This window comes from Vigna unguiculata, chromosome 9 (genome assembly GCF_004118075.2).
Source record: "Vigna unguiculata cultivar IT97K-499-35 chromosome 9, ASM411807v1, whole genome shotgun sequence".
Lineage (NCBI taxonomy): Eukaryota > Viridiplantae > Streptophyta > Magnoliopsida > Fabales > Fabaceae > Vigna > Vigna unguiculata.
Window position 1 is genome coordinate 2,628,266 of NC_040287.1, and position 72,089 is coordinate 2,700,354.

Sequence of the window (72,089 nt, forward strand, 5' to 3'; positions counted from 1 at the left end):
TTTATTTGTAGATAATTATATTTTATAGTTTTTTTCCTACAGGTAATTCTTAATTGATTTTTATTCATAAAAAAAATAACTTATCATTGATTTTATAATATAAATGATAGATAATACTAAATTTTCCTTTAGTATTATCATTACCATGGCTATGTATTAATACTAACAAATTTTTCTACTCAAATTGTTGTCAAAATTGGAGATAAACCAAGTTTGAAGATCATGTATGAAAAAAGATGTTTAAGATCTTTCACAACTAATTTAATTTAGACTTTTGTTGACATATAGTAAAAAAAATGCTAGTAGTAGGCTTTTAATAACAATGACGAAAAATTATCAAAACTAACAAGTTACTTGAAAACTTGTTACATTAATTTCAGAATTCAGTTTTCGTATTTATTTGACCACTTAATTGAGGTAAACAACTCTTAGACAAAAAAGTAATATTAAATAATAATGTTTGGATTGTTTATAAGTTTGATAATTAGGACAATTAAATCATGGAAAAATAATTAATTTGATGAAGATATGAGCTTCATGTCACAAAGGTCATTTGAAAAATAATATTTCTCCTGTTATATATCAACCTATAGAGTACAAAATAGTCATCATGTTTTATCAAACTTTTATTATATGAACTTAAGTTACTAAATGACAAACATTAAAGAGAGATTTGTTTTTCTTTTTCTTTTTCTTTTCTTCTTTTTCTTTTGTTCGACTTTAGCTGTCCCTTCTATCCACACAAAATCTTCGATCAAAAGTAGTGATTTTTGATAGGTGAAAGAAATTGTAAGATTCACAAATTGTGAAAATAATTCAAATTTGCGTGGTTGGAGACACAGCATTAGTCATGTCCAACAATAAGGTTGCATCAACCATAAATCGATAAAATAAATGAAAGATGTTGAGGCCATGCAAATATTAACTTCATAGGACGGTACATGTCGTGTCAGTCTTTTCTTTCACAATGCAGACATTAGTCACATTACAAATTCTGAAAATTACAAATTATAATAATAACTATATCGTGTTTGATTGATAAAAAACATTTTAAACCCAAAAGTTATGATTACAAAAATTAATAAATTCTGAAAAATATGAATTTTGATATAGCTAAATTACGTTTGGTTGGAAAAAAAAGAATTAAACTTACTCAGAAATATAAAAGAAAAATGTGATACTTTAGCTGAATTTCAAGTCCTTAAAACATACACAATATAATAATTTACGTTATTTTAAAACATACCAATTAACAAAAAAAAAATTGAAATGTCTAGATCAAGTTATATATATAAATTTAGGGTAATCTTCGAAAGAATAATAACAGGCCACTAATGAATCAATACCTCAATCAGCTCACACATTCGAAATAATAAATGCACAAACAAAAATTGTCATAGCCTCAAAATTTTTTGTAACGACAATAGGACAAAACTAATTCATCCTTCTAATGAGCTCATTTATGTAATTTTCCCTGTTGCCAGCGTCACCTCCTTCAACATAATGATTTCTTTTCTTCTCCAAACCACCCAGGGGAGCTTTGAGCTTGAAAGGCCATAGAAAATTGTTTGCCTCCTTGAAGTGAGGTCCAACAGTCATGATCTCATGGATCAGATCTTCAATGCAAATGATCCCATGCTTCCCCAAAGTCTGGTATTTGAATATTAGGTCAATGAAAAAAATAAGTAACAGAACAATCAAGCAATGAAAGTATTTAAAGAGATGAGTATGTACTCCAGACATACCTGTTCAATAATAGAATTGTCGGTCAGAGGAATTCTCTGCTTGTTGACTTTTCCAAAGCCCCTCTTGTAGATCAATTCTTTTACACTCTTCAAATTAGGGTACCTGAAGTGGATTTGTAAAATATTAAGAACCCTGGTGCAGGTGATGAAAAATGATATAATCAAAGGTGGTTGAAATTTTACATACCCGTAGGTAACATAAGGCTCTACCCTATGCAGCATATTCAAGGTTGCTTTGTTCACTTTAAGAAAGACGCCATTAAAAATCTGCAGAAAAAATGAACACATCAATAAAGACATAGTCCAACTTTACTTGGAAATTCAGTAAACAGAGAATCCGATCAGCATTAATATCAACATCAAAATTTAGAGAATAGGACAGAGCATGAAAGCCAGTAAAAGAGACGATATAAATGTCCAATTGAAGAAATGAACACACAAAATAATAGAGATAAGCAAAAAAGAATTCTAAGATCATATGTTTTTTAATCAACATTTACAACATAAATCAAAATGTTCAAGGAAGCTATAAACCCTCAAAATAAAAAGAAAGTTAAGTCTTCCATCTCAAAATTAAGCACATAAAGGCCAAGCAGAAATAATTCGTATACGTAACAAGTGAACAACTAGCCATACCACAAAAGCACCCACACAATCACAATGGTGCAGTGCACTAAAACTGCAGATAGAGAAGTAATATCTAACAACCACGCACACCCTCACACTTTTACAAATTGCACAAACTTCACAACTCCGTTAACATCATTGGAGTTATGTGTTTCACAATGAGAGTGGCTTAGTACGATGATCAAAAAGGATTTTGCAAAACAGTGTTTGGTGGATGAAATGAACCTTGTATAAGGTGTTTTGCAAGTAGCTTGGTCGAGAAAATCATAAGAACTTCTTCAAAAGGATTCTAGCAAAGCATAATTAACTTGATCCAACAAGATCCACCCAAGATGAATTATAGGCTTGGATTATACTAAATTAAACCAGCAAAATGCGTAGATTTAGTATTTCTACAAGTCAAAACGCCATTTTAAACGCTTCAATATTAAACATGATACACATACATAGAAGGATTAGTAGTTCAGTATATGGCAAACTACATGAAACCCATGCTTTGTTAGAATATGAGCAACATGCATTTCTTTAGAAAGGCAACAAAAGAATCACATTTAGAAACATCATTATTGGTTCTTCTTGAGCTGCTTTGTCTAAGTTTAGGGAGCAGCATTAAAGAATTCCTGCAATCTATATAACATACTTGCCCTCTCAAACACAAACATCGAAAAGCTCAAATAAAAATATCAATCGCTACAGCATGTCTGAGGACCAGCATTTACAACCCTACTTCCTCCAACCAAAATGGTGTTACTTATCAGTTATCGATTCTGACCAAGCGACCTCTAAGACAACTAATAAATAAAAATATCCATTTGTAATAGAAAGCTACCTGTCTCAAACGCAGAAGCTGCAGAATCTTCCTTGTTTTGGGATCCATGGCATTGATACTGGCATTTGAGAAATCTCACTTATCAACAATAATAACAAAAAGGGAGAAAAAAAAAAGCAAACATTGTTATGGTATTGTAATATATTAACTAATTAATAATTACCCACGAATCCTGATGATGAACAAGAGCTTAGTTTCAGGGTCAACATAAAACCCTCCCTTAAGCTTGGCTTCACGCTTCAACCTAATTAGTTCATTTTGCTGAAAACACACACACACACACGCAATTTAAAAAAATATATATATTAAAAAGCAATTTATTAATGCAATGATTTCAATTTCGTTTAAACACCTGCTCCTCGTATTCCTTAGCGTACTGTTTGGCTCTGCTAAAAATCAATTTCCGAGTTTCAAACCTCTTTTTCTTGGCTGCTTCCAGTTGCTGTTTTTTGGCCAAAGCCCACTCTTCATTCCTTTTCTCCTTCTTCACCACTGATTCCGGAACCAACGCTTTTGCTTCCCCTTCGCCCATCCTTCACACAACAAGGTTTCAATCAATCATATGCGTGTATGTAACAGAAAGTCAATGCAATTGCAAACAAAATCGAGATATTTTGATCATTGATTCAGAATTCATCATTCATCACTCCTCACAACACCAACAATGGACAAAAAGGAGAGTACCTCACTCGATGTTACGCTGCTTGCAACACGGCGGAAAGGTCACAAAACAGAAATATTTTCGTGTTTTATATATAACATAGGGTTTTCCCTCTTAGGTGCTGTGTTTAACTTAGTGGGCTTTTTTTCTGTGCTGAATCATTGGGCTGCTATCCTTCTTGATTCACAATTACTTCTTTCACCCCATTAATTTCTTGCGCGTAATCAATTTTCAAAAATAACAATATTACTCTCCTAATAGTGATTTTCGGACTATTAATTCCGGAACATAATTTCCAAAAAAAATTGAAATAGAATTTTCTGAATTAAATTTTCAAAACACATAAAATACATTATGGAACACTGTTTTGGAACAGATTTTCAGATTGAGTATTTTCCATGTATTGTGGGGTGCAAGAAAAAAAGTTTGATAGGTGCAGGAAGCAAAGTTTCTTTTGCACATATTAATGTCATTCATTGGGCTTATTCCCTTTATCAATTATTGGGCCTACTGCTTCGTCAAACCCAATTCTCAATCTCTAATTCTAAAGTAAGAGATAAGAAAGTGAAAATGCTGAGACAATTAAAAAAAAAAAAAACGTCGTCATAGCTGCAGTAATTGCTTTATGCTTTATGTAGTGACATGTTTAGACTTTGCAACAATTTTTTTTAATTTGTTATATTTCGTGGTAGAGTTAATGGTTAAGATATACATTGTAAATTTAATTCAATCCCATAAGATTTATAAAATGATGTTTGCTGTTATATATTACAAATTCATTATTTATAGTGGATGTCGAATATCGTTTTGTTGTTGAATTTTATTGCCTTTCTTTTCTTTCGAATATATTTTTGAGACTTGCTAAGTGATTACTCAAACATATAAAAATGATGGACCCAACCTTGAATTATTTTTTTCCAAAAACTATGAGTAAAGCTATTAGTACAATCCTACAAATTATAATATCACATAAATGGTAAAATGACTTTAATATATTATCACAGTATTTTATGAGAACAATAAAAGTTATGATTTCCTTGAAAATAATTTCTTTAAATGTATTATCATTAATTCTTTAAAAATCACTTATAGTTTGTTCTTTTAATTTGCAAATTTTGCTTAAAATGCTCATCAATTAAAGAAATACTTTACAAATAGTATAAATTTAGAGGATAGACAAATTATCATTTTTTAATATACATAATGAACAATTTTTTGGAGATATATATATATATATATATACATAACTAAGATATGTTTACATCACATATAAAGATATATGGAGTTGTTTCTATCATAGGAAAATTCATAGAAACTGCTTGCTAATTAATAAAAAAGATAAAGATGATGGCATCACATGATGAAATTAATGCAGACATGCACATTAAAGTCACACAATAAGTTTCCTCGAAATTTCATACATTGATTATCGATTTTTTGTTGATTAAACTTGACCAAAAATTTCACACATCAATAAATTAAATGTCATCATATCCATCACTATTTTTATATTCTAAAATTGAGTCATATATATTATAAAAACATGGTTACTTAAAAGGAAAAATAAAAATTGTTTTCTTAATATAAAATCTTTCACACAATCTCTTTTATTTGTTTCTTATTAAGTATGTAGTTAATTTATGTTATAAACAATTACATTAATTTGTTTGTTTTATCTTTCTTCTCTAAAAGAATAATGTATAACTAAGTATAAAAATTACTTATCAGAACACTAGTCAAGATCTTATCATTGACGAAACATTCGTGAACTTTAAGGTAAACAACACATTAAATATAACAAATGATTTTAGTGGTGTTATTTCAATAAATTTGTGATGAAAACATAATATAATATCAAATAAAAATAAAATTTAATTAATTAATTATATTATAATATATTAAAATTATGAAGCTAATAATATCTATCGACTAATTTTTAAAACAAATAAAAATGTTTTTCTTATTAATTTGCACCATGACTTTTTTGTCATCAACCCAGTCGTACATTCTCATCTTTTTCTTCTCTTCCACACAAGCAAATGAAGAGTAAATTTACCTCTTTAAATGAGACATTACCATTTTTCGTTATTTTATTTTTTATTTCATAATTAGATACGATGACTAAATGTTTGGACACATTGTGTATTTTTCGTAACATACTTATTATAAATCGGAATATTCGTTGTTGGACTAGAATAATTTTATGATAATGTATCTTCATTCATAAACTTTAATATAAATGTTGTTTTATTTGTCATTTGATAAACATAAGTGGCATCATAAAACACAATATGACTCAAGTGATGTCCTTTTCGTTATATAAAAGAAAATTGTATATAATATTAAGTATTAAATTAATATATTAAAATATTGATATTTTATAAGACTCTCTGAGACCTGCTTTACGTGTCCATAGTCAAACATTAGTTATTTCTTTCTTTCTCAAATAAGAACATAACATTTCGTAATGACCACGTAAAGTTTATGTGCTATGGATAAGATTTCACTATTTTTTGATTTGTTCACTAAAAAAAGAATTTCAGAATTCTTTTACTATTATGTATATTAGTAGAGGAGTCGTTTCCAATGTATTGTCTTTAAAAATCCATTTCAAAATAATAAAATTACCGGTGTGAAATGAAGGGTAAGGCATACAATTTTGTAATTTCTAATAAATTTTAATTTAAAGTAAATATGTATTAAAAAAAGTGATTAATTAACATTTCTTTTGCTTTGCTGGTGTATTGATGCTTATTGAACTACAGTTCAAATAATAAACAAATGGTTAAATATGTTTTTGTTTTTTAAATTTATAATTAGTTATTTTTCAAAATATTTGTCTAATTTAGTTTCTCAATTTTATAATTGTATGAATTTAGTTTTTTTAATCAAATTTTGTTAAGTTTATTTAACATTTTAAACACGTTTCATGATGGTTTTTGAACTAATATTGAAATACAAATGTGTCAAACTTATAAAAGCAACTCAAATACTAGCATGAATTACGTTTGAGACGTTAAATAAATTTAACCAAATTTGGTTAACAAAACTAAGTCCATACAATTTGAAAGTTAAAAAATTAAATTAAACTAAAATAAGTTTGAATAAATGACTTATTTCAATTTTTATTGAAATTCATAACCAAATACACACATTGCAGTGGCTTCGCCCATATGAACATTTAAAGTAATTAAACATTAATTGCTTAAGATTATTCAATATTAGATTATTGGTGCATTAATTTCTTATTGATGGTGTAAGACCCACTTTTCTGGTCTTATGTTAAAGGGCAGAGCCTTAAGTTTTGGGCTTAAGGGCTGGTCCATAGGGTATCCAAAACCCCTAAACCAGCCTTATTCCTCTCATTCTCTGCACCTATCAGAAAAATAGTGGTCACACTCTCTCTTCTCCCTCCCACAGAGTTCTGCTAGGGCTTGGTTCCCATTCTTCGTTGAGCTAGGAGAACTCCATTTATTACACGTAAGTCAATCCCCAACTAATACTTCCTCTTTTATAGCTCTGTTGTTGCAGTTCCAACTAGAGCTCTTTTAGTAATCTCGTTTTCTGTTCTAGTGTCAGTATTCCAGCTTGCAAATCAGTTTTTGGATCTGTAGTAATCCTCTAATGTGTGCTTGTACCTTCCACTAGCATTCGTCCAGGTAAGGGAAGCTATAACCCTCTTGTTTGGTGCGATGGTTGTTATCTTGCTTGTGTTTCATGATTTTTTTGAGCTTATATGTTGTTATGAATGTATGATATGGTTGGCATTATTGTTTGGATGTGAAAATATGGTTGTGGCAGGATGAACAGTGGCGAGACCCGACACTCTCGCCCAGGCGACCCAACCTCGCCTAGGCGAGACTTGTAGAAACAAACCCAAACTCGCGCCCGAGCTCTCGCGCAGGTAGAGAGTTTTCGTTTGAGCGAGACATCATCTCGCTCAGGCGAGAGAGGCTCGCCTCAGCGAGGACGTGTGGGGGCTTGAGGTATGTGCTGCATGTGTAGCTCAGGCGAGTAGCGGCTCGCTTAAGCGAGAATTCGCGACTCTCGCAGGGTTCGTTGATGACAGTCTCGCCTAAGCGAGACCCTGTGGCTTGGGCGAGACTGACACGAGACTTCACTATAGGATTGTTCCTTTCATGTTTGTTTGGCTTAGTATGCTTTACCTTGAGTTCAAACTGTATGAATTGAGTGACCTTGTATGAATGAGATGGAAATTATGATTCATGAGTTTTGGCATGATGTGAGCATGATGGTTGTATGAGATTGGTTCACAAAATTTAACATGATGAGTTGGTTATGGAGTGGATATGAAATATGGAGGGATTAATGGAAAAATGATGTTCCTTGGCATGGTATTGCATATGATGTACGATTCTATTTTCATGGCTTTGGGAAGGATGAGTTGTGGTTGACTAAATATGAGATACGAATGAGGGATGATTACAAAGATTGATATGATATTGACATGTGTGGTGAATATTTCATGATTGATTGAATATGTATAGTATGTGGTCAGTACGTAAATCCTTGGGATCCCTAGGTGAGATTTCAGGGTAGTGCTTCATTGGTCGGGACGTAATTCCATGGCCCCTGTTAGTGGGTGTCCATGGTGGTGTCCCGTCTATATAAGTTGGTAAGGATTCAAAAGGTAAGGATTGCATCCTGACACTTTAAGGATTCAGTTAGTCTCACTTAGAGCGAACTAACTCCTGTGGTGAGAGTCGCAGGAGGCCTGAAATTCATTAAGGGCTAACCTTGTGTGTGAGGGAATTGATTCATTGCAACACTTGTAACACATAGCTCGGGGGTAAACAGCTCGGGGGTGAGCAACTCGGGGGTGAGCAGAGGTATCCACCACAAGTGCGAGCATCTGCTGAATCTGACCAGATTATATGTATCCGAATGAGTCGAGTCGAGTCTTAATGTATTGATTGGGAGGTCATAACGTGCTTGGATGATGTATGTATATTGGACTGTGAAAGTGTATCTGAATGCATGATAAAATCTTTTTGGCTCTAGCTTATCCTTTGCTTGTTTGATTACTTTGTACGTTGATCTTCTACTTTTGCGATGATCATCAATTTAATTTATCGAGGGGAGTAGATGAGAGAGGTACTCGAGGTTGACAAGGAAGAAATGAGAGATGATTCTGCTGCATAGTTTACTGGGCTGGATTTCACGTTTTATTTTGGACTTTTTTTTTAGGGTTGTGGCCCATGTACTTGTCGGTCCTTTTAAACTCTCATATGATTCTATCAACTTTATATCTTTACTCTTGTTGGCACTGTGATGTGCCTTGATTATCGTAAGGAGTGATGTTTTAATTGTAGGATATATATATAACGTATAAGAAATTATCGTCAATTTTAAATCAAAACTTTATAATCAACTAATGAATTTTCATATTTATGATATTCAATATTTTTTATTTTTATTCAATACGAGACCTATGTTTAATTTAGATTTCCAACACTAATAAATTAATTATCTTAAACTTTTTTATTATAAATAATATCAGAATTTGTTATATAAATTATTTAGTATAATAAAGTGTATTAATGATAGAACTCAGTAAGTGTGGTAAGTGAAGAACTTGTTAGAACCGTCCTATTTGATATAAAATCTTAGTGATATAAAATCTTGTGTACTTTTGAAAAACTCAACTTACATTTTGAGGTCCGCACCTTCCTTGAAAAGTTTGGTTAACAATATTTTGAAATTCAAAATTCGAATATCAGATTTAGTGTTTCATTTTCTGCCGTCATGTTAGTTTTGTCAGAGTCATACAACAGATGTTATTCCCTTATTTTTCGTTCTTTAGCAATCCCCTGTCCTACCTTAGTGCAATGAGATTCAAAGTAACCGTTGTTTTAATTTTATGTCGATTCAATTAGAAATTATTTAATTTTTAAAATGAAAATAAAGAATTAAAGAAAGCAAAATTAGTTAAATAAATATGGGTTAATTATGTTTTTGTCCCTTAACAAAGGGAATTGAAAATAGTCTTTTCTCAAAATTTTGAACTAATTTAGTTCCTCAACTTTAAAAATACGTGTATTTAGTCATTTTAAGCCGATTTTTTCAAGATTTAGTTGACATTTTAAAAAAGTTTCCAAGTAAACATTGAAGCAAAGATGAGTTAAACAATGTAAACAACTCAACTATGAAACAACTCAAATGAGTTACATCATTTAACTTATTTTCGCTTCAATGTTTATTTAGAAGCGCGTTTAAAACGTCAAATAAACTTAGTAAAATTTCGTTGAAATGACTAAATTCACCCATTTATTAAAGATGATGGATTAAATTGATCTAAAGGTTCGAATAGAGACTAATTTAAATTTTCATTAAAAGTTAAGTGACCAAAAACATATTTAATCTAATAAATATATAAAATATAAATATTAACATATATTTTTTTAAATATTTAATAATAATTTTAACAAAATAAAAAAAATAATTATGGGTCGTATAAGAAATCAAATTGTTTATGTTTGTTTATAAGACTAAGAAGTGAATATACTTTTTTCTTAAGAAAAAGAAAAGCTTCACTTGCCTCTGAAGTCTTCTATAAATATTAATCTTTTTTTGTCACTATTTTTCCTTAAAGGCATACGTAAATCTAAAGGCATTTCTCTTCGTATCTCATGATTCTTCGGCAAATGAATTTGATTCCTTCGTTCAAAAGGAATCGCTAATTAAGGCAGAAATTTCTTTCAATTGTTACTTCATAAAAAATAATCATAACAATAACCTATATTCATAACTGGGTGAAATAATTAGGCTTTTTTATTTATGGGTTTAACAAAATAATACAATATTTTTTTATTGAAGCAATTTTAACGGTTAAGAGAAAATTATTTTTTCTATCATAGTTTCTTACGATTTCAGATTGATTGATAGATACGTTAAAGTGGTAAAGAAAAAGAAAGTTAAAGTGGTGAGAGCCATCCAATTATGGAGGAATTAAAGTCATCAAATAATTCTCGTACAAATTATGACAAAATAGTGGCTCTGAACTGTTTTATTATTTTTCTTTTTCGGATTTTTTTCTTTTATATTTTCGAAAAGTTTTGATTTGTTAAATTAGACTCGTTTTACTAAAAATTCTCGTATTATACGAGAATCTTTTTGTAAAATTTGTTAAAAAGATTTAAAAAAAGAATTTATTTTACTATTTTTTTAAAAGTTTTATTTGGTAGGTAATTCCTTCGTAAGTAATTAATTTTTACAAAATTATAAAATTCACAAGTATTTCTTACAAAATTTGTTACGAAAAATGTTTTATACAAAATATTTTGTAAAAAAAATTGACAGCAATTTTCTGTAATTTTTTTTTCACAATAAAAATTTTATAAGTATTTTTTTTAAAAAAATTCAAAACAAAATTTACAGAAAATACAATTTTTTTAGTAGTGTTGTTTGTTCACGAAATACTAGCTTTTAAATGAACTTTATATAAAATCCCACCTATTTTGTTTATGATTAATAATACAATATTTAGAGTAATATGAAATTTATTTAGAGAGTATTTAAAGAGTAATATTAAAGATATAATTATCGTTCCATTAAAAAAAGTAGAGGTCGGTTAATTTAAAAATATATAAAAGAACTTAAATCACACATGGAGGTAAAATCTATGTACCGGGGGTTCCTAATTTCAAATAGTGTTCTATGCAAAAAAAAAATTAAAAATCAATTTCATAATAGTGAACAATGTTAAATCACATATGTCTAATATAAACACATTCAAGAGTAAGAGAAGATAATAATGCAACAATTTTTACACCGATTTGATTCAAGATGAATTTACATATAATTTTCTTCTAGTAATCCGAGCTAGAAAATTTCTACTATATTAAAGAGTTTATAAGAATTACAAGTATTCCTTCGAAATTTTAAACCCTATGGCATCACGAATTTGATAACCCTATCAAGAACTATTCCTTAATGCAATGCTACACACAATTGCCTAATGATAACAATATACAAAATTGAGAAATAGTTAAAGTAAATAAAATTGTTACGACTGGAAATGCAGATTTCTCGATCCAAGCCTATTGTCAAGCAAGAACTCTCAAAAACATATCCATCTTGAAGACTTTTTGAAGAGTGTATGAAAACGCGTTAGATTGTTAATGAAGAACTCAATAATGTGTTTTTTCCAATCTCTCAATTTTCTCTAATTTCAAAATCAGCTACATGTTTTCAAAATGAATCAAAGCTAATTCATTATCATGATAAGATTTTAAGTTCAAATTCTCCAACAAACAACTTAATGGATTAAATAAGTAGGGTAAATCCATTATTGAACTTTTCTTACTTTCAGACTTATCTTGATCAATTGTGTTAACACTCACCATAGTTAGTTTAGTTGATCTATGTAATTTTAGGCTTGACTTACAAAGGTTCTAAGCATGCACTACCTATTAATATGAGTAATTAATCCTGTCACCAGTGGCAATGCAGAACCATGTTACTTGACTTTGGACATCATCAAAACTTCATTTGAGTGAGTAAGCTCCCCCTTTCAACAATCAAATTTAGAGACCAATTCATAATATAAACTATTTTAGTTACCAATTTAGAGACCAATTATAATTTTTTGAAACTATTTTAGTTACCAATAACTTTAGTTTATAAATTGATATCTAAATAGGTCACTACATTGACTAATTATTTTTTGTCACTAAAATTAGTCATTGATCTAGGATTTTCTTGTAATGATGTCACAAATTAGTAATCAAATTGTATATAATAATAAGAGAAAGTGATTTTCTTATAGGGAAGAAAATATTTTAAATATAAGAAAAAAAAAGGTTTTTACAATAATTAAAAATAGATATTTTTTCTTAAAAACTGATTTGGAAAGAAATTTTTTTATTTAACATTGATAGTTGTATACCTATTTTAATTGGTCAGAAAGAGATTCATAAGAAAAATAATAAAACTATAACAAGTGATGAAATAAAAACCATAAAGAGAGATAAAATAATATAATATGAAGACAAAAAAGAATTAAATTAAAACTCAACAACATTATAAGATTTCGTATATTACCAATATAACCATAATTATACATTTAATATTAATTTTAAAATATCACTAATTAGCTTAGTTTCTTAAAGCAATACCTATAATAAAATATTTCATTAGTAAGCAATTCAGTGACCAAAAGTTGTTAGTCACTATAATAACTAATTTAGATATCAATTTACAAATTAAAAAATTATTGGTTACTACAATAGTTCTTATTATGAATAATAAATTATAATTTGTTACTAAATTGATTTTTAAAATTAGTTACCATAATTGTGCTTACCAAAAGAAATTGGTCACTAAAAAATAGTTACCTAAGTTTTGCCTACTAAAATGACTTAATTACTAAATTGGTCTCTAATTAATTAGTTTTCAATTATAATTTGTTATTTATAATAGTAATTATTTTAGTAATCATTTGTAAATTGTTATCTAAATTGATCAATACAGTGACTAATAATTTTTTATCAATAAAAATGATTATTAATAAAATATTTGTTTTGTAGTTTGTGATATTACATATAATAATTACAATAGTTTTGATTATTTGACATATAACTATAAAATTAAACTATAAAATCCAATAATTGATTACTAAAACACTTTGTCACTAAAAATATTAAAGTCTCCTACAAAATTCCTCCTTTCACATGCACCAATTGTAAAGTCAAGACCAATAAATGAAAGGCATGTTAGTTTAGAAACATGGAAATTTCTTGCAGAGAGTAAATTTAAAGGTATATAAGTAGGTCATAGATAGGTCCATGTGCATGATCGCAGCTTCAACACTCTTCTATTATTCCTCGTATGCTGTATATCAGTGTCTATGCCATGCAACCAACCAGTCAGATCCTCACCAGCAAGAAAAGAAAAGTGCCAACTCCATGCCAGAAAATCTTAACAGTATATGGAATTTTCACTTGCTTGATGCTGAGGCACAGGGTGAACCTAGGATGTTAAAGTAAGGAATAAATTCAAGAAACTAAAAAGTTGAGTCCAAAACATTATACTGCTATTCAGTTTTTGTTCAAAACATGCATGTGATCTATTAAGAATTTCTGTCATTTTTGCAAGACACTGTATTCAAAATAAGCTGATATATATATATATATATATATATATATATATATATATATATATATATATATATATATATATATATATATATATATATGCTTAGAGTGATTAATTTACATAAAGTATCTGTATAGTAGATTAGGTTAATAAAGTATGCACCTTAAGATATACAAAACAGTCACCATTAACTTAGAAAATTACTGTGTTTTGACTACAACAACTCCATATATACTTTGTTACTGTCACAACTATTCATTTTCTCATCAAATTTTCAAATAAAAGAAACTATGTCCTCCTTCCATGTATTTACGGAAGAGTAAACAATGGTCAAACGTCAGAGACAAAATATACTACTTTATTTTTTTCACTTTAATTTGTCTATAAGTTAAGAATCAAGCTAGCTACCAGCCTTTACCTTCTATTCTTCCTTTGTTTCAATTATATTCTTCTGCAAAACTTTTTGGCTGTTTTTTCTACTGGTATATTCATATATTCATGTGTGTTCAAATAGAAATCAGCGCTGCAAAATTAATTTGTATGTATCGATATGTTTCATGATTGAAGAGAAGTTGGCTTCACAAAAAAGATAAGTCATCACTTATATGTTATAGTAGGTTGGTGCTGCAGATATACACTATTTCAAAGTATTAGCTACAGATATTTCATATCAGTAGAATCATAAAACTTAAGGAAAGAGAGTTGGAGCATCTCTTGCAAAGGTAATAAATCTCTTGATCATTGTGATCCATTAAATTATAGTTTTTGTGATCCATAATTATCCATATTTACAACTTTGTCTGTGCTTCATATGTAGTTTCTGATTATGGAATTTGCATTATCATGTTTGATTGAAAGTTGTGATTTTGAACCAGGGGATATTACTGTTATGTTTGATTGAAAGTTGTGATTTAGGATAACTGTTAGTATTTTGTTTGAATCTGAATTCTTTTTGTTCTGTAGTTAATAGTAAAAATGCAGCTGTGAATAAAGAAAATGCAGAGGTACTAGTTTACCAGAACAAACAAAAAAAAGAGAGAAAGAAATAATAGTCTAAAAAGCTTTTTGTGTTTTTTTATTGGGATAATTGATACATAGTGGTTTAGAATTAGGCAAATTTAGGTAAGAAGTTTTGAAACGTAATTCAATTTCCTAAATTACCTGAAAAATAAAAGAGATGCAACTAGTTCCAATTCTGCTGATTCAGATTCAATCAATAACAAAGAAGATGGTCTAATTTGAAATATTGTGAGTTTCACAGTATTATAAGTGCATTTGAGTCATGTTTGATATTTTCTGGAAATAATTAAAACTCTGTTTCTGACTAAAAATCTCTGTGGGATGCATTGTCTGATAAGGTGCATACAAAAAGGTTGACTATGATAACTTATGAGTCAGATAATCATCACCTTAACCAAGATTTTTTTCCAAATCATGCATCCTATTACACAGTGACGAATCTTGACCAAAAATTTTGGAGGAGCTAAAATAATATAATTTTTTGATCATTTGATTGGACCATTAGTATAACACTTTAAAAAATGACTCTTCCATAAAACAATTGGATCGTTAGATTGGATTATTAGTATAATGTTTTAAATACTTTAAAAGATGTGAAGAAATATAATTTAACTTGTTTTCATCTTCACGTGTAGCTTCTTCCCTTTTACTATTTCTACAAAATAAATTCATTATTCTATTCTTCATCAATATGTTTTTTTTAAATATATTAAAAAATAATTTATCATAATCTAATAAAATATTGAGAGACATAAGTATTAGAAGAAAAATATATTATAATCAAGTCACAATTAAAAATCGGTTATAAAAAAACACATAATACATTATTTTTTTCTTCTATAATCATAAAAAGTAAATATACAAAAGGCTCATGAGATAACAAATAATTTTAATAACTATTAAAAGTAATATTTCATCATCAAGTAAGACAAGAGAGAGTACACTTTTTTTCTTCGAAAAATGAAGGAAACAGGTGAGAAATGAGAGTAAACATAATGAGTATGTGTCTAACTTTATTTTTCTTCAAAAAAAAAAACATATGATAGTGAGAGATGAGTACAATTTTGTCAAAATTTAAAAAGGCAATGACAGAAGAAAATAAAAAATATTTTAATAAATTTTTAGTTTAATTACTCTTTTGATTATTGTTTCCAAAAATGTAAGTTGATCATCCAGTTCTTATAGTTTCAATTTAGTGGCAATTTGATATTTTTAGATACTAGAAGACTAATTAAACCTAAATATATATATTTTTTATTTTGGATTTTATGTTTTATTATTTATTAACATTAAATGTTGTATTTTATAAAAGAAATAAAGAAACACAATTTAATTATCATCAATTTCTAAAATATATTATTTAAAATTTTAAAATTTTCAAAATTTTAAAAAATTAAAAAATGGATATATAATTTTGAAAAAAATCAAAAATATTGGGGTCCAGGCCCTCCTTCTCCTATAATGTTCCGCCCATATATATATATATATATATATATATATATATATATATATATATATATATATATATATATATATATATATATATATATATATATCCAAATGTTTTTGATGAACTTTCTTTGGAAAAAAATATGAAGAAAAAATTACACAAGTTTATTCATAAATTAACTCTAACTTAGACATAAAATAAAATATATATATTTTTTACATACAGTAATTCTAATTTTATTTATAGAAATATTTATATATATATATATATATATATATATATATATATATATATATATATTCTAAGTTAAAAAAACTAAAAATAAATTATTGAATGTATGAGTATCTATCAAAATTATAGAAATATTAGGCATGGGACTTGGGTACCATGCGTGCTGTGATTTGGATAACACTTATCATTTTTTTTTTAAATGATATCCAACTATGATTTGCAAATTAAGGTTTTTTATTTCTTGACACTGGTTGTATTTATTTATATATATTTTTACAATATCTAATTCCATCTTAAAATTAAGACAGTGTCAACGATTTGAAATTTTTAACTTGGCAAAACATGTTTTTTACAACATACTTTTTTTTTTCTTCTTTTAGGTCAACGTTGTTTTCCCATGCTTAATTGTCAATCATGCCATTACTTAAAATAACTATTAATTTTTTAAAAATCCACAAAAAAACTTGTATTTGTTAAATTTATTTCAATTACTATTAATGTTTTCCAGTAATTTTAATCCATTAAATAATTAAATTATAATTATATATTTGTTTGATTATCTGTTTCATATTTTATATAAAAAATAACTTGTAGTAGGATGATAACAAAAATAACACCCCCTCACACACACACACACTAAATCCTAATATTTAGTTAATAATACAGTTAGTAATAAAACAACAACTTATATGCCATTCTTTGAAAATATTAGAGAAAGTTTCAGAGTCAGGTGAGTTGGGTCAGCTGAGTTGCGTGGTCCTTTTTGTCTTCTTTCTACATTCATGCCATGCCCATATCTAGCGTATTTTGACATCTTTAATTTTTTTAATATTTTTATATTTAGTATATAATAAATATATTTATATAAAAAAATACTAACTTTAACATAAAACAATTTTTAGAAGTAAAAGAAATTATTTATCTTAAATTTTATAATCTGTCAAATATTTTTCAGTGATAAGAACAAATATCTGCAATATCACATCTTTGAATCAAAACATATGAAGATTAAGTTTAACCGTGCTTATCTGTGCATTAAAATTTTCAATTAAAAAAACAACATGCTTGTAATAACTTTGCTTTTATGATATCTCCATAACTTATCATGCATGCACGCGTTTTCTCCCATGACACATGGGAAACACATTGCGTCATAAATTGTGACTCATACCAAATATTGGTACGAGAAGGTGAGTGTTGGGTAAGTGGGTGTCTACAAATTATTAAAGGTTAGATTTTTTGAGCTACTTTGATATAAGTGTTCCCACCTCACAAATTTTCTCATGAATAATCAAATTTCTGTTCTTCAACAAAATAAATGACCATAACCTCTTTTTTCTCTGCTTCTATCAGCATTATCATCAACGGGTTCATTCTTATCATATACCAGGTGTTTTTTGTTGTTCTTGCTAACACAGAATGTCTCTGTTTTGATTTTTGATTCATTGTACTTGGTCTATTAAATTTGTTGCGCCACGTAACTCTGCACCACGCCACGTTGCATTACCTCTTCATGCATTCGCTCCTTGTGCCACGCTACCTCATGCTTTCTTACACTTTTGTTAATTTTTGAAGCTTTTTGTTTCCCCACAGTTTACTCTATGAAAAGTTGTTGCGTGCACTACAAGAAGTAATTAATTTATAATGATTTTGTAAAAGTGAAAATTTATTCTCAAATTTGTGTCTATTGAAAACTAATTAGAACCTGAATCAGCGCTTTTGGGGTTGTCCTCGTTGCTCAAATCACGTTGCATGTGGGACAACTGTCATCTCATACAAGTGTCACCAAAGCAAACCCAAACGGTGCATCAATCTAAATCATTTATAATAATGCATTATGAAAAGAGAGAAAAAGAAAAGAACAATAGAGAGAGAAACTTGACCTCCAGCTCAAGCGAGCATAATCTACCACGTTGCCTTGTGCACGCGGTTACGCAAAGCTTAATGCTCTTCCACTTTGAATTTTGAAAACAAAAAAAAAAACTGTAAACAGTTACAAATTTAATTCACTTAGGTTTTCAACATTTTTCAGTTCCTAACATCAATTCACAAGAGCAAAAAACTGTATTTTCTGGTAAGTTACACTATTCATGCTTTTGGTGCCTATTCTATGTAAGACCAGGTTTACGGTTGAATCAAGGTGTGAGAAAAGTTACTGTATGTAAAATTTATATAAGGTCAGGGGTAAAAGAGGAATTTGCTTTTGCAGTATCTCGAAACTAAAAGTGCATTGAACAGTGGTGCTAGTATGTGCAGCATTTCTAGTTTCTAGAAAAGATAAAATTTAAAAAACCGTGTGAGAACAGGAAAGAACATTAATCGGCAGTGCAATTGACCCGTGATAGAGAGGTATGAACTAGAGAGCCTGGTAGTAGACGCACTGAGGATAGTGGCTTTGAAATTTGAAATTTGAGATAAAGAAAGGTAGTGAGAATAGTATTTTGCCGAACTGAAAAGTTAGTTGAGTTTTCCCAAACGTGGTGGTTCGGTTCAGACTGTGCAATTGATGAACAGAGATTGAGTTTGAGAGATTCTTTGTTTGGTTTATTTTATTTGGAATATCTTGATCTGTTTGGTGTGGGAAAAGTGTGAAGTGACGGTGCCATCTCTCCTGCGACAGTTCTTTCAAGAACGATGAGTAGTTTCGTGAACGGTGCTTCGCCGATGAGGCAAGCGGTGGCGGAGAGGGAGAGTGATATTGAGGCTGGTCCTGCCACTCACCGCTCCACTGACCTCGAAGACGGAGATTTATCCGATCCGTTTGATATTGCCAGAACTAAGAACGCTTCCATTGAACGCCTCAGGCGATGGAGGGTATGCTTTCTCTTTTGATTCATATTCTTACTTTCTGATGTTCTTGCTCTGTTTTACTTCTGCTTGTGCTTTAGTTTTTTTATCTTCTGCCTGTTTCTATGTTTTTGAACTGTTTACTCAATGTTTTCACTGCTTGATGAGCTTAAGGTGAATTTAGGGGTTTGTAGAGTGGATGTTCTGTTTTTGTTTGAAATTGATTGATTGAGTGCGATTTTTATGGAAATTTTAGGAGATTTGGTGGTTGTAGGTTAAGGCAGTGAAGGAGTGTAGATATTTCTGAATGTTATTTCAAGATATATTTTAGGAAATAGTATTTGACTATTTGTTTTTCCTGGAGGATGAGGAAAGTTAATGGTGTAATATCCGCAGGAGGTTTATTATAACTAAACTTGGATTTCCCTAAATTATATTATTGGGATACTTTTGTTCACATCTATGGTGCTGCAAATCAGGGCCAACGATTTCTTCTTGTTCTCCAAGCCTCCACATAGAGATTTGACTGTGGCATTTGAAGGTTACGATTCTTTGTTGCATTTTCTGCTTAACAACACATGGGAAAGGAATAGGAGATGCTCAGTAGGGGCTTAAAAGATACAGTCACACTCCCAAATTCAGATAGTTATGTCATCTGGGAATATAATAATGCAAATTAGTGATTTGTGAAGCAATTTGGAGGTCCATGTTCAGAAGTCAAACTTTCAGATTGCAAACTTTTGCACCCATGTAGCAGAATATATATTCACACACACTCATATAATTTCATATTAGTTAAATGTTAGTACTTATCTTTTAAGTGTCACCCTGAGTCCTTCTGTGCAAAGTTGTACCAAGCTTGGTAATCTTATTTCATTTTTGATATATAATCCTATTCTCAATTATATTGTGTTTAGTTTTCCAAACACTTGGATTGGGGAATTGAAATGTCCAGCTATCAAACTGCTCTGAAGATATGTTTCATGCATGCGAAGAACACAAGTGCATAACGACTAACAGCAGTCTATAAGTTTCTCTCTCAACTGACAGGACAAGTCTACGTTCTTAACTTAATTCCTCTGGACAATCTTAGTTTCAATTAGCAAAGCAATGAAAAGGAGGAAACGATATGTTTCATGCATTCAAAGAGCACATTTAAAGTGCATCAGGACTAACAGAAGCAGTCCATAAGTCCATAAGTTTCTCTAGTCACTGGCGTCACCATAATAAGTTTTTAGTCACCCTGAAAAGGAATTAAGCAGAAGAAGCAATATGTTTCATGCATGAAGCAATATGTTTCATGCATGCGAAGAACATATTTTAGGTGCACCAGGACTAACAGAAGCAGTCCATAAGTTTCTATCATAACTGGCGTTTCTATTAGAAGTTCTTAAACTCCCTTGAGAAACTTGGCTTCAATTAGCAAAATTTTGGGATATTTAGTAATACCCACAATTCTCTTTAAATATAGTGTCTTCCTTCTTCAAAGCAATGGAAAACAAGAAGCAATATGTTTCATGCATGCAAAGAGAATAAAGAGAATTTTACAGTGCATGAGGACTGCCAGAAGCAGTCATTAAGTTTCTCTCACAATCGGCATCATAATTGTTAGCTCTTAATCCCCCTTGAGACACTTGGTAGTTAGGCATTATACAGGATCTTTTAAGTTCAAGAAATATTAAGGGGGCCAGTTAAGGCCTGATTTTGAGCCCCTCTTATTTGTGTGCTGCTGACTGTTGGGATGTACAGTGGAATTAAAAATTTGAGTGAAGGATTGATAGCATTCATTCCATGTTTTATCACAACAGCTTAGGTGTGAAGAAGGGAAAGAGGGAGAAGGGGTTCCTATTGCTTTAACTTAGTTGTGGAGGGAGAAGGGGTTCCTATTGCTTTAACTTAGTTGTGGATGAAGAGGAAATGAGCTGAATGGAGCCACTGTTCAATGTTTTACGTATCCTTTTCTTTGCATTCAAGGATGCTGTTCTTGCCATATAAATTTCAGCCACTTATAGTGGGCATGATTAATCCTGTGGCAATGAATGCTGATTTAACATTCTTTTGATCTAAATACATTGTGTCTTTCCACTGTTACCTCATTTCAGAAGAACTATTTTCTCAAGTGGACCCTCTTGGATGATAGAAGACTCTAATTAAGACAGTGTTAGGGATTCAGTTATGTCTAATAGTGTTGGATTAGCGCACTAAAAATCAAATGGGTTGTTGAGTTTCAATAGGTGATTCCTGCATGCAAAGTATGGATGGATAGAATGATTACCAGTGAGAGAAAAAAGTAAGGGAAGCTTTTATATTTCAATGGTAATAGTTGAGTTTTATCCATTTAGTGTAGTGTATTGGATTGATATTTAGAAGACTATTTTGACATAAAAAATTCTTGTGGATTTGAATGTTTGAGTAATTAGTGTTAAACATCACTTAGGTATTTGTTTTGTTTAAACTTTTTAGTACTGTCTGTCTACAACAATGTCAGGAGTTTATTCTCAGTTGATATCAAATGTTTGATATTTTTGTATTAATTTGAAAAGCCCAGGTAAATTAAGAAGCATGGGTTTGACTATTCTGAAATTGCAAAGTTACATGTGCAGATATAGCTTTTGTTTCCAAAATTTATTGTAGAGAAAACACATCTTATTAAGCATACCACATTTAATTTGTAGTTTCATTTAGCTTTTTTGCAGTATGAATGTTGCTTTGTAATTTACTGTCAACTGTCAAGACCAATAACTAGCTTCATTGTACTATTCTACATTTGCTATTTTTGAGTCTGTTTATGTATTTACAAATAAGAAACCTTTTGTTGTTATCTTTTTTAGCAAGCAGCGCTTGTGCTTAATGCTTCTCGTCGATTTCGTTATACCTTGGACTTGAAAAAAGAAGAAGAGAAGAAACAAATATTGAGAAAGATTAGAGCGCATGCACAAGCCATTAGAGTATGTTCCCTTCAATTGGCTTTCTTTATTGTGCTTACGACAGGCATATGAAGTGTACTAATTATTCGTTTTGCATTATTAGGCAGCTTATCTTTTCAAAGCAGCTGGTGGGGTGCCAGGGAATGGTGAGTAATTGACACGTACTAAATTTTTATCTGCCAATCTTTGCTGTCTCAATTAATTTGGTTTAATAGTTATCCAGTAACATAAAAATACATATTTTATCTGTTTGCATTTGTTAAAGCATTTTGGTGTAATTCAGTATTTGGTTTGTTTGGCTATTAGGTCTTATTGTTTGTTGATAAAAAATATTCCTGGTTATTTTTTTACCTTGGTAACATGTTTTTCTTAAAGTTACTGAAATAGTAGTCATGTTACTGCCCTTGTGTTTATCCGATAAACTACATACTAGTCTGGAAAATCTCTAGAATAAAAAAAATGGTTCAATGTTTGTTATGATACTTGATTTGTTTTCACCTTGATAAATCATGATAAAAGTATTCCAATATTCATCTGGGAAACCCAGTGATGCATTATATGTTTTGTAAATGCCAATTTCATGAGAAATTTGTACTTCAGATGGGATTTGGAAGTAATAATTTTTTCTAGAAGGAATCAAACTGATTTACTACGAAATATATTTGTTTGGATGTTTGATTCCAGAAGTTTTGATAATCTGCATTGGTTCTCTATTATGGATTTTGAGGAATTTAAAATAATGAATGAAGAGTAGGAGTTCTGAAGTCCTTTCTATGTGGCCCATTTTTTGCACAACTGATGTGTATTGTTAACAATACCAATTTAAAGAAGTCCTTTGGATTGCTGCAATTTAGAGCTAACTCTTTCCTGAACAAAATTTGGGGAATGATAGACAATGCATCGTTACAACTCGAAATTTTAAAATATTCCATCTATATAGTATTATTTGATAATAAGTTTATTCTGCCGACCAAGTCTATATTTAATATACCGAAGTTAGGTGATTGGTGAATTGTCTACTATAGGACAAAGACCAACAGTAGTAGGGCTATCTTTTGGGACTGCTGGGCTAAATTTGTGACTACTACTGTCCTAGGATTACTCACTGGGATTGGTGTTTGGAAAGACCTCTCTGGGTTAGTGTCAGACCAGACTGTCTTCCGGACAATTAAATGGCTAGACAGCTTCCACCTCTCTTCCTGAAAGCTATATGTCAAAGAACAAATCAGCTGGCAATAGAGTCAAATAGGCATAGGACATGTAAATACTGAAAGAAGAGAGTGAACGAACTTTATTAGAATTTTTTGATTGCTATTACAGTTCATGTAACTTGTAAGTATGGTTATCAAACTCGCGAGTTAACTCGTTAACTCAGACGAGTTTGCATACCCACTCATAGCTTCTAAGTCAACTTGCAAATAAACTCGTTTTTCAAGCAAAATCGGAGGTAGAATCGGTATACTCGTTCAAACTTGGGAGTTTGCAAATGATTTGATGAGTTTGAAGAGAAAAGTTTTTAAATCCAAAACGACTTGTATGGAGGGCATTTTTGAACAAAACTCATCAGATTAGGGTTCAGATTAAGCCCCTTCTTCCTCTTGCTGAACTCTGTCTAGTACTGCAGGCCCATCTCTTGCACTTGTATCGTGTTGCTTCACGGTTTTGAAGAAAACTCATCATATTAGGGTTCCAGATTAAACCCCTTCTTCTTCTTCCTTCTGAACTCTGCAGGCCCCTCTCTCGCACTTGTGTCACTTGTATCGTGTTGCTTCACCTTCTCTTGCCATCGACGTTGTGGTCGCCATTGTCGTCACTTGCCGTCGCCTCGCTGTTGTCGTTGCTTACCATCAACCAGCGCGACTCATGGTCCTCTTCATTTACAAAGCTGGGATAGTTGGAGGAAAGTGTGGTTGGGTGGTATGCTAGTTGTTCGAAAGATGGGATATGTGGGAGGAAAGTGTGGTCGGTGGTCTCCTAGTTTTAGGATAGAAAATATGAGATCTAATATATTATATTATTTATAAATTAATTTTAAATTGATTTTTATAATTAAGAATTAGGTTTTTAATTAGAATTAGAAATTATTTAATAATTATGTAATAAGCTTTTTAGTTTTGTATTTTGAAAATTTAAATTAGAGATTAATTTGAAGTATCTCTTTAAATAGATCAAATTAAATTGAAAGCAATCCAAGTGTAACTTCATAATTTTTTTTTCATGTGAAGTAAACTCTTACGAACCGAGTTCACGAGTCGAGGTAACGTAGCTCTCACGAGTTTATGTAACCTCTCGAGTTTGATTACCTTGACTAGTGCTTGGGTTGTTGACCTTGGCATGAGAAACAAACGGTACAAAATGCATAGCATGGCTCTTGCTTCATGCAAGAGAGATAATGGCAGCTGAGAAACTATTTAATAATTATGTAATAAGCTTTTTAGTTTTGTATTTTGAAAATTTAAATTAGAGATTAATTTGGAGTATCTCTTTAAATAGATCAAATTAAATTGAAAGCAATCCAAGTGTATCTTCATAATTTTTTTTTTTCATGTGAAGTAAACTCTTACGAACCGAGTTCACGAGTCGAGTTAACGAAGCTCTCACGAGTTTATGTAACCTCTCGAGTTTGATTACCTTGACTAGTGCTTGGGTTGTTGACCTTGGCATGAGAAACAAACGGTACAAAATGCATAGCATGGCTCTTGCTTCATGCAAGGGAGATAATGGCAGCTGAGAAGAGTGACGCATATGGACTTGTCTTGATTATGATGTTCTTCAAATTTTTAGGATTAATATATTGGTTGGTGAGATAATGAATGATGCATACAGTGGTCTTAATAACACTGGTGATACTGAAATTTTTGGGAGTGGGGGATTCATGGATGGAGATTCTAATATTGGAATTGACAGATAAATTGATGGAAATTTCTTTGGCAGAGGCAATGGTCGCCAAAAACATTTCCCAAAAGATTACAAAAAGGTGAGAAGACAGTAGTTTTAAAATCAGAGTGGGAAATAAATTAGAATTCAAAGTATTAAGGTGTTCTGTGGTGGAACAATGATGGGAAAGGTCATGGAAGATGGGACCTCTTCTATACCTTTTTGAAATTAGAAGGTTTTAGGTACAGAGGAAGCCAGAGCACCTGTCCTTTTTTATGCTAATCATAATCCTAATTAATCAAGCAAATAAATCATGATAAAATGAGACATATGGAATTAATGCTAAGAGACAACGAATAAGCTACTTGAAAAAGGTAATCTAAGATATGGTAAGGTTAAGATATTTTCCTATGCCTTAACTTCTACTAATTGAACAAAAGTTGCTTTCATTATGATCAGATTGGACAGATGGATGAATGTGGCACATAGTGTTCACTATCTTGTTCATATTCTAACAATACTGTTCACTAAAATATATTTTTGTATTTATGACATCCTTGTTGGATAGGTACATTCTCCTTTCTGCATTCATAACCTAAACTTGAGTATGCTTTTTGGTAGTTAGTTTTGTTGTTCCATGAATCTTTATTTAAACAAGTGTATTGATAAGGTGTAGGCCACTTTTTTTTTTCTTGAGAATTGATGGGTAATGCTTTTATTTGTTAGAACCTATTAAACCTCCTCCGACCCCAATTGCTGGTGAATTTTCAATTGGGCAAGAACAACTTGCTTCAATTTCGAGGGAGCATGACACTGCTGCTCTGCAACAATATGGAGGGGTATGTTTGCCAAGAATATTTTTTCTCCACTTGGTAGTATTGTTCAGTGTCATAAATTTTCAAGTGTTGCTTTTGGATCATTATCAGGTTGTAGGACTATCAGTTTTGTTGAAAACCAATTTAGAGAAGGGAATTCATGGTGATGATGCTGATTTACTGAAACGTAGGAATTCATTTGGTTCCAACAATTATCCTCGGAAAAAAGGAAGAGGTTTTCTGGTAATAACTTTTTCAGAGTAGTTAATTACATGATGATTTCAGGGTAGATAAGTTTCTTCTTTGTGATTGGGATACTATAATGACCTTTCTTTTTTCAATGTTTTTTTTTTTCACAGATGTTTATGTGGGATGCTTGTAAGGACCTGACCTTGGTTATTTTAATGGTAGCTGCAGCAGCTTCACTGGCACTTGGGATAAAATCTGAGGTGAGATTGGCTGGGGAAGTTATGATGCAATTGTTTGTACTTGGTTGAAAGTGCTAAAAGTGAGTCTCTCATATTACAAATACTATTTTCCAAATTTTGTATTGTTCTTTACTTTTTTTCCATTTCTCTCCCACTAATTTAGACATTTTTATAAAATTATTAATCCTTAAACCTTACTCCTTATCTTTTTGCCATTCTTGGATTTCTCTATGGCTATCCAATGGTTTCCAGACTTAATGAATTTTTTACTATGTATATGCATTCTTTTGAATGTTATCTTGTACAATTAATTAGTTTGTCTGGTCTTTTACCCTATTTTCTTTATGTTTGGCCCTTCTCTTAATAATCTTTGATGAAGAGAACATTTTTTGAATTTTCGGATTTTTTTTCCATTCATTTTGACAAACAAATTGTTGCAGGGTATTAAGGAAGGATGGTATGATGGGGGAAGCATTGCTTTTGCAGTTATTCTTGTTATTGTTGTTACAGGTATTATATTAGCTTTGTAAGGGGTATATAATACACGGTGTTAATTTACTTGGTCTATGACTCTTGCAAGTTCCCGTTGATAAGCTTTTGGTGTAGTCCAAGTTCATGACCCACTCTATCCATCGAGTCTTTTACTCTAGATGTTATTATAATTATAACTATAATAGTGGTTTCTATTAGTTTCTTCTTCGAATGACCTGTTAACCTCTTTCTTTTCTTGCTGTTCTGCAGCTATAAGTGACTATAAGCAGTCTCTTCAGTTTCGAGACCTAAATGAAGAGAAGAGAAATATACACCTGGAGGTTTGCTTGTTTCTTCAGTTAAACTTGATTGTTGTATTACAATTTTTGTAACAATTTTGTTTCCATATTTTTAACCTTTTATTTGGATTTTTGCATGAGAAGGTTATTAGAAGCGGTAGAAGGGTTGAGATCTCTATATATGATATTGTTGTTGGGGATGTTATACCCCTAAATATTGGTGACCAGGTACTTGATCTTTTTCTATTATTATTTTCCTTATTATACTTGTCGGTTCCATTTTCTTTGCCATTCAGTTCTTTCATAATTTTTGTAGGTCCCTGCTGATGGAATTCTTATCACTGGTCACTCTCTTGCAATTGATGAATCAAGTATGACTGGGGAGAGCAAAATTGTAAGTAGTTATTTTTTGATCTCCTACGAAGTTAGATTTTTATTTTCTGCAACATATTTTTGTTTTTCCTTTATGCAGGTCCATAAAGATTCTAAGGATCCTTTTCTGATGTCTGGATGTAAAGTTGCTGATGGCAGTGGAACAATGCTGGTAATTTAGACTTTCTCCTGTTTATTTTTGCAATTGCAGCGTGAGACGATTTTAGATTACATAATGAAGAGTTTTCAAAGGATCGTTGTTGAGGTAGTAATCAACACATAATAGGTGGAGGTGTGGGTTGTAATTATATCAAGGACCAATAAATTGTGTGTTGATCGTGTAAGTGTTTCGGAATTGGATTTAAAGCAGATTATCCACTCTTCATATACCGTCTTGCATCCCTACAAAAGAATTATAGGATTTAGTTAGTTGTATCGAATTTGTCAACCATTTGTATAATTTTCTAGAATTACTCTTTATTTTTTGTCTAACTAAATAGTGTTCTTGAGCAATAGTTAGCAATCGTTCTATCCTCAGCAGTCTCTAAGAAATTAATTTGCTGCATATATTGTTTGTTGGATTGGAAAAAAAAATATTGAGGTCATTACTATTTAAAGGGACTATTGTAATGAAAAATTAATGCATAGACAGTTTAGAGAGAGGGTTTTGTGGGTAGTGATGCCATGCCAACACATCACAGTGATTGCCTAAAACTAGTGAAAGGGCTATTGCACATCCAGCCTACTTGGGTGCTGGGGTTGTGGAGCATGGTGGATGTTAGGATCCAATTGCAAGCTTTGCGATTGAGTCCCACATAAGATAATTCCCAGAACTAGTTGGATTAAGTAGATAACTTCTTTAATTAATTTCAACAATAGAATAAAACAAAAAGGATCCCTCTGCAAACTGTGTTTTGCATTTTTCCTATTCATTCATCTTAACCTGAATTACTTGTCTAGCAAAAGATTTTAGAAAGTTGAATATTCAATTAATGAACCCCGTATCCTTGACTCTTACGACGTGAGGATTTCAAAATCCTAAAGAGTCAAAATACTAAAAAAATCATTTTTTTATCGTCATCTAGTAAAAGGAATTCCATTATCATGACCTATTTTAAATTATAAATAATCAAACAGAAATATTTCTTGAAAAAAAATCTTCCAAATACCATTCCGACCCATGGTCTCTCCAATTACAAGGACTAGCTTTTGTAGTGGGGTTCTCCCTGGGTTCTTATCAAAAGGACCATAGAGAATGTTACATTTTTTAAAAGGAGGATGTTGGCTGTTTGCTTGTATGCATACTATTATTAACAGGACTTTATTCCTTTGGTTGAATGTCGAATTTGGGGTCAATGAAATATAGATATACTTTTACCAAATTTCTTCAATTATTCAATATATTAATTTAACTTTTTCCTTGTTTATTTCTTACCACAGGTCACTGGTGTTGGTATCAATACTGAATGGGGGCTTCTAATGGCTAGCATCTCAGAAGATACTGGTGAAGAAACACCATTGCAGGTCCTTTTCTTAGTTGTGATTTGTTAAAGTTCTTCTATTTCTTATACTTATTCATGTATGTAAGTTTTCAATATAGGTTCGCTTAAATGGTGTAGCTACTTTCATTGGTATTGTTGGACTCTCTGTTGCTGTTGTCGTCCTGGTTGTGCTACTGGCTAGGTAACCTAGTTATTATCATGTTGTTGCTATATATTTTTGTGGTTTGTTGATAAGATTATGATCAGCATGTCTAAGATTGAACTATATTTGCAGATATTTCTCTGGGCATACTGAAAACCCGGATGGTTCGCCTCAATTTAAAGCTGGCAAGACTAAAGTTGGTGATGCTGTTGATGGTGCAATTAAGATAGTAACTGTTGCGGTATGTGCGATGATAAATACTGTATTACCAGAGCATTTTGATGCAAATGGAGATATATATCCATATTATATTTAGTGAAAATAACCCAGTGAATATATAGGTCACCATCGTTGTGGTTGCAGTTCCTGAGGGGCTCCCATTAGCAGTTACTTTAACGTAAGTCTGCTCATTTTGACCAGAACTTCTTAGTTTATACATTTTGTTTATGCTTTCATCATTCATGTTTTAACATTGTTTACATTTTACATGGTTGATAAAATTTTCATTTTTCTTTTGTTTTTGTTACTTTTTCTTCCATAAATTTTATAATTACCATATATCAGCATAAATCTGTCAGTGAATTCCACATTGGGTCCCATAAAGAATCTATCGTTGATGCTTGGTTTTCCATTTTTCTATCTCCACTAATACTTTATTTTCATGGGGATGCCTAGCATGTGATCTTTAATAATTTTTTTTTTCACATTCTTTTATCAAGCATTATATGGCCCCACATAACATTGTTCATATGCTTCTTTCATATCTAAAATATTTTTTTTTTCTTTGGGTTCACTATCTAATCTCGTTCATTTGTACTTAACTCCCTTTTCCATAAATTGTGTTATATAGGCTGGCCTACTCGATGAGAAAAATGATGGCAGATAAAGCTTTGGTATGCCAATTGATGTTTGCACTTCTATTGAATTTTTACATAAATATATGTGAAACTTTGTGTAATATGGCACATTGAATTGTAGGTAAGGAGGCTTTCTGCCTGTGAGACCATGGGCTCTGCCACAACCATTTGTAGTGATAAGACTGGCACATTGACTATGAATGAGGTTAGTTGTGGTGCTGTATTTGAATATTGATTTAAATGATAAATTTTTATATCTAGTTACGTCAACTTCTTGGAGAGAACTTCTTGAAATTGTTTCTTGTTTTAGTTGTTTTTATGCGTGCAAGCTTTTATTTGAGTAAGAATCTTTTGAGCTTTTTAAGATAAAGTAGGAGCTCAAAATGATAACTATTCTATTTCTACCAATGTGATTGGGATAAATTAAGAATTTTATTAAGTTCATTTCTATTGGCCTTGTTTGGCATTTATGCATCAGATTTTCTTAGTTAACATTTTTCAATTCAATGAGACAGATGACTGTGGTTGAGGCTTATGCTGGGGGTAAGAAAATTGATCCTCCCCACAAATTGGAGAATCCTATGCTTCGCTCCCTGCTCATTGAGGGTGTTGCGCTGAATACTAATGGTAGTGTTTATGCACCTGAGGTATGAGGAAAGAAAAAGTGTAAATGCGTATGAACATAGACATACATCGGTCGAACTACTACTTTTCTCTGATTTTTTTTTTCTCCTACAGGGTGCTAGTGATGTTGAGGTTTCTGGATCACCAACGGAAAAGGCAATTTTACATTGGGGAATACAGGTGTGTTTTGGAAGTGCTGTCCTTTTCCCACCCCTCCTTTTTCATTTTGGGCTAACATTTGAGCTTCTAAGTTATAACTATTGATGACTGTTACATCAAATCTCAGCTTGGGATGAATTTTACGGATGCTAGATCCAGGACATCAATTATTCATGTTTTTCCATTCAATTCAGAGAAAAAGAGAGGCGGTGTTGCATTACAAACGGTACAATCTTATTGGCATTATATTGAATTATGCTGCTATTTTATTTGTATTCTAGACTAACTGAAACATTGCTTGGTAGCTAATGTATTGCTTAAAAATAGGCCATATCTTTTAGCCAGGGCATCATAATTTTATGCATATATGCAGGCCGACTCTAACATCCATATACACTGGAAAGGTGCTGCCGAGATAGTCCTAGCCTGCTGTACAGGCTATATTGATGCAAACGACCAGCTGGTGGGGATGGATGAAGAGAAGGTTTGATTTGATAAACTTGTTACATGTTAACATCAGTTAAGGGCAGGCATTTCTTAGATTGTGTTCAGTTTTTTATTGGGAGGGAGATGAGGTATCTTGCCCAAATACATCTCAAACTACTGTGTACTGTGTTTCTTTGTCCCCCTCCCCCTGCCAACTGGTTTTTCTCCGTTCCCTGTTCTTTTGTTGGATTCACTATATAATTGCTTTAAAAATAGATCACAGCCTTCTGATTTTTATTCACATCATTACATAATTTAATCCGTATATTTTGGGGGGATGAACTATTTATAGCAAATACCAAGAATTCCCTACCATTCAAGAAACAAGACCTGAATATACAAAGAACTAATGTATTGGGAAAATAGAGAAACTGGAATATCTCAACTGATTCTATCATATAGTTTCTTCATGACGAGAATTTTAAAGTTGTTTTATTTTATGCATGTTACATAAACTGATTCTATTATATAGTTTCTTCATGACTAGAGAATATTAAAGTTGTTTTATTTTATTTATGTTACATAAACAAAGCAAATAAAATTAATATATGAATTGTATGGATGGCTCTCGTTCATTAATATGTATGTGTGTGTATATGCATGTGTGTAAAGTTTTTCTGTCTTGCAGATGTCATTTTTCAAAAAGGCTATTGAAGACATGGCTGCTGATAGTTTACGTTGTGTTGCCATTGCATATAGATCATACGAAAAGGAAAAAGTTCCAACTAATGAAGAACTACTTGCTCACTGGTCTTTACCAGAGGATGATCTTATTTTACTGGCTATTGTTGGTCTTAAGGTATGCATTTGGAAACCTTCCTGTCGTTGCCACCTTTGTTATTATTTTCTGTTTGTATTATGATATTATATCCCATAGTTTTGCTTTTTAATTTAAAGGTAAAGCTCTTTGGTCATATTATTTACTGGCTTCATATTTCAATTATTCCTAATAAATGGCTACTCCACTTTGTTGCATACTTTGTAGTAGTCAGTTTTTTTTATTATTTAGTCTTGGGGAGCCAGCCTCTCCGGGATGTTAAAGTCTCAAAATGATGCCTAACATGTGAGTTTTAGTAAAAAAAGCTTGCCACTTCGGAGGTTGCAGAGAATTTTAATATTTTCTTATTTTATTCATTAGGTCTTTCTCCTTGCACTTTGATTTTCTAAATGGAAGTTCTTATATGTATCTCAATGAAGAAACATTGGACATGTCTAGTATTTGATAGCATCAGACTTAAAATATTTTCTGCTGCTAAAATTATGTTTCTGTATGAAATTCAGGATCCTTGTCGACCTGGTGTCAAAGATGCAGTGCTACTTTGTCAAAAGGCTGGGGTTAAGGTATTTCATAAATTGATAGAAATTTGTTTTGTTGTGAAATATAGATGATGCATATTTGATAAAAATACACTTCGGTGCATCACCAATATGTGCGAGTGAAGTGTCCACCCTATGAAATACCTATACTTCAATTTTCTTCGTGTACCTGATATTGATTTTCTTGGACACTTTAGTGATATGTATCGGTGAAATATTCAAGCATTTTCAACATTTTATGAAAATTTAATAGATATAGGATTTTGGTGAACCAACATAGAAATTGTTCCCTTTATAAATGATGCCAAGAAATGAATGAAATTTTGATAATGGAGGCTTGTGTGAAGGTTATGCTCATTGGGGGTGATCATAGAACAAGTTTAGCTTATCGAAATTTTGTTAGGGTCATTTGTTTCAACTTGAATCTAATTTGACCTAGGCCTGATAATACATGATTCAGGTTTGATTCAAAGTGATCATGTTGACGTTATCAATGTTAACATATATTATGAAACTCAAACCTAGTTATATTATCGTGTTATGGATAAGATCAAGTACATAATTGTTGAAAATTATAAATAGAGAGTGAGGGCATTGGGTTGGGTTGTGGCAACCCAAAGTACAGCCCAAACCTATCCCTAAAATCATTTTGTTAACAATTATAAACTCTAGTTTTAAGACTTGCTTAGGAATAACTTTTTTTTTTCTGGAGAATTAACTGCTTTTTTGTTTCCAAAAACTCTCATGGAGCCGACAAATGTAAAGCTATTATTCTCAAATTCAACAATTGTAAAATGTAATTGAAGACTTGCTTAACCAAATAAATCCAATCACTTTTGTGGTTTTTGGGAATGGCTTTTTCTGGGGAATTAATTGTTTTTGTTTTTTTGCAGAAGATCTCAGGAAGCCAACAAAAGAAAGCTATTATTCTGAAAATTTATCTGAACCAAACATAAATAATTAAAATTAAAGCATGTTGTCATGTCTAACTCACTAACCTTATCCTTAATCATAAACAAGGTGAAAAGAATTTTAAAATCTGGGCAGAATAATAGGGATGCTAATTTAGGTGCTTGGGTTACACCGTTTCAAAAAGGAAGACATTAACAAAAAGATGAGAGAACAGATGTATGCTTCTGTTATTGGGAGACACAGGAGTTTGTTTTGTGCATTATGGCATGGTTCTGTTAATGGGAGATGGTTTACAGAGGTAGAAGAGTGAGTTTCAACTTAAACAAAAAGGAAATGTTTCAGGGAGACAACTGTCCTTACCTGACGGGGTGCTATTTGGTGAAAGCCCTCACCCAACATGGATGTCGAGGGATGACAGATGGAACCCCAAAACATGTTTTGCATACAGATGAGTTGATGGAATGGCAGACGTACAATTAATTGAATAAGTTTTCTAATAGAGGTTTTAAACTAGAAAATGATAAAGAAATGAGTGGAGATGAAAGGGCTTTCATATCTTCAAACCAATATGTCACTTCTAGATTTCCAAAGGCATTTGCAGCCACATTGTTGTAGCTATTGTCATTACAAACTTGCCATGACATTTGTAGGCAGTCTTCATGAAACCACATCACTCTACCCTCTCTTCTATTTGACAACACAGTTAACACATTTTGTTGTATGGCTCTTGAATTTTTGGTGTCATAGGCATCACCTCGTTAGACAGAAAAAATAAAGACAACTTTTGTTAGATGGACCGAGTTACTAAGTTTCTATCCTCTCAATAGAAGATAAACCATCTATTTTTGTAGGCTACATAAATAAGAACAGATTTATTATCATTGTGCCTACAATACCATTTTCTCACTGCACTAACCAAATAAGTGTGTCATTGCTTTGAATTTTGAAGCCTTTAAGATTTCAAAAACCAACACTAGCTTTATTTGATTTCCTCAAATATTATACTAATTGAGTATTTAAATTAAGAATTGAAATATGCTTTGCTAATGAATTTCCAATTGATTTTTTATTTTTGTGGTTTGGATTTCTAATCACAGGTGAAAATGGTAACTGGTGACAATGTGAAAACTGCAAAAGCAATTGCTGTGGAATGTGGAATACTTGGTTCATTCGCTGATGCTACAGAACCAAACATCATTGAAGGAAAAACATTTCGTGGCTTATCAGATGCAGAGAGAGATGAAATTGCTGATAGGATATTGGTAGAATAAAATTACTATGACAACCTTGCTTTTGTGCTCTTATAGTAGTATATTTTTTGCGAATAACATTTATTACCAATACTGTGTAACAGGTAATGGGACGGTCATCTCCCAATGACAAATTATTGCTAGTACAAGCATTGAGGAGGAAGGGTCATGTTGTAGCTGTAACTGGTGATGGAACAAATGATGCTCCTGCCCTTCATGAGGTTTGCATAGTATTTACAATTTTTTGAAGCTTATGTTTGTAACTTTTGGGCACGTGGTTGTATTGTTTGTAAGTATCCATTACAATGATGACATTGATAGTAATGGTTCATTTAGTTTGATAGTGTGGCTGGTATGTCTATTAATATTGTTGTATATTCGTAAAATTCCTATTAGTGGTTAGATTATTCAGTTTTATTTTAATTTTAAAGTTTTGAATTATCATTCCAGTGCATGAGTATTTTTCTCATGTAGTGAACTAGCTTTTATTTTCTTTCTTTGTAATTCTATATATTTTTTGATATAGGCTGATATAGGTCTTGCAATGGGTATCCAAGGAACAGAAGTTGCCAAAGAGAGCTCTGATATCATTATTTTGGATGACAATTTTGCTTCAGTTGTAAAGGTCGGTACTACCTTGAGGGATTTTGATTTGTTCTTAGCAGTGATGAATGTCAGCTCTTCACCTCTTCAGTTGCTGTTTTTCTGTCACTAGTATTAGAAATGCACTTTTTGATTAATAACTGTATAATGAGAGTTTTATTTTTATAGAATTGAGGTTCATTTGTATTTGAAGCACCACTGATAATGACATTTTGTTTCTCCATGATTGTAGGTTGTCAGATGGGGACGATCTGTCTATGCAAATATTCAGAAATTTATCCAGTTTCAGCTTACAGTAAATGTGGCCGCCTTAGTGATAAATGTTGTTGCTGCAGTTTCTACTGGTGATGTTCCATTAAATGCAGTGCAGGTTGATTTTCTATTTCTCTTTCTGGGTTATGGCCACATATGAAGTTAGGATGGCATTAAAAATGTCTGTTGATTGCTCTACAGCTTCTTTGGGTAAATCTTATCATGGACACCCTGGGGGCACTAGCCCTGGCAACGGAACCGCCAACTGATCACCTCATGGATCGATCTCCAGTTGGTCGAAGGTCAGATATTTATGTTTATGATTCTTATTGGGTACTTCAGATGGCATTTGTTTGAAAAGTCTCAGAAATTTTATTGCTATAGTATTACATAGTGCTTGGAAAATTAGACAGTATCAAGACAGTTGGAAAGTAAATTCTTGTTCTGTTTTTTTTTTTTGGGATATTTTAATAGAGGAAATGTATTTAAAGAGAGGATAATATGCAAGAACAAAAGCAGATATCACTGAAGGAAAGCAAAAAATGAATGTTATAATCAATTGAACTACAATCCAGTCATATTAAGTTATGCAAAACCTCCCTCTGAAACAAAAAAAATAAGAGTTGTCAATCGGCATTAAACTGTTACTGAAGGCTCAATTTATGGATGCGTGGATCTGTAGAATATTGCAGCTTTTTTATCAAAACATAATTTTGATTCTTTCAGAAGAAAGAAATTTGAAGAGAATATTGCACAAAACAAAAATTGAGATATCCATAAAAGAATTGAAAATCTGTTGAATATTTCACGCTCTACTAAAGCTATGCAAATTCTGTGCAGAGCCCATTAGTTTTGTGTTTGTACTGTTCTCTCATTACATGATATTCAAATTCTTCTTTATTGATTATGGGCCAGTAGTTTACAATTTTATTACCAAAACAATAGATGATACCTATGTGCTGCTTAGTATATGAGATAGAATTGACAAATTGTTTGCTTTCTTTCAGAGAGCCTCTCATAACAAATATTATGTGGAGGAATTTACTGATACAGGTGAATTATGTTTCTTATTTATCAGTACCCCTTGTAGTTTCTGCGGATTTTGAAGCATCAGGAAATACAAATTACTTATTGAGTCTAAATCAATAATTTTTGGAAACTTTCAGGCAATGTACCAAGTGTCTGTCTTGCTTGTACTCAATTTCCGAGGTAGAAGCATACTGGGTTTGAACCATGACAACAATGTGCATGCAATCAAAGTGAAGAACACTTTGATATTTAACGCATTTGTTCTCTGTCAAGTAAGTCTTCATGACCTTTCAATGGGAAAATACAGATAGCTATTCTTATTGGCAAATTGCCTTACTAATTCAATCAACTAACCTTATTAACTAGATATTTAGGGAGAAATTAATTCATATTCAGGATACATGTTTATAACTTGGATGTAAAATTGGCCATTGGTAGTAATAAACATTTTGAGTGATATAAAAAACACGAGAAAACAACTCTATACAAATTCTTTTGACATAGCTTTTTTCTTCAAATAATTTATTTTGGAAGCTTTGAATGATTGAGGGCGTTTGGAGGCTGCTTTATTGGCCTAAAACTAGCCATACCCTGATTTATGCTCTTATGCAATATTCATAATTGCGTATTAGCTCTGGTTCTGTCGTTAGATACATGATTTTCGGAAGTGTTGGGAACTTTTTAGTCACTTAGAAGCGGTTTACTTGGTGTTTAATTTTCTGAGATAAACTTATTCATATGTATTGATATGAAGTAAGAGAACTAACTAACGTATTTCCATTCCTTTGGGTGGCTTGCCTATAATATATTGTTTTTCCGTTGTTGCTTGATTGTTGCCTCATTGTTCCTGCAATTTATATTGCTACTAAATCGCTTTGATTGTGGAATGGCATGGGATATGTTTCCCAATTCATTTTGCTTTTGCTCCTTATATTTGTGGTCAAGTTGTTTTTCTTCTTATTCTCTTGTATTTGATGAGTGACGAGAAAGACAAAATTCTTTCAAATCTGCAGATATTTAATGAATTTAATGCTCGAAAGCCAGATGAATACAACATATTTAAAGGAGTCACAAGAAACTACCTCTTTATGGGTATAATTGGATTAACTCTTGTGCTTCAGGTTAGTCTTACCACTCCTCTGATAGTTTTAAGCCATGGCTGTGAAATGTGTCTTAGGGCGACATAAAATTGCTCTGTTTTTCAGATCGTCATCATTGAATTCCTGGGCAAGTTTACAAAAACAGTGAGGCTAAATTGGAAGCAGTGGATCATCTGTGTTATCATCGGATTCATTAGGTCAGTTAATTTTATGATTTTCTTTGCATGCTTCTTTTGAATAATTTTTCAGAGTGAAAACTTGAAATGTCTTGAATTGATTGTTTAAGTCTTCGCTAGCATTTGCTCGAAAGGATTATTATGCAGAAATGGTCACAGGATATCACCCCTGATACTCTTTCCTTCATACTTTTCAGTTGGCCTCTTGCTGTGATTGGGAAATTGATACCCGTGCCTACTACTCCTATCAATAACGTTTTCTCGAAATGTGGATCTTCTAAAAAGAAGGAACACGATGAATCTCAGTAGGTGGTCTCTGCTTTTTCAAAGAATCTCATTCTGCTGTTTCTTTGGTTGTCTGACTGGATTGGATACGGCATACGAACACGTTTATCTTTCTACTGATCTAACATTATTTTAACTTGTTAATTTCAAATTATTTATACTTAGGTTCTAACCAGAATACACCGAATCTCAGTTAGTCTTGGTTATTGTTAAATATACACAAACTCAACAAATGCTGATTAATATTTTGCAGATTTGAGAAAGTTGTAAATCTATGAATGGTTTCGATGTGGTTGTTTGTTCTTGGTTATGTTTGGATTACAGTTTCTTGTGATGATTCATTCTATAACAGTGTCTTTATTCATTGATTCATTCCCTTCGAAGTTAATTATATAGTCGAATGAGAAACTATACGTGTTATATAGAGGAATCTGTTGATTATAAGAAGAAAAAGAAATGTTTTCAAGTTATAGAGAACACATGCCATCATCAGCCATTAATAGCACTGCAGTAGATTTTAGGAAATGATGTATCTATCTACTCAATGTTTAGATCTCTCCATATAATGCCATTTCCACCAAAACAGCATAGACACATACAAGGCAACAATTCAATCATAGCAATCACAGTTAGAAAAACTGGGTACTGATGTCTTGAAACTCTTGATAAAACAAGGGTTCCTAGCCCTCGTAATCATCCTAAAGTCAAGAATAACACTAATGCTAGATATAAGAGCATTCATATTAGTTTTTTAAACTAATTTAAAAATATGGCTCCAATGACTTTTAAATAGGTTTAATTAAGTTTTTAAGTTTCCATTGTCTTGGTTATTTGTGTTATTTGTCTTCACTATGTTAAAAAATGAGAAGTGTAGTAGTTAATACAAAAATGATATTATTATGAGACGAATAACCTTTATTGTTATAGTTGAAAATACCTTGGATGATAACTTGATGACTTGTTAGCAAAGTAAAAATGTCAAAATGTAGGTTTTTGGAAACAGCAAAAGGAAAGATAATGATATTTTAGATTATTTTTTCTATCACTTTTAATCTATCACTTGGATCATTACATTATACCATTTAAAAGATATCAAAATAGATAATTAAAGGAAGACTGAAATTGTGATTTAAGAGTAGATAAAAAAATGAGTCAAAATATTATTATTCTATATTTAATAGGTTTTAATACTTAATGGGTTTTAATAGAATAATACATTAGTTATTTATTATAAACAACTTAAGTAAAAAGTCAATTAAAAAATTGGTGTAACATGTATCCACCTTTATTACAAAACGTTTGTCTTTACAACGATTGCACCAAAACCAATTTTATTTGATGTAAATTAACTTTTTCCCACCAGTGATTAGTTGCAATATAATTTTATATTAATTATAAAATTTCACTTTTTTCAAGTAAATAAGATGATCTTACAAAATAATATATGTTTAATAGAAAAATTAAATGATAAAATTTAATTAATTTTTTTAAAATAGTTTATATCAAACATAACCAATAAGGATTCAATTACATAGAAAAATTAAATGATAAAAACTGAATTAAAAAAATATAAAAGTTAGTTAATATACCAAACAAAATTAATAAAGACTAATTTAAAATATCTAAATTTATAAGAGACTTTAAACTTAATTAAATCATTAAAATATTAGTTATCTACTAAAAGTTAGACCATGTTTAAATCTACCAATAAAACCAACTTGTGGGGCAAAATATTAGGCCAGTAAGTACAATACCTTTTTTTTCGAATAATTTTTCTGATTGTGATTAAAAGAAGTGTATGTTGCCTTTTAATTAAGTTTTTTTAAAACGTTAAAAAGTAAAGATTAATATTTCGTAATAAGATTTAAATTTCATAACAGATTTTGTATGGTAATGTGACATGGTAAATTACATTTCACTTGTTATACCTTTTAGTCTCCTTAACATGATAAATTAAAGTCAATGTTCTATAAATTAATTCTATCATCATTTATAAAACGAATTAATATGAAAGATAAATTTATTTTCATATGTTATTTTTTATTTCAACTTCCGTAAGAACTTACTTAAAATATCTTTTCAGTTAATCAAAATACTATTAGAACTTTTTCTAGTAACCTTTTGAAGTTATTGTAATTATAATATATACTAAACGGTCAACGTTTACAACTGTATACAGTGTACATAGTCGTGTTTCCAACTTTTTTCGACTTACTTTTTTTAATGCAGATATAGTAAAATGGGTTTAATTGACAAAAAAATAAATGTATACATACTTTTGGTACAAATATATTTAATGTTTTAGTAAATAAATAAATAAAATATATCTAATATAAAAGAGTGCGAACAAAATATTTTGTTTGTTAAAAATATAAAAATACAACTACTATTTTCTTTTATTTCTTGAGTAAATTTGCCAAACAAAACAAAATATATTTCAATTTAATAAAAAAACAACTCATAAATAATATAAAGAGCTGGTTTGATACATAATTTAAAAGAAATTTAGATAAAATTAATATTAGGTTTAGTTAGTAAGATGATATCAAATATGTCAGTTTGGTATTCGCTTTTAAAAATATGTCAATCTAGTTTCAATCTTTTAAAAAGCGTCTTAATCAGGTCTCTTTGAGACAAAAATTGTTAAAATCGTTAACTTAATTCATGACTTTTACCACTAAAATTTGATATAAATATCAATACTTAATTTTATAAGTTATGTTAAATATCAATATCGTTAACGATGTTAATATTTTTTTTGTTAAAAATTACTTAATTGAGACATATTTTTAAAAATTTAAACTGAATTGATACATTTTTAAAAATAAGTATCAAACTAACACATCTAAATATAAATAGATACTATCTAACTAATTAAACATTAAACATTGATATTATGTTTTAAAGTGTACATAAATATAACTGAAATTTGCAAACGGACAATGTGTGTTTCGAACCGGAATGCGTACCATCGTTGACCTAATGTAAAGTCTCATTTATTGAATTTTTCGTACGGAAAAAGGGTTTGCATTTCACATTTTAAAACGGGGTTTTATCATTTGGTGAAAGAAATGATAAACAATATCGCTGTTTTATTTTGAATAAAATTGCCAAACTATGGTAGAGTCATACATTAAAAAAAAAAAAAAAGAGGCAAAAATAGAGTCAAAGAAAAGATAAGTTGTAGCAAAGAAATTTTATATTGAGATTGCTTAAGATGAAGAAGTAACATAAACAATGGATGACCTAGTACGGCAACTACACTGCGGAAACAAATTAATTATTACAATTTGCGGAATTGTTATGTGTATAATATAAATTATCATTTTGGACAACGATAGAAGATTCTCCAAAACATTTTTTTTTAAACAAATGTAGCTACTTACTTAGACTCAAATGCATGTATCAAGGTATATGTTTATATCTACACCAAAAATAAAATGTATATTGCTCTATTTTTAAACACTTACATTCGATTTTTATAGACTATCTTCGCATATGTAAGAGATTTCAACATGCCAATCATTTTGTAATTAGGTGTTGGTTGGAAGATAGCTTAATCTTCAACAATTTTAATATAGAATTGTCTGATTTCTTTTTAAGAAATTAATATCAAATTATATATATTATAAGAGTCGAGACCGTCTATTTTTTTCAATATTTTTTAATATATTAATATTAATATTGTTTTTTTTTTGTCTACAAATGCTAGACGTGAATTGTATTAGTAGGGAAATTAAACCACAACCTTTTTTTTCTTTCAAGTTAGTGAGGAGGGAATTAAACCCTTTGGACCTATCTCAATATTGTTATTAAAAGAAACTTTGAAAAGTTAAAAAAATGTATTTAAATTAAAATTTACTTCAACTTTTAAATGATGTGTAATTATCGAAAATTGAAATTTATTTGAAAGATGAAAATGTATTCAAATTACTTTTAATTTCAACTCTGGAATATATAGAACTATTGGAATATATATAAATTGTAATAAAAAAATAAATTAAAAAAAATTATTCTCAAGAATTAAACATGAATTTTGAAAGTGTGTTTTAAAGGTGAGCAAAATTCTATTGTGACATGTAGGATAAATTTTCACAACATAGAGCCTGGCCATAGGTTTGGTGAAACAAACATAGGTTTGTTACATATACAATACAACCATTCAAATCATATTATTTTATAGTAATCTTTCTTCATACACAAAATGGTGGCAATAACAACAAATTCCATTCACATCATTGAATCAACTCTTGTTGCTTTAGAAAATTACAATTCCATACATTTTAGGAAATATTTAAGGTGGTGTCTAGATCATAATTCTTGTGGCTTGAAAGATAAGGACAATAATACATAACAAAATTTTACATTTATTTAGTGCACTATGTTTTACCATCCTTTATTCTTTTTTTCTTTCTCTTTACAAGTATAAAATTGACTTTTTTATGACTATTTTACCCATACCATTAATGTCAAATGTCCATTTATTTTTTGTTTTTCTTTCTTTTAAAATAGTAGAGAATATATCTTGTGCTTTTTTTTAGGTATTTATGTTTTGATTTTCTCTTTTATCCTCTATTAGATAAAATATTAATAAATCCCATGATTAAGAGATTACAACAAAGTATTAAAACATAAATTTGTCTCAATATTAATTCATGATACACAATTTTTTGTTTGATAAAAAAAAATGACAACAAACACAAAATATCTTATGTACATTTGTTTGAGATAGACAATAAAATATGTGTTTCAAGAGCTTACATAATATTACTCTTAGCATATAAATGTTTTTACCATGTTTATATATAATGTTCTATCATTTGAATATCAAGTAAATATCACAAAGAATATCAATATTAAAAAGTCTCTGGAAGAATATGTCAAAGTTGTTTCATACAAACAGTTTCGTCAAGAAAATAATTTCTTATTTTTTCATAATTCATTCGTCTCATACACTACTAACATTTACTTTTGTTGAGATAAAAGTAGTTTGACTTACATCATGAGTTATATTGAGATTCGAAATGTTCCTTCAAATAAAGGCATGCATTCAATGTTGTATGCAAAATATATAATACAACCCTTAGGTCTAGGAGAATAGAAGTAACATTATAATCAATGACTTCTCTTCGTCTCACAATGGTTAGTTAAAGATTTTCTAATCACTCTTTCAAATACTTTTATAAATAGAAATTGTCTTTAAAGAAGAAAGTTTATGACAATAGTCAATAAATGAACTTCGGAGCAACTCTATATAGAGATAAAATCTTGTGCAAAACCTAAATAGTGAAAGAAAAATCAAATGAAGGGGAAATTAGTTTCATAAAATTAAAAAAGAAAATATTATATAAAGTGAAATTTCAAAATGATACAACTTTAAATAATAGTATGACAATATAAAAGATAGTGGTTACAAATGTCATATTATACGTGTAGATTATGACAACTATATGATGTATTATACTAAAAAAAATCATAATTTTAATTAATCGTTATATTAAAAACATATATATATATATATTAGTGTGTAGAGAATGAATGTAAATTTTTTAATAATTCACTACCAGTTTATATATATATATATATATATATATATATATATATATATATATATATATATATATATATATATATATCATGTATATGTTTTATAAATTATTTAGGTTATTATAATACACCAGATGACACTATCTCTAATTAACAAAATTAGTTTTTTAGAGTTAAATATTTAGCGTAAAACTATTCTATCATTCTCCTTTTGAGTTATTAAAGCCACTTGATTACATAGTATCCATGAAGTCAACGGTTTTAAATCTCAGCGACAATTGTATACAAAATACACCACTTAAAGTTCTTAAAAATTTCTCAATTTGCAATTTTTAAAATATTCATTACAATACTAATCAATTCTATTTAAATTTGAGTTTATATATATATATATATATATATATATATATATATATTTTTTTTTCTTCTATTAATTTTTGGCTCCATTTTTTCAACTCTGTATATCTATCTATGGTTGAATTATTTTTCTCCCCTTTCAAGTATTAGTTTAAAACGTACGATGTATATTATATCTAATTCAAAATTAAAGTACATAAGTGATAAATAGTATGTTTACATCAACGTTAAAACCCACGCATGTTGCCATTTTTACGTTAAATATTATATATATATATATATATATATATATATATATATATATATATATTTATATTTCTTAAATGATCGCATATAAAAAAAATTAATAAGTGGTTTTTAATTTTTAATTTTTTTCATTATTTCATATAGACCATAAATATTCATCGTATATAATATTTAAAATAAGGAAAAAAATTAACGTTATATAAAAATTATAGCGTGTTTTGGACACGCCCATTAACTAAGTTTCTTTGATGCAAAAATTCACATTTAAATAGAATCTACTATTTACAACTTTGAGATGAAGAATAACGTTAGACTAATTTGATGTTGGTGAGAAACATTTAAGAGACTTTGATATTCTAAAATATGAACCCAATATTTTGAGTGAAACATTAATTTAGTTACTAAAAGATTTATAATTTGTCACTTTTAAAAAGATATAAATAACTATTTGCTTCCCTACAAGATGAAAGTGTTTAATTTTTTTTTTCTTTTCAAATACCTAAAGTTAGTTTTAAAACATTATATTGTGAAATTTTTCTTCTTTTAGCAAATATATTTTACTCTAATATTTCCTAACTCTATGCCATTAGGTCAGAAAACAAACTATAATTTAGTGGTTTAAATGAGCTTTAAGGAGCTACAAAAAAAAATGGTCGTTCCTTAGCATTTAATAGTATTTCTAAACAAAAATTTAGATCTAACACTTTCTTTAAGAAGAGTTGAATTTTCTTCTATCTCTATCTTAGGGTTTTTACACGCTACCGTTGAATAATATGTAGGTATCACCCCAAACTATATTTTTCAACTTGATAATTTTGTTAAGATAAAATCAACTTTTGAATAAAAGTTAGACAAAAAGAATTGTTATCGGATGGATAAGTCTATAATCATAATTAAACTCATTAAATGGTGTAACTATCTTATATATTTATACTAAAAACAATATTTACCCGGAAATTAGCATTTTTTAAGCTCACGATACCTTATATAATATAAACATGCATACTCTTATTAAAAGTAGCGAAAGAAACATGAGATTTCACATATTTAAAAAATTACGGTATATAAACAGATACGACTTTCATCTTATAAATTAATTTGATAAAATTGAGTTAGATTTGAAATTTATTTTTTTTTAACGTGATATTTAGAGTTAAGGTTAATTCTTTGCCTCCCAACAAATTTACTGTTTCTTGTTACGTTAAATTTTCTTTTAGTCACTGCCCGCCACAGTTCATATGGCAATAACCACTATCGTATGTCTTGATGTCCTCTTTCTAAATTTGCAACTTTTATTATATCAAATAATCATGATCGAGTGGGACAATTAAGGTGTAATAAATAAAAAGACAATGATATTTTGATAACTAAATTTTAATAATACGAGATAGCATCTTTTAAATGATTTTGAAATATAGAAAAATGAAAAAAAAATGAAAAGTCACTTAAAAAATGTCATCTCAGATTGTGAGAAAAAGTTAGTTAAAAATTTATTTTTCTAAATAATGGTATAGAGATATTTATATGCCTCCGTGTAAGGTGTGATAAAAATTTTATATCATTCAAAGATAGAATAAAATTACAGTATATGTAAATAGGTGCAAATCTCTCCCATAAATTGATTTTATAAGATTGAGTCAAATTTAAAATACACTTAACAAATTATAATTTAACTCTACAAAATAAGTGTATATTAAGATAAAAATTACACTTTATATACTTTAATACTATATTTAAAAAAAATATTTAAAATCAAACTTAATTTGACAAAATGAAATAGGATAACATATCATTTCATAATATATATATATATATATATATATATATATATATATATTCCATATGTAATTTCCAAGACACATGTTACTTGTATGAAATGAAAACATCAGTATCTTTCTAACATGATATATATTTTGGAATGTTATGCATTTATCTTGGAGTTACTGACCTTGCAACTAAATTCAATGATAATCTTAATTTCTAGAGAGATTGATGTATGACATTACCAACTAGGTTTGATTTGGTCTAACAATATATATGGAACATAAAAACAATTCAATTAATTATAAGAGTTGAAAAAATTGTACAAAGTTAAGTGACTTATGGTGTGTGCATCAAAATGTCTATGATGTTGTGCTAAGAATGAATGAATATATGAAATTAATGCATTATTGTTTGTGTAAACTCAACAAAAATCACAACAAGTCCAAGATTACCGGCACGAAGAGACAAGTAAGAAGAACTTTTTCAACTTTATATATAATTTTTTTAGTTATCCACAATCAGAATTCCAACTCTTAGTCTATACAACTAGTTTTTTTATTCTATTCATAATATTTCATTAACAGAAAATCCATACAGAAGAAATAAGTATTAATTTTAAAAATTAAATAAACTGAAAATAAAAAAAGGAAAAGGTTGAATAATAATAAGGAAAAATGTAATGGATAGATGTGTTACCCGCCTATCAGTATAATATATTATATTTAAAAATTATAATGTATTAATTAAATTTTAATTTATCAAAATAAAATAATATAGTAAAAAAAGTGAATAGAGATATTTCAGTGATTTATTTTCAGGTAAGTATCCATACAAAAGAATCAATTTTAAAGTAAAAAAATTATTAATTTTTATATAACAAGTTTTATACAATTAATTAAGAAAAAATATGATAAATTTAATTTGTAAGTTAATCCTTATAAAATGATACCTTTATAGATGGTATAACTTTTTTTGCTCTTACCAAGTATGTATATATAACAAATAGAAAGAATCAATTTTTTTTTGGAATAATTTTAAAGGAATTATTTCTTTTTTTTTTTATGGGTACGCAGACATTGGTTATTGTTATTTTTCAAACTATACCTTTCTTAATTACACACCAGTCTATTTGTTTTTTGGACCACTGCAACCCTTGTTCAAATGTAATTTTAAATGGTGTGCCAGGTGACTAGTTACAATTTTAGGTAAAAAGTCAAATATCAAAACAAATTCATTTAATTACTGACACTTTTATTTAATTTTTATAAGAATCACCTTACTTGGTTTAAATTTTTATTTTTATTTCTAACAATTGAATTTGTACAATTATATATTTTGTTACTTACATGCTTTGTGATGAATAATTTTAAATTATTTTAATTCCATAACTAATTTAGGATAAATTCTATATGTGTAGTTATTTTTCATTTAAAGTTTTTACATGCTTATTATTAACAAATATTTGAATTAAAAACATAATAAATTTTTAAGTTTATTTGGACAAATATATGTGATAAAAAATTGATTGAATCACGCTAACTCAGCCTAATTAAGATTTGATGTAATGTTTATAGGTTGAATAAATTAATTCAAATCTGATTTTACTTTCCTACTACAAGATTCATTCAACCATGTATCTACTATCTTCTTGAACAAATATGTATCTTTCATAAATATGTTAGGCTAATCCAAAAAGGTAGTAAAAATAAAACAATGCCAGTCATTAAAAAAAAATAGCATTGATATTTCAAGGATCTTCGATTTATTATTCATATACACAAAAATATCAAAAATAATTTTGTCATCAATTATTATAATTATTTTCTTTACTTTCTAAAGCCACTTCAGAAAACAACGTAATTAGAAAAACCATCGTCGATAACATAGAATCATAAATTATAGCAATGTAAGGAAATAGATTGTAATAATATTGTTAAAATATTAATAAAATAATTTCTTATGAATATATTATATGCGACAACACGTGTTAATTATTGGAATTGAGAACCTCGCGTGTAACATTCATGTGATCTTTACCAAAGAATAATAATCAATATTGATCAGGTGCACAAAAAAAAAAAAAAAATTACGTATAAACAAACAAAATCAAGTTTGTGAACATAGTAGTATAGGATTCGATCTCCTTGTAGCAAAGTCGTAGATTTAAATGTTGTTAAAGAAAAAAACAAACCATGTTGTCTAATAAAGATATTTCAAACCAATAACAAATTTGTTAAGAAGAAAAGACAAGATTAATTTTATTTTCCAGTATTTATTTAATTTTACAATTAATTTGCAAAAGAGATATGCTTGAATTTTTTTTTGTGTGGTCCCATGTTCTTTTAATCTCACATTAATTGCTATTGTGAAGGAGAGTTTAATTTCTATTAACCTATATTAATTACTTTATTAGTATTTTAGTCAATCTATTTTCCAGTATAAATATTAATTTTGTAGAACTAAACTTCGTAATAAATAATCATTAAATATATAAATCATGTTACATAGTTACAGTTAAGCAAAACAATTCAGGAATATCAGAATAGTTTAGGGAAGAAAAATGAACAAAACAAGTGCTGATTTTTTTTTATTATTTGAATAATTAAGAAGATTAATATTATGTGAATATAAAATGGAAATAAAGAGGTGGTGGTTAGGGATGGCAACGGGGCGGGGCGGGGCGGGGACGGGTTTCGCTATCCCATACCCATCCCCGCATAAAAAATTCATCTTCATCCCCATACCCAAACCCAACGGGTATCAAACTTTTTTCCCATCCCCATCCCCACCGGGTAACGGGTATAATCTCGTACCCATACCCGTACCCGTGTTCTAACTACTTCAATATTAATTTTTATAAAAGAAAAAAATTACGGTAAAGAAAACATAATATTATGAAATATTCAATATTAGGAGGATTTTCTTCGATGTCAAATACCTTAAAATAAATTATAATTGTTTACATTTTATATTAGAATACCAAATAAAATTTCATGTGAACCAAAACATTTATTAAATTTGCAAACTACAACATTGATGAACTTAGTTGATAAAATTAAAAAATATTTCAAAAAAAATATAAAAGGAAAACAAATATTCAAATTAAAATATATTTTAAATGTTTGTTTACTTCAATTTTTTAAATTCTAATGAATCTCTTTTTTATACACTAATAAAAGTTATAATATATCACTTGATCAAAATGACACAAAGAACAAATAATAAACATAATAATAAAAGGAAAACAAATATTCAAATTAAAATATATTTTAAATGTTTGTTTACTTCAATTTTTTTAAATTATAATAAATCTCTTTTTTATACACTAATAAAAGTTATAATACATCACTTGATCAAAATGACACAAAGAACAAATAATAAACATAATAATAAAATTTTGACATAGATTTTGTATCTTTTGAACTTCAATATATGTTGGATAGTGACAAAAAAATATTCATAGCAATTACATTAAATTTTTATATTGTAGTAAATAAAAGTTATTTATACAATTAAAGTGAAAAAAATTACAGTATGATTAATAGTGAGTTATAAAATAACAAATAATTAGATAGAATATATCGAAATATTATTCTACATGATGAAAATAAACAATAAATAAAAATATTAAAAAACTAACAAATGTGTGTTTTAGAAATAATTTGAGAGACTATCGAAAGAAATCGTACAAAGAAAATCAAATGTATAATTAAGGTATGATAAAATGAAAAATACCTTAGAGAACTAATTATTAAATTACGTTTGAAGTGGTTAAAATTAAATAGAAATATCATTAGTGACCAAAAAATTTGTCATTAAATTACAAATAAATTAGTAATTAAATTGGTCACTAAATCAAGTATCGATTCGATCATTGAATCAGTCACTAATTTAGTCATTGATTCAGATAATAAATCAACTACTACCACCAATGACGAAAAATAGTGACTGATATGGGTTACTGACTAAATCAGTCACCATTTCATGTTTTTCTTGTAGTGAATTATCATATAATATTTCTAAATATCATTATATATATATATATATATATATATATATATAATTTTAACCACTTCAAACAGAATTTAAAGTGAAAAAATTACATTATGATTAATAATGAGTTATAAAATAAAAAATAATTAGATAGAATCTATCGAAATATTATTCTACATGATAAAAATAAAAACAATAAATAAAAATATTAAAAAACTAACAAATGTGTGTTTTAGAAATAATTCGAGAGACTATCGAAAAAAATCACACAAAGGAAATCAAATGTATAACTAAGATATGATAAGACGAAAAATATCTTAGAGAACTAAGAAAACTTTTCAAATATCAACATATATACTTGATGGTTGAAAAATAACGAAAATTATTTTAATGAAACAAAAGAGTTCTTCAAATTAAATAAAAATTAATAATAATAATAATAAGTAAAGAATTTTTTTTATATTACCTTAAATTGAGAGTATAAACATTCTCATGTGAAAGGAAAATTTATAATAAATAAAAATATTAAAAAATAATATAAATATTCAAATGTGAGGCATAATATTTTTTTTTATTAACATACATCATTTTAACATAATTACATAAAGGTTATGATAAGATAAAAAATATATTGGAGATGAGAATGAGTTTCATGACAAATGAAATAATTAAAAGAAAAAAAAATAGAAAAAAAAAAAAATATATATATATATATATATATATATATATATATATATATATATATATATATATATATATATATATAGGAGTTACTTGATTAATTGTGAATATTTTAATAATTTAAACGAGAATGGAGATATGGCGGGGACGGGTATTATGGCAGGTATATGTACATCCCCATACCCATCCCCATACCCAACTGAAAAAGTCGGGAATTCCCCATAGCCATACCCATACCCAGTCAATACGGGAATTCCCCGTCAAAACGGGACGGGTTCGGACAATACCCACGGAGAGGGATTTATTTGTCATCTCTAGTAGTGGTAAATGGTAATGAAGGAGAGAACGTGGCCATGTTAGCAACATTTGACCCTACGGCTCTTGTACTTCAATTCCACGTCACTCTTCAATCAACATCTCATCCTATTCCGTACGTCTTTTCCTTCTTAATCTCTTCAATCTCTGCATTATATATAATAACCCTCTTCTCTCTCACCCTTTCCAATTTCTTCAAACTCTCTCTTTTCTAGATTTGCAGCTATGAACATTCACCATCTGCAACAGCTTCATAATCATCAACCTATGACCATGAAGATGGATTCCATGAGGAAGAGGGAGAGAAACAAAGGCATGGAGAAAGAGAGGCTTCAAGTCATGGATCTCAGTGGCATGTCTTTGGACTCTCTTCCCAAACCTGCTCTTGATTTGGCCACCATTTGCAAGTTGGACTTATCTAATAACAATCTCCAGGTACCTTTTCATACCTTCCAACACTCATCTTTTTCCACCTTTTCAAAACAACTCATATGATGTTTCTGTCTGTTCATAAGGTCTAACTTAAGAGACTCGTTTCTGATTAATTTTAGTTCACACACAAAAATGATTGTATGATAGTATAATATTCTTATATGTATCAACTTGCACAGAAAAGAAAGAAGATAACGAAGTGAGTTCAGAAATGGACAAGTGCATGTGCATCCAAATATAACTCTGTCTTTTTCCTTTCTACCATAAAAATGAACATTAATGGCTGGTTTAATACAGAATAAGAACAGACATGAAATCGTGTTCTTCTTTTTTTGCATTCTATGGTTATTAGTATATGAATTAAAGCGAATTGAGTTAGAGTTAATATAGTTTATCCTCTCTTATTAAATATTATACATAAAAAAGATATTTTTGTTGTGACAGGACATTCCTGAATCCTTAACTGCGAGACTGCTAAACATGGAGGTGTTGGATGTTCGGTCCAACCAGCTTAAGTCTCTTCCTAATTCCATTGGTTGTCTCTCTAAGCTTAAGGTTTTAAATGTCTCAGGCAACTTCATCGAATCCCTCCCCAAAACCATTGAGAATTGCAGGTTTGTTTTTTTCAACTGCAATTTATTTATGATGTGATTAAATCGTCAAGTTCTGAGAAATCTCCATATATATGGATATAAAGTTTTCTATAAAACTATATCTGTTAAAATATCTTCATTAATTATGTGTATCTGCTCCATTTAAATCACTTGTCCTATACGAAATTAAGGAACTTTGGAATTGAACAAAGTAAATCAAATTGTGGTGTAAATGGTAGAAGAATTAATACACTTTTTCTTGTCAGCCTTATGTGAAAGAGAAATTATAGTTTCACACTCCTACCTATTTTTTCTAGTAATTAAGAGAGATATATAAGACAAGGGAAGAGTCAAATCAGATAGAAAATTATAAAATTTTACATAAGTAAATAAATAAATAAGAATAACATCACCATGAAAATTTTATTTTTTACAAAAATTAAAAACTGATGATTTATTTAGAAATATTTTATAAAACGACATTTTTTACCTGAATTATAAATATATCAAAGTTTCTTCCTCTGGTCTACGTTATCATCATAAAAAAAAATTGTGGACAGAACATTTCCGTTTTTTATTTTTCTTTCGGCGGCATCAAATCCTGTGTACGAAAGTCTGCAAAAACCTTCACCATGTTCATATTCGAAAGCTTAATAATTAATAGTCTAATAGATTTTCGTACGTATTTAATTTTTTGTACGAAAACAAATTATGTAACTCATGATAGCAACCCATATACTTTTCTTATGAAGAAAAAATGAGTTAAATAATTTGGAAAACTGGTTGCCGTCACAAATCAAGGGTTACAGTTTGAAAAAACGAACACTTCATTTTTTTTTAATAGATTATTCTCCGTGATTGCTGTTATATTTTGGTTTGTACAAGTCAAAATCAAAGGTAATAGCACTTGACTAATTAATACAAATTTGAAATATGGCTCTACGTTAATTTGATTGAAATTAATTGTGGCAAGGAATCAATTAATTAAATGTTGTAAAGAAAGAGTTTGAATATATGACTCTTGGCCAATTATAATTAATGATCAACCTCAACCTTTTGCATTGTCAAAGCCACACCAATAATAAAAAATCTATATTATTATAAGTCAAATGACGTGGACTATGTTTAACCACAACAATAATCTCCATTTAATTATTCTAATTCTTCAATCATTTTACATCCTAATTCAACATGCCATGCATTATTAAGCTTTTAGTTAACATAAAAAATTCAATATTTTAATTCCTTGCTAATCAAAATTATCACCTGATTAGAAGAGTGCAAGAAACAAAATAACAAAGTACAGATTTTCTACTAGATTTTTTTAATATTGTCTTCTGTTCAGTATTAACCCTACACTGATATTATTAGTACTTTAAAAAAAAATCAATCTAGTTTGAAACATCAAAAGAACAATTTTATGTATCATTAGTTATTGAAGAAATGAAAACGAGGGAAATCATGCATGATTCTGCATGATCTTTCATCGATCTTCAACTAGTTCATATATTACAACTTTATGTATCATTGTTCATGTTGATGGTGATTCATCAGAGCATTGGAAGAACTGAATGCGAACTTCAACAAGCTGAGCAAGTTACCAGACACAATAGGGTTCGAGCTGATAAACCTGAAGAAGCTCTCAGTGAATTCCAACAAGCTGGTTTTTCTTCCTAGCTCCACCTCACACCTAACATCACTGAAGGTTCTGGATGCACGGTTGAATTGCCTAAGGTCACTTCCGGAGGATCTTGAGAACCTCATCAACCTTGAGACACTGAACGTGAGCCAGAACTTCCAGTACTTGGAAACCCTCCCTTATTCCATAGGGCTCCTCTTGTCCCTGGTTGAACTTGACGTGAGCTACAACAAGATCAAGACCTTGCCTGAATCCATTGGGTGCCTGAAGAACCTGAAGAAGCTGAGCGTTGAAGGGAACCCTCTGGTTTGTCCCTCGATGGAGGTGGTGGAGCAGGGTCTGCACGTGGTGATGGAGTTCATGCAGCATAAGATGAACTCGAGTGGTGAGCGCCCAGCGAAGAAAAGGTGGTGGATGATGAAGATGGTGAAGTGTGGAACCTTCAACAAGCAAGTGAGAGGTGGGAAAAGACCAGAGCATGAGGGTTACAACATGCTTAAGCACCAGAAAATCAATGGTCTTGCTTCGCCAGGCTTCATGGGAATGCTTTCACCTCTTCGCTTCTTCTCTTCGCCCCGCCATTCCTTCGGCTGAAGATATACACTTTTGTAAATCACCGTCATTTGGAGAGAAATTAATCACTTCATGAACTAAGATCTCCTGTGTTCATATAATCTTACTAATTTTCACGTTCTTCGTATAATTAAGTTTTTGTTTTTTTTGTTTGCATGGAGTTGAAAAATCTCAATTATATGCTGCATGAAGCTGTTAAAGATTGTACGATTTCTCTTTTGTTGAATGGTTTGGTTCTCTGTGCTGAATTCCAAGGATCAAAGTGAGAATTGTGAGTTAGGTTGTATCTACGTGTATAGAATAATAGGTGGATGGTATGATTGAGTACAAGATGATGGAGGGTTTTTTCGTTTGTGAATCTTTGAAAATCAAGTTTGCTCTGAAGATAATATACTTGTTTCACAGAATGGTTGTTCTTTAAAAGGAAATGATATTTGAACATTTTTTTTAACTTAAATTTTACATGGCTGATGTTGCATGACTTTTTTTATTCAAACATTAACTTTTTTTTTAATGAAAGAAAACTGTTGCACGTGTAGGAGTTAAATTTTTTTTTTCCCAAAATCCAAAAGACACAGCGAGAGAAAAGGCACAATGATGAGTGTTAGTGTTAGAGAAGCAAAGAAACAACGCAGAGAGAGAAAAAGAGAAAAGGCAGAGAGAAGTAAAGAAGTAGTGCTTGCGGGAGAACACATCGGTCACTAAAAGTTATCCACGACGAGACTTTCACCAGTTTTGGGTTTCAATGTTGGTCGCGATTTTTTTCATACATAATAAACTCATAATTAGGTTCATAAGTGGGGAGTGCAAAAAAATTAAGTGTAGAGTTCTGTTGGATATTTTGGTTCACAGACACAGTTTTTTTAAGCAATGGAAATTTCAAATATTTTTCGATTGTTACATACCCAATCACTTTATGATGTTACAAATATTTTTCCATGAAAACATAATTCGCGGTTGGGTTATGTTGACGGTGAACCTATATGGTAATGCAAAAATTATGGATATTATTGGTAAGTGGTGAGTACAATACTACTTATGGGGAGTTTTCATGAAAAATTAAATCAAAAAGGGGTCAAAAGTGGGGCTCAAAAATAATTAGGTGGGGAGTTATGTTGAAATTTTTTGTTCATAGACCCAAGACTTCAAACCAATGACAAAGTTATGCGCACCACAAAGTGATCAAAGTCACATTCGAATGCTAGATAATTTCTTCCATCAATACATAATTCGCCATTGGATTTTGAATACGGTGAACCTATATAGAAATGCGATAATATGGATATTATTGGTTCGTGGGGAGTCAAGAACTCTTTAACGGGGAGTTGTCATGAGTATTTTGGTCTTCGACACCCAATTTTAAAGAAATCAATCTTCATCGCTAATTACATTTCCTCACACAACAACCTTAACGTAGTGTGTCTGTATTTCCATCACCATCACATTCCATGATGGGTATACAATGTTGGGCACATAATTGTGACAAAAAAAATTTAAATCAGAAATGGGTCAAAAGTGGGGACTCAAAAACAATTAGGTGGGGCGTTATCTTGAATTTTTCGGTTCACAGACCCAAGACTTGAAACCAATTACAAAGTTATGCGCACCACAAAGTCACGTTCGAATGCTAGACAATTCCTTCAATCAATACATAATTCGCCATTGGATTATGAATACGGTAAACCTATGTAGAAATGCGATAATATGGATATTATTGGTTCGTGGGGAGTAAAGAACTCTTTAATAGGGAGTTGTCATGAGTATTTTGGACTTAGGCACCCAATTTTAAAGAAATCAATCATCATTGCTAGTTACATTTCCTCACACAACAACCTTAACATAGTATGTCTGTATTTCCATCACCATCACATTCCATTATGGGTATACAATGTTGGGCACGAAATTCTGACAAAAAAAATTTAAATCAGAAATGGGTAAGAAGTGGGGACTCAAAAACAATTAGGTGGGGAGTTATCTTGAATTTTTTGGTTCACTATGCAAACTCTTCCAAACACTATACAATCGATGCTTCTTTGATTCGCTGTGCAAACACTTCCAAACACACCTTTCACTTGAAACCCAAAACTGGTGGAAGTCTCGCCATGGATGACTTTTAATGGTCGATGCGTTCTCCGGTAAACACTACTTCTTTGCTTCTCTCTCTCTCTCTCTTTTTCTCTCTTTGCTTCTCTAACACTAACATTCATCACTGTGCCTTTTCTCTCTGTCTCTATGTCCCTCTCTCTCTCTCTCTCTCTCTCTTTTTCTCTCTTTGCTTCTCTAACACTAACATTCATCACTGTGCCTTTTCTCTCTGTCTCTATGTCCTTTGGTTTTTGGGAAAAAAAAAATTTAACTCCCGCACTTGCAACAGTTTTCTTTCATTAAAAAAAGTTTATGTTTGAATAAAAAAAGTCATGCCACATCAGCCATGTCAAATTTAAATTCAAAAAACATGTTCAAATATCATTTCCCTTCTTTAAATAAGTAGATTGTCTTATTGTTCAAATATTAATCATTATATAACATAAAAATTTACAAAATAAAGTTGAAAGTACTAAAATACTAAAAATAACATGTGTAGTGATCATTTTCAGGGATGGTAAAAAAAGACGAGTTTCGTTAAAAAATTTATCTTTATTTTTGTTAATATGGTATAAAAGTTTTATCTCTTTATTACGGGTAACGAATATACATGTTTCTATGTCTGTATCAGTTTTTGTGATTTTAATATTAATTAATTATTTTAAGGTTTAATTATGCTTTTTGTCCTCGTTTTGGAGTCAAAATCTCAAAATGGTACCCAAATTCTTAAAAGTCTCAAAATGGTCTCCTTTTTTGTTGAAACGTCTCACGTTTGCCCTTTCCGTTAAGTCAAGGTTAACGTCGTTAAAGGGAGTGCCACGTGTCAGTTCCTATATTTTTTGATTTTTTTTTAATTTTTTTTTGAATTTTTTTTAAAAAATCAAAAAATTGTCACGTGTCAAGCTGTCATCGTGCCACGTGGCAGTGACAGTGACACGTGTCAGTATTATGCCAGGTGTCATTTTCTTAGTCTCAATTTGGTCCCTTTATTTTAATTTGTCAATTTAGTCCCAATTTTTGTAAAAATTGACAATTTTGTCCCTTTCAAATTGAAACAAAAATTAATTTTATATAAATGTTATACAAATACTTTTATTAAATTTGATATTTTTATTCAAATTGTTATTTTTATTATATATTTTTAACATAGCTAAGTTTATTTAAAATTATGTTTCACATTCAACTTTACTTAAAATTATTTTCAAATTTTAAATTTATATGTGTTTTATTGTTACATGAACTAGTTAATTTATGAATTTTTTTCTATTAACATTATTTTCTATTAACAACTTTTAAACCATTTTAAATAAAGTTCAATGTAAAATATTAATTAAATGAACTTAATTTGGTTAAAAATATTTACTTGAAATATCAATTTTGATGGAAATATTTGTGTACATTTATATAGAAATTAAATTTGATTTCAATTTGGAGAGGGACAAAATTGCTAATTTTTACAAAAATTGAGACTAAATTGAGACAAATTAAAATAAAGGGACCAAATTGAGACTAAGGAAATGACATGTGGCGTAATACTGCCACATCACTCTGACACTGCCACGTGGCACGATGACAGCTTGACACGTGGCAATTTTTTGATTTTTTAAAAAAATTCAAAAATAAAATTAAAAATAAAAAAATAAAAAATTCAAAAAATCGAGGAACTGACACGTGACACTCCCTCTAACGGCGTCAACCTTGACTTAACGGAAAGGGCAAACGTGAGACGTTTCAACAAAAAAGGGAACAATTTTGAGACTTTTAAGAATTTGGATACCATTTTGAAATTTTGACTCCAAAATGGGAACCAAAGGCATAATTAAACCTTATTTTTATTTTAAAAGTAAAAATCATTAAAAATAATATATTATCAAATATTTAATCTTAAATATTCAATCTTAAAAATTCGTATTCTCCTATCTTCAATAACAAATATTTAAGAAAACATTATAATTATATAAATTTCAAATTATAGTACGAATAAGAGTGGAATAAAAGTGAAATAATTATATAAAATTTTGTACAATAATACAATTATATATAAATAAAATTTCATGCCAATTAAATTATTTATTCACTGTACAAATTTAGAAACAAACTTGTTAAGGTTAAAAATTATTTTAAAAAAATTATTAAATAAATAAAGTTTAAAAATAATTTAAATGTCTTCATGCTTTCATTTTCAAAATTGTAATGAAATTTCTTTTTTTATATACATTAATAAAGATTATAAATACACAATGAACAAAAGTTAAATTAACAAAAATTAAATTAATAACAATCTAAATTTAATATAAGTATTTCATCTTTTAAATTCAATCTATTTTGGATATTGATAAATAAGATTCACAATGATATTAATTATTATATTATAGTAAATGATACATATTTAATCAATTATGGTAATAAAATGACACTTATGAAAAAAAAGTTAGAAGATAAAAATAGTTATATAAAAGATCATAAAAAATACTATTCTACAAAATAAAAATTATCAAATATATGTTTTAAAAATAGTTTGATATACCATTAAAATAAAAAAAAACAAAAGAAATCAAATATATAAAAATCATCAAATATATGTTTTAGAAATAGTTTGATATACCATTAAAATAAAAAAAACAAAAGAAATCAAATATATAAGTAAGGATATAATAAGATTAAAATTATTTTGAATATTTAAATTTCTTTTATGAAATATAAAATAATTGTGATGATAAAATTATACTAATGAAAAAGATTTAGAAAATAATAATAATTACAGAAAAAATTACCAAAAAGTACTATTCTACAACATAAAAACAAAAATAAAAATTATTTTTTAATGTGATACACCATTGAACAAAATAAAAGAAAAGAAAATATATAATTAAAGATATAATAAAAGGAGAGGTATTTTAAAGATTAAAAAAACTTTTCGCATGTCGAGCAATTGAAAAATCATGAAGTATTTATTTTAAAAAAGATTTTGTAAATTTGTTAGATTCATTTGAAAAAATTGTTCTTATGAAGTAAGTGAAATATTTCATCTTATGAACTTTGAATAACTTTCTTTCAAAGATAATACGAAGGACGTATGGTAAAAAAAATGTTGAAAACAAAACCACCATCATGTTTTATGAAGAAAAAAAAAAGGTAGCTCCTTTGAATAGAAACAATAATATTATAATATTTCATGACAAAAAAGAGTGGACTACATATCTTATATGAAAGAAGTTGAGTCAGTGTGATTCAACGTAGTTGTTGCTAAAACTATCAGTAGTGCAAGTGAGATTAATTTCTAACAGATAGAACAAAAAAATTTAAGTAATTGTATTTTACAATTATCTACAAACAAGGCCTAATCTATTATTATTATTCTTTAACTTTTGAAGTCTTAAAGAACATTGTAAACCAGCACTAAAAAAAATAGAGCATCCGTTAAGTTCTACAACTTTCTATAACAATCTTCAGCACTAATGATTCGTACCTATCAACGAACAAATCTCAAAGAGAAATGACTACTAATGGAGCAAACAAATCTTTAGCACTGAAAACATAATGCCACCAAGGTCCCTTAATTGTGATCTTCGAGTACCATATATCAAACATTATAAAGCAAGAGTATACAACAGAGATCACACAGTCACTAGGTTTAGAACTGTAAAAAAAATAGTATCTACAAAAAAACTACAAAATGCAAGCAAGCCAAACTTAGGAATAGTAGAACATAATACACTGAAAAAAAACAGATATATATCTCCGGGTGAAGAACAATTGAATTACTGATTGCGAGGAATCCTCGAATTGGTAAAGTTCACATGGTTTATTGGCTGCTAATATAACATTTATTTGTTATTATAATGAAAAAAGCTAATTGATCACAAACCTTACCGCTATAGACTTGATCTTCCCAGGTCATAATGAATTTGTAACTTAAATCTTCCTCCAAAGGCTGAAAGACTGCATATACACGAATTTAATATTTGTTTCAATCACAACTTCTATCACAGTCATCATTTTCTATATACTGAGAAGACATTACCCACAAGACTCACTAGTACCCTTGTTTGCCACTATCTATGCTGGACCATGCGGGATGCAAGGTGGAAGAAAGTAAATTAGAGGAAAATCAGTTCCATAGCCAACGGAATCTGTCATGTAAGAAAGTGCAACGTAGAGGATGGAGAAAGACAACGAGGGAAGAAAAGAGCAAAGCTAATCAAGACCAAAAATCCTTTTGCGTGGACAATTTTTAAACTTTTGGTTTCAGGGTTACCAATGGGATCTAAGGCTTGGTATGAGAACTAGGATTGAAGGCAAAAGTGAAGCCAAATAAGCCTTAGTGAGAAAGAACTTGGTGCCACTTGAGTTAAGGCTTTTGGTAATGAGGAAAGAACTGCAATAACTGATAGATTCGCCTAGATCATATGAAAGTGAAACTAAAAAAGAAAGTAATCTTCCACTCTAAGAATTCCATTGCAAGTTCTTTGGAATATCAACTGGGTATTAAAGAGGAGATTTTCGCCTTCTATTATAAACAGCAGGGGTGAGCAATAATCAAGTAATTTTCTGCTCCTGCAGATATCCTAAGACATATATAAGGAAAGAAAGATTATTATAAAAGGTATGGTCGAATAAGCTTCTATATAAATATTCTAGATGAAGAAAAGAACAAAAGAATTAAAATAAGCTTTTTCTTAAGTTAAATCATCTTGTGCATAAATTAATTTGTAAAAGTTTTCTCATATTAGTTTCACTAAATGACGATTTTTAACTTGTTATAAACTAGTTTTAGTTCTTAGAGAAACTTATTTAATTTTTCTTCTTCTAAAAGTGTTTATAGAGAAGTTCATCTAAACAAGTCTAAAGTTCAAAAAACAACAAAGACATAAATTGCTGTCTGAAGTACCTGGATCCTAGCATAGTGTTACAGAGAAAGGGGCGAAGGGAATTTTTACTTGGTACAAGGGAGGCCTATGTGGGTTTGTAGCGGTCAACAACACAAGCCACTATTGTTCTAAGTAATTGGAGCTAGAGGAATGCAGGACACTCAATCACAAAACAGAGGAAACAAACACAAAAAACAGAGGGATACACATACCATATCAACAAGAGGAAGAACAAGATCATCCCACAACCACAACTAAACAAGAAAAAGTAAACATAAAGCTCACACACACAACACAATCACCCAATCCATAATGGAATCGCTACTTCCATTTTCAATGTCAAGTTTTCTTCTCCTAGAATTGTCTGCAATCCCTAACCTAACAGTCTCTCATAGTAATAATGAAGAAAACATCCAAACACTGAGTGATGTTTAAGTGTATAAGAACGAGGCAGTTCACCAAACACGATTGCCCCCTTAACAAACATGCTGCAATCCACAATTAACACTAATCACGATCCGAACTACAACCACAAATCACATTCAGAGAGCACGTCAAATAAACAAGAAAACTCAGCTGCGACACAAAAAATTTACTCCAAAAAGTACATTCCATATAAATAACACCAAATCAGATCCAATTACTATATCCAATGTACTTTCATCAACCCTAGAAACCGCGAAAACGAAACCTCATCAAAAGTGAAACTACAAATGACTTAAAGCGCACGAGTTCATCTGAGATAGGCGGGGATCTTAATGCGGATGAATAGCATACTCATAACGTAGGCGAGGACGACGGAGGAGACGCCGGCGGAGGCGTAGGAGACCTTGACGGACTTCGCGCGGTTGCGATCGAGCGCGAGATCAAGGAGAATGATGCCGATGCCGCCGAGCACGAACATGAAGCCGGAGGAGAGGCCTTCTATGATGTACTGCCCGTTGACGCGGCCGGACATGAAGACGACGGGGCGCACAGAGCCGGTGTAGGGGTCCTGCGTAGAGCCGATGCCGGGAGGTTCCACGATGATGTCGTACACGATGCCGGAGACGACCATAAAGTAGGTGAGGAGGAGGAGGGCGAAGACGGCGTTGGGAGAGGGGAGGGTCAGGGAGGGGAGCTTGAGGCGGAGCCGCGGGGGGCGGAGGAAGCTGAAGGGGAGCACGCGGAGGAGGTGGAAGATCGGATCCAGCGACGCGCCGGAGGAAGCGCCACCGGAGGCGGAGGAGGAGGGAGGCTGGGCCGCGGGCTCCGATTTGGCTCGCATTTTGCGGGTCGGGTTTTCAACTGAGAAGAGCAGTGAGTTAGTTTTGTTGTGTGTGAAACTGTAATGAAAGGGTGAGTGAGTCACACGGTGTGTGTGATTGGTTGGTTAGTTTCAAAATTAGAGTTGAAAGAAGAGAAAACGAGATTTGAGAAGCTTACGTGGATTTTCCTTTTCATTTAGTTCTTTATTTTAAATTAATTATTACATATACAAATGTAAATCACAAATTTAGTTTTCTCAAAACTAAGAAATATTAGAATATTTTATTTTTAAATTTATTATTTTGTTTGACTATCAAAATTATCGCTTAAATTGTATGCTTCTTTGAATTTTAAATTAATATTCTGACGAATTATACTTATTTAGAATTCCTTAATTTTAAATATTAGTTTTTCAACGTTATATGTGGGTAGACACTTGATATTTCACTCTCGAACTATTGATAAAACACTTAACTACATTTTAAAATATCTATAACAATAGAAAAAATACTCTGTGTATTTACATATTATAATATTATTTAATTACAACTTCTGATATAATATATATATATATATATATATATAATATTTTTGCTTCTACAATAATTATTTTTAACTGATTGACAAATAATTTTTTTACAATAACAATTCAAATTAAAGATAAAGCAAATAGTTAATTAAATAAGACTAAAGTTTTGTATTCGTAATATAAGTTTAACACTTCTTATTACCAAAATAATAGTATTCATAAAATAAACAAAGAATTTTTTTTGTAAGCCTTGTGATTTATCATGAAGAGATAATAAATGCATACAATTGTACAAAATAAATAAGAATGCTTACACGTAAGAAAGAAAATGAAAAATCCTAAAGTAAAATTGGTACTCTAAGATAATTTTTAGTCCATATTTTTTATTGGTTTTCTGTGATATCCTCTGCTAAATATTTACATTGACATTTTAAATTTTTTTTAATAAATTTTAAAATATTAAAATTAACGGTAATCAATATATTATAATATATTATAAATATACTGTAAAAAAACACAATACCAAAAAATACAACAAAAAATCTAAATTCGATAACTTTTTCCCTCTTCATAATTCTTTATGACATCCAATCGTTGAAAAAGAAGAATAACTCCTTACAATTCACTTTGCAAATATTAACTTCACTTGACACTAAACAAATTCTTAGTCAAAATTCAAAAATTTGTACTCTTGATCGAAATGCAAAAAGCCATAGTAACTTCATATTTAGTACAATAAAAAAATTTATAATATCAGTAAATTTTGTTAATTATGTTAATTTTGTTTAAATTTCGTTAATGATTAAGATAATTGAACAATTATTTTATCTTTAATAAATATTTATTAAAAAAGTTAATGTTATTATACAACTATTCTTGAAAATAACCTTTTGCTCTTTGTTTTTTCGTTGTAAATATAAAATTTTTAGTAGTTCATTTATAGATAATTTCATCTTAACTTTTCTTTTATCATAAACACCCGTTATATGAGTTCAATTATCTGGTTGAATTCAAACAAAATTAATAGATTTAAAATTTCAGTATTAAAATTATAATTTTTTTATTATATTGAAAATAAAATATATCAATACTCATTATATTAAATTTATTATTTTCTTATATTTTATTATTTTAAAATTTTCTATACGTGATTTTTTTTTTCTGTAGAAACACTATTTTTTTTTTTTATCGTAAAATAGATTTTAGATAAAACTATACATACTTCGCTTTCGCTTTCTGCCGACACAAAGAAATTTTGGCCCAGCACAAAAAAAAAAAGAGCAACAACTTTACAAAGAGCCAATAAATGTGGTCCAATAAATGATAGATTATCATCAGTTTCTATTAATATTAGACGTAGTAAATAATTAGCTAACTTCTAAACTTTTCATTTTATTTTATTTATGGAAAATTAATCATCTCATCCTACCTGTTTTTATTTTTGTTTTAAATTATTAATCTTCTCCATTATATCCAAGTTAACTGTTTTTAAGTTAAAAAATGTGGTCTTAAATAATACGTGTCTTTTTAACTTTATAAATATATATACTTGGTTTTAAAACCCGATGAAAAAGGCACTCATTTTTTTTCACAAGTATAAGTATTTTTTTTTATGAGGGACAATTCTATTAAAATCTGAATATAATTATTATAACCACTAAAACTCTAAATATCAAACTTTAATAAAAGTTAATTAATTTAGATTTGGACTTTGGTACCGTTTTTTAGTATTTCTTTTACATAAGGTACCAGTCTAGTTTAAAATAAAAAACTATAATATTATAAACTATTGAAAAACAGTATTGAGTAATAATACTATTGAAAACGATACAATTCTTTCTTTGTATATTTAATAGCATAACTTTATATTAAAAACTCAAATTAAAAATTAATTTCGACTGAAATAACTCACATACAATATAGTGTCTATTTAAAAGAGTGCTGACAAAGTCAATTATGAATGGATTTCAAAGTAATATAATTTATATTTCTATATTTTTTATGAAAAGAACATAACAATAAGCATCGAAATAATTTTTTATCCAGTAGAAAAAACCATTTAAAATTACATTTGGAGTGCAATCAGAAAATACTATTGATTTCTATTTGAGAGCTAACTAATTTTTTCCTGTAATGTTAATAATGATATTTCCAATTGAAAATTTGAAACACCATATCAGGATCAATTTTAATTTTAATTCAGAATCTAATTTTGACGGTGAAACCAGACACATATACTAAAATTTACCTGGTAACCGGTATTTCAAGTAATTATATGCCACACCCGCAATGATGAAAATGAGTTCCGACAGCTGCCATTTTCCGCTGTTATCGGTCTTAATGCCACGTGTCAATGTTATTTTCTCTGCTGTTTTTGTTTTGTCTTGTTCCTTTTTTTCCTCCGTCTGTGCCTCTGCATATTTCGAATTCAACCAAACACGGCACAAGAAACAGTTTAGCTTGCGAACACACTCACTCACTCACTCCTCACCTTGCTCTCACTTACTCATTCGTTAATTTATTTATTTATTCTCAGCTTACTCGGACTTCTCCTCTAGGGTTTGGTCTCAGCAATCTGCCCTTTGCAATTGTAAAATGTTTAGCTTCTTCATCAGGAAAGGCGTCAGAAAGATCCTTAAACGCAAAGACAGCGATGCTGGCGAAAAAGGTTCTTTTTTTATCTTTTTATTTCATCAAATTTCTCGAGTTTGTGACTATTTCTGGCTTTTACATTCTTGCCCATTTGTGTTTGGGGAGCATTTTGAACCATTTTTGTCAAATGGGGCTTGGTTAGATGGTACACTATTAACTGTGTTTCTGTGCTTTGGTAATGATAAGTGAAGTTCGCTGTGCATAATGGAGCTTCAGCATTGTTGCCTTCTGTGTGGATTGATGAGGATATAATTTGTGTTGCTTGTGGTCTCATAGTTGATAGTTTTACTTCGGATGTTACACTTTTGTGCCTTTCTATGCCATTAAATTGACTTTGGTTTGTTTGCATTAATTTCTTTGTAGACACTCATAATACAAGATTAGTTTATGCATAAGCTAATCTATAAAAAATCTTTTATATTAACTTCTCCAAAAGCTGATTTTAACTTTTCACAAACTAATTTTAGTTTGTGAAAACATTTATTTTTTCTCTTTTCTATTATTTTTTGGATAGGTTCAATTCTTTTTTTGGTGAAGAGGCATATAGGTGGGACTTCTTTTGGATCTTTGAGTTTCAGGCTTGTGTTCTTTCTTGTAATCTTTCTTTGCGTATAGATTTCTGTCAATGCCTGCATACCTCAGAACAATTTAGCTTTAGAGTGATACGCCACCATCTGCAAAGCTTACTCAAGTTAAGGCATGCTTTCATGAGAGGAATTAATCTTGACCATCCATTTATGGTGTATGGTCCAGGTTAGTTCCTTTGAAAACATGTTCTCACTTCAGTATCTTAATAAACTTGTATGAAGAGATAGTATATATTTTTTTAAGTTTTAATGTTGTGTATTTTTCTTTACTTTTGCTGCTTATAAGGGAGATATTTCTGTGCCTCTGTTTTTGCTAAACACAATTGAATTATAGAGTAGAATATAGTTTATGTGCCTCATTGTAGTAGGTGTTGAAATTGAGTTCACATTTGAAATGTAAAATATGAACCGGTGTCTGTGTGGCCCTACAAGTGATTCTGGAAAGTGATAAGAGTTAATCTTTGCCACACAACCATATACAAATGGTTCAGATTGGTTTTACTTGAAACTATTCTTGATAATCACTGGTTAATGTTGGCCTTGCCTTCGTGTTCACACTCCACATTCAATTCAAAGTTAAATCATCCTATAATTGCAGGAAGAGCGTTGGAAGATTTGAGAGCTTCTCTTTTTAACCAATTCCGTTCCTCCGAAGGCGCAAAGCGTCAACAGCAACGCATATGTGGTCCAGCTGTAGCACTTTCCTTCAATTTTCTGGTTGCAGTTGGTATTATTTTCATGAACAAAATGGTTTGTTTACTCTTTTTCCCCCTTTATCTGGTTTAAGATGTGTTCTCTTTTGAATTTTCAATGCATCAAGGTTTTTATTTGCTGACTTTCTTGGGTTGTTGTTCTTTTTTTTAGGTGCTTCAAACTGTTAAATTCAAATTTCCTATACTTCTTACACTAATTCACTATTTAGTGAGCTGGTTCTTCATGGCATTACTAAAAGCATTTTCTCTCCTTCCGGCTTCTCCTCCCTCAAAATCAACTCCATTATCTACTTTATTTACTCTTGGATTTGTTATGTCTCTATCCACAGGCTTAGCTAATGTCAGCTTGAAGTACAATAGGTAACCAACTACTCATATTTTTATTTAAAGTATTCTTTTATACTGTTAATTTAATTTCTATATCTTCAGCATTGGTTTCTATCAGATGGCAAAGATTGCAGTGACACCATCAATAGTTTTGGCAGAATTTGTACTGTATAGGAAGAAAGTTTCTTTCCCGAAGGTATATGCACTCACTTTGGTTTTGCATTTATTTCTCGTGAGGGAAAAATGAGTAGGAATATATGGATCTAGCAGGAATACAGATACGAGCTTTTATGTAATAAAAATGGAAGAAATATAGACTAGTTTTGTGATATTTTAGGTTTAAATGCTTACCAGAAAATTTGAAACATTTCAGGCATTAGCTTTAACGGTGGTCTCTATTGGTGTTGCTGTGGCAACTGTGACTGATCTGCAGTTCCATGTATTTGGTGCTTGTGTAGCATTGGCATGGATTGTTCCAAGTGCTGTAAACAAAATCTTGTGGTCTAGATTGCAGCAGCAAGAGAACTGGACTGCTTTGTCGTGAGTAATTACATCTTTTATAATTTTTATCTTCATCTTCCTTCTTAATTCTTAGTTTCAATTTGCGTGAGAGAATTTCTCTTTATCTTGTCTAATTTTTGGATTGATCAAACAGGCTAATGTGGAAAACCACACCCATTACTTTGATTTTCCTGGCTGCTATGTTACCCTGCTTAGACCCACCAGGTGTTCTTTCCTTTGACTGGAACTTGAGCAATAGTTTGATAATTTTTGCATCAGCTATCCTTGGATTCTTGCTTCAGTGGTCTGGTGCTTTAGCACTTGGGTACGTAAGATTTATAGTTGTTAAGTAATTTTGCTTAGAAAGATATTTTAATTTCTTGTAGAGTACATAGAATCCAAAAGCTCAGCATAGAATCCAAATTCCTACGATGTGGTCTACTAATCTTTTAAAGGGTTGGCCTTTTCATATAGTTTCTCTCTAACCTGAATTTACAGGGCTACATCTGCCATCTCCCACGTTGTTCTTGGACAATTCAAGACCTGTGTCCTCCTTCTAGGAAACTATTATCTCTTTGGATCCAATCCTGGGAAAATCAGTATCTGTGGCGCATTCACAGCTATTGCTGGTATGTCTATTTACACTTATCTTAATATGAGGCAACAATCAAACAAGACATCACCTCGACAGGCTTCCATTTTACCAAAATCTAAACTCAGCAAAGAAAATGGCAGCACCCATGATGGACACTATGGGGCAGAATCTGTCTAACTAAAATTCTAACTCTACATTACATGCAGTTGTATGGCACATTCAGCAAACATTTTGGTTCTTTTTATTGTTTCTAGATTCTGATCTAGATCTAACCATCTTCTACAATACATGATTATGGGTCTCCCTATTGCTCTTAGAGACTTGGAACACCAACTGTACATAATGATTTGGTGGATTCCTCGCTAGAACTGTTTTTTTTTTTTTTTTCCTTTGCTTTTATAGGAGTTAAAGCTGCATGTTGTTGTAACCTAGAACAAAAACTGATATTGGGCATTTTTGGCATGCACTATTTTGCTGGTATTTGTCTTTGTACGAGTATGATACGAATCAACTTATCTTTTACTCTTCAAGTATTTGAAGGCAAGAGTCAACTTTTTACTTAAAATATGTTTTTATGCATTTTGTTGCGTACAGAAGTGATTATTACAGTCCAAGATGTGTGATGTATATTGTTATTATGATTATTATGGGAAACACAATCACCAATTCGAAGATAACCCTGCAAAATTTGAAAACTTCTGTAGTAATTTATGTTGATTCATGTTATTCATACACCAAAACAAAAATGCATTTGCTATTATTATCAATTTGTAAAGATGAACTCACACTGTGAACAATATATGTCTGCGTGGAGAATATATTCTCGGGAGTAGCTATTCTGTGTTCTGCATTGGTATGTAAGAGATACCGCAATGTTAGATGGATCTCCATTTGGGTTAGAATCAAAAGAAGTTGAAATCATCATAACACCAAATGTTGGGCTAAGAGAATATGTTGGATAAATTTTCCATGGAAGTTGAGAAAGAAAGGCGTGTCCTCCAAAAAGGTGACATCATTTGACATAGTGTCTTTTATTAGTTAGCAAATAACATTTGTATCTTTCTTTAAAGTGTAAATATCCTGGAAAAACAAATTTCATGGTCTTTGTAAAAAGTTTGTCTAAACCCGGAAAGACATAAACAAAACAAATATAACCAACAATCAAAGAGACACGTGAAATAAATGATTATTTAAAAAAAAATAGGTCGAGGAATTTGATTTTCAAGAAAGGAATGAGAATTAAATCTCCTCGATCATATATAAAAACATTTGTTGTTCTTACTGGAATCCGGATTTAACAGTAGCTTGAATGCTCCGTACAATGGGAATTAGATTTCTTATTGCTCCAAAATGGAAAATCTACTTGCGAGAAACTTTTTGACGTTAAAGTCAATAAAAGAGTAAGAATTTTTTTAGTGAGATTGTACGAGCGAGTGTGCATTTTTTTCAGGTATTATGTATTTATAGGATTTTTGTACCTTGGATGCATGTGATAAATATTTATCAAGCAATTTTAATAAAATAATTATTTATCTCAATTTCAAAAAAAAAATAATAATAATATTATGACACCTTACTTGAGATATTAAATATCTTTTAAATATTTGGTATCAAGGAAGATAAATATTTAATAACAAGACGTAATCATCAAACAATTGAAATAGGTGGTCACTAAATGATTTGCCATCGATTTTTAGCCTTTTAGTGAGCAAAATAGGTGATCGTTAAAATGCTTTTTTTTAGTAGTGCTTTAAGAATGACTCCCCTAGTTAAACAATTGGATCATTAATATCATGTTCAGAATATGTAAAGAAGTTGAGTTTGTATTGTTTTTGTTTTCACGGGTAGCTTTCCTTTAATTACTTCTACAAAATAAATCTATTATTTTATTTTTCATTAATGTACCTATTTTCTTAGTTTAAAATTAAAAAATAATTTATCATAATTTAGTAAAAAATTCAGAGACATAATTACTAAAGAAAACTCCATGATAATCAAATAACAATTAAAAATTGGTTATGGAAAAATACATAATATATCATTTTTTCTTCTATATTCATACAAAATGAATATACAAAGGTTCATGACATAAAAAATAATGTTAACTATTAAGACTAATATTTCAATATAAGTGAGATAAGAGAGAGTTACTTTTTTTTCCTTTAAGAATGGAAGGGAACATATAAAAATGAGAGTAAAAATGGTGAGTTTGTGTTTTTTTTCTTCAGATATGAAAAGAAGATAGGTGAGAGTAAAAGATGACTATAATATATAAAAAATTCAAAAGGGAATAGAAAAGAAAAAAAATCTTAATAAATATTTTTATTCTTTATTATATTTGATTTTATGTTTTATTATTTATTAACTTATGTCATTGGTCATCTTCCAACTCCAATCACCATTGTCAACAAGCTGCTGTCGTGCAAAAGTACCATCGTAATCGTGTAACCATCACGCACTTGCGCCTCCTCCTCTTTTTTTTTTTCTCCTAATTCTCTTCCTCCTTATACTCCTCCTTCTCTTCTTCTTCTCATTTATCTCCTCTTAATATACAAAAAAAAATGTTATAGATTTGGATAAAAATTTGTACACATTTTATTGAAGACCTTACTGTCAAAAGTATCCATCAGTAATTGCAATCACAAATTACTGACGGAATAAATTGACATATTTTAACAACAAAAATATTTATTGGTGTTACAAATTCTAATTCCCTAGTGAAATTATATCAATAAATCTTTTATCAATGAAAATATTAATTAGTAATTTAAATTCTAAAATTCATCGATAAATTTATATGTATCGGTGAATTGATTTATGATAAAATTAAATGTTGATAAATGGATCCATAAAAAAAAAATTGTAATATTTAAATGTCTGTATTTTTTAGCATTATAATATAATTTATTTATTTCTTCTAGTTTTAGTTTTAACATGATTTATAAAAATTTAGTACCAAGAAGACATATATCTCCTCTTCAATGTCAAATCATGATAAAGAAATTACAGTTATATAAATTTTAAGATAAAAATTAATAAACAAAAGGTGTGTAAATTTAACCCTACTTATCTGAATTTAGATTAACACTACCTCAATCCTAATGTAAACGAAAAATTAAATTAAACACCACTACATTCTGTATTTAGACATTCGCAGCATCAATCCTTCTCTTCAATAGCATTCTTTTTTCTTTCTCATTTAACACTACTTCAAATGCTACACATACATAGTTGTTTTTCTAAGAAAAGTTTTAGAGTCCAAGAATCACGTAGTATATTATTGTAACTGGCAAAGCAACCACCATTCCAAAGATAACCCTGCAAAATTTGTGAAATTCATTTAGAATTTATATATATAGATGCTTTTAACCCATGGATGAATAATATATTTTTAATAATAAAAAAATTCACACACTTACGCTGTGCTGAGTATGTCTGCATGGAGATTATATTCTTTGGCAAATATAAAGGGAACAAGAGCCTCTGGAAGAG

The 72,089-nt window shown here is 29.9% G+C and overlaps 6 protein-coding genes across 9 annotated transcripts in view; 3 read left to right on the plus strand and 3 right to left on the minus strand.

The window, feature by feature from the left end:
- Nucleotides 1-1,262: 1,262 nt before the first annotated feature.
- Nucleotides 1,263-3,954, minus strand: LOC114162221 (60S ribosomal protein L7-3). The gene is made up of 7 exons (XM_028046037.1): nucleotides 3,886-3,954; nucleotides 3,554-3,734; nucleotides 3,365-3,462; nucleotides 3,202-3,259; nucleotides 1,933-2,012; nucleotides 1,746-1,848; nucleotides 1,263-1,650 (listed from the first exon to the last, which is right to left on the minus strand). The coding sequence occupies exons 2-7, from the start codon at nucleotides 3,731-3,733 to the stop codon at nucleotides 1,435-1,437; spliced, it is 735 nt and encodes a 244-aa protein (XP_027901838.1). The 5' UTR covers nucleotide 3,734; nucleotides 3,886-3,954; the 3' UTR covers nucleotides 1,263-1,434.
- A 10,509-nt stretch (nucleotides 3,955-14,463) lies between these two features.
- Nucleotides 14,464-38,719, plus strand: LOC114162757 (calcium-transporting ATPase 8, plasma membrane-type-like). 4 transcript variants are annotated; one of them, XM_028046725.1, is made up of 33 exons: nucleotides 14,464-14,700; nucleotides 19,300-19,493; nucleotides 22,298-22,414; nucleotides 22,497-22,539; nucleotides 25,997-26,109; nucleotides 26,197-26,328; nucleotides 26,445-26,534; nucleotides 26,954-27,023; nucleotides 27,255-27,325; nucleotides 27,428-27,511; nucleotides 27,600-27,827; nucleotides 29,096-29,179; nucleotides 29,256-29,338; nucleotides 29,432-29,540; nucleotides 29,641-29,696; nucleotides 30,150-30,192; nucleotides 30,278-30,361; nucleotides 30,672-30,803; nucleotides 30,895-30,960; nucleotides 31,067-31,165; nucleotides 31,313-31,423; nucleotides 32,054-32,224; nucleotides 32,707-32,766; nucleotides 34,752-34,916; nucleotides 35,009-35,125; nucleotides 35,431-35,529; nucleotides 35,740-35,877; nucleotides 35,961-36,061; nucleotides 36,767-36,812; nucleotides 36,926-37,060; nucleotides 37,802-37,909; nucleotides 37,994-38,085; nucleotides 38,262-38,719. In XM_028046725.1, the coding sequence occupies exons 2-33, from the start codon at nucleotides 19,314-19,316 to the stop codon at nucleotides 38,371-38,373; spliced, it is 3,339 nt and encodes a 1,112-aa protein (XP_027902526.1). In that variant the 5' UTR covers nucleotides 14,464-14,700; nucleotides 19,300-19,313; the 3' UTR covers nucleotides 38,374-38,719. The 4 variants fall into 4 exon arrangements, with proteins under 4 accessions (XP_027902526.1, XP_027902525.1, XP_027902528.1 ...); XM_028046724.1 differs by lacking the exon at nucleotides 14,464-14,700 and adding an exon at nucleotides 18,590-18,753; XM_028046727.1 differs by lacking the exon at nucleotides 14,464-14,700 and having other exon boundaries at nucleotides 18,937-19,493; nucleotides 27,600-27,677; nucleotides 27,756-27,827.
- A 12,710-nt stretch (nucleotides 38,720-51,429) lies between these two features.
- LOC114162391 (plant intracellular Ras-group-related LRR protein 6-like) lies at nucleotides 51,430-54,847 on the plus strand. Its single transcript, XM_028046260.1, has 3 exons — nucleotides 51,430-51,687; nucleotides 52,129-52,298; nucleotides 53,832-54,847. The coding sequence occupies exons 1-3, from the start codon at nucleotides 51,478-51,480 to the stop codon at nucleotides 54,508-54,510; spliced, it is 1,059 nt and encodes a 352-aa protein (XP_027902061.1). The 5' UTR covers nucleotides 51,430-51,477; the 3' UTR covers nucleotides 54,511-54,847.
- A 7,117-nt stretch (nucleotides 54,848-61,964) lies between these two features.
- Nucleotides 61,965-62,822, minus strand: LOC114162283 (putative oligosaccharyltransferase complex subunit CG9662). Its single transcript, XM_028046112.1, has one exon. The coding sequence runs from the start codon at nucleotides 62,710-62,712 to the stop codon at nucleotides 62,179-62,181; it is 534 nt and encodes a 177-aa protein (XP_027901913.1). The 5' UTR covers nucleotides 62,713-62,822; the 3' UTR covers nucleotides 61,965-62,178.
- Nucleotides 62,823-65,613: 2,791 nt separating this feature from the next.
- LOC114162327 (nucleotide-sugar uncharacterized transporter 1-like) lies at nucleotides 65,614-69,127 on the plus strand. The gene is made up of 7 exons (XM_028046178.1): nucleotides 65,614-65,890; nucleotides 67,060-67,211; nucleotides 67,326-67,534; nucleotides 67,604-67,697; nucleotides 67,875-68,041; nucleotides 68,157-68,327; nucleotides 68,501-69,127. Exons 1-7 carry the CDS (start codon nucleotides 65,818-65,820, stop codon nucleotides 68,772-68,774), a joined length of 1,140 nt encoding a protein of 379 aa, XP_027901979.1. The 5' UTR covers nucleotides 65,614-65,817; the 3' UTR covers nucleotides 68,775-69,127.
- Nucleotides 69,128-71,664: 2,537 nt separating this feature from the next.
- Nucleotides 71,665-72,089, minus strand: part of LOC114164579 (auxin efflux carrier component 2-like) — a 3,465-nt gene continuing 3,040 nt past the window's right edge. Inside the window, exons 5-6 of the mRNA XM_028049298.1 lie at nucleotides 72,017-72,089; nucleotides 71,665-71,915 (exon numbers count right to left, since the gene is read on the minus strand). The exon at nucleotides 72,017-72,089 is cut by the window's right edge and continues 4 nt beyond it. Coding sequence (XP_027905099.1) covers nucleotides 71,849-71,915; nucleotides 72,017-72,089 — 140 coding nt within the window. The 3' untranslated portion in view covers nucleotides 71,665-71,848. The remainder of the gene's footprint in view (nucleotides 71,916-72,016) is intronic.

Excerpts from the sequence above, each read along its gene's own strand:
- LOC114162327 (XM_028046178.1), top strand. The coding sequence starts at position 65,818 with ATGTTTAGCTTCTTCATCAGGAAAGGCGTCAGAAAGATCCTTAAACGC. Across the intron at positions 68,042-68,156 it reads GAGAACTGGACTGCTTTGTC|GCTAATGTGGAAAACCACAC; the intron begins GTGAGTAATTAC and ends TTGATCAAACAG. Across the intron at positions 68,328-68,500 it reads TCTGGTGCTTTAGCACTTGG|GGCTACATCTGCCATCTCCC; the intron begins GTACGTAAGATT and ends CTGAATTTACAG.
- LOC114162221 (XM_028046037.1), bottom strand. The coding sequence starts at position 3,733 with ATGGGCGAAGGGGAAGCAAAAGCGTTGGTTCCGGAATCAGTGGTGAAG. Across the intron at positions 3,260-3,364 it reads TTCATCATCAGGATTCGTGG|TATCAATGCCATGGATCCCA; the intron begins GTAATTATTAAT and ends CTCAAATGCCAG. Across the intron at positions 1,651-1,745 it reads ACAATTCTATTATTGAACAG|ACTTTGGGGAAGCATGGGAT; the intron begins GTATGTCTGGAG and ends TTCAAATACCAG.
- LOC114162757 (XM_028046725.1), top strand. The coding sequence starts at position 19,314 with ATGAGTAGTTTCGTGAACGGTGCTTCGCCGATGAGGCAAGCGGTGGCG. Across the intron at positions 19,494-22,297 it reads AACGCCTCAGGCGATGGAGG|CAAGCAGCGCTTGTGCTTAA; the intron begins GTATGCTTTCTC and ends TATCTTTTTTAG. Across the intron at positions 30,193-30,277 it reads TGATGGCAGATAAAGCTTTG|GTAAGGAGGCTTTCTGCCTG; the intron begins GTATGCCAATTG and ends ATTGAATTGTAG.
- LOC114162391 (XM_028046260.1), top strand. The coding sequence starts at position 51,478 with ATGAACATTCACCATCTGCAACAGCTTCATAATCATCAACCTATGACC. Across the intron at positions 51,688-52,128 it reads TATCTAATAACAATCTCCAG|GACATTCCTGAATCCTTAAC; the intron begins GTACCTTTTCAT and ends TTGTTGTGACAG. Across the intron at positions 52,299-53,831 it reads AAAACCATTGAGAATTGCAG|AGCATTGGAAGAACTGAATG; the intron begins GTTTGTTTTTTT and ends GTGATTCATCAG.
- LOC114162283 (XM_028046112.1), bottom strand. The coding sequence starts at position 62,712 with ATGCGAGCCAAATCGGAGCCCGCGGCCCAGCCTCCCTCCTCCTCCGCC.